This window comes from Pongo abelii, chromosome 11 (assembly GCF_028885655.2).
Source record: "Pongo abelii isolate AG06213 chromosome 11, NHGRI_mPonAbe1-v2.0_pri, whole genome shotgun sequence".
In the NCBI taxonomy this organism is placed as follows: domain Eukaryota; kingdom Metazoa; phylum Chordata; class Mammalia; order Primates; family Hominidae; genus Pongo; species Pongo abelii.
The window spans coordinates 21052370-21124458 of record NC_071996.2 but is presented as its reverse complement, the minus strand read 5'-3'; the positions used below and the strand labels follow the sequence as shown (position 1 = coordinate 21124458).

The 72089-nt window shown below is 45.0% G+C and overlaps 1 long non-coding RNA gene across 1 annotated transcript; it reads right to left on the bottom strand.

Annotated features, from left to right (window-relative positions):
- Window positions 1-55424: 55424 nt before the first annotated feature.
- Window positions 55425-62418, bottom strand: LOC129057942 (uncharacterized). The gene is made up of 2 exons (XR_008522713.1): window positions 61940-62418; window positions 55425-55719 (listed from the first exon to the last, which is right to left on the bottom strand). It is a non-coding gene; the product is annotated as an uncharacterized LOC129057942 (long non-coding RNA).
- Between the last annotated feature and the right edge of the window lie 9671 nt (window positions 62419-72089).

Genomic DNA, 72089 nt, shown 5'->3' with positions numbered 1-72089 from the left:
CCTACGCTGGCCCCAGCTTCTGCAGAGCTGCATTGGAGAGGCTCCTGAGTCAGGACCAAAAAGAGGCCAGTCTCTCCACATCCATGGAGCGCAGCATCATACATACATAATTACATGTATAAACATATCTTGGAGTCTTTAACTGTTTTGGCTTTGGGATGACAGCGTGAGGCAGTAGGAAACCCAGGAGCTTTACAGAAAAATCTGGGCTCAAAGCCTGCTGCTCAACCAACTAAATGTCATGCTGGACAAGTTCCTTCATCTCCCTGAGCCTTTGTTTCTTCATCTTTAAAGTCAGGATCACATCACCTTTTCTGCAGGTGGAGAAGATCAGAGGAGGCAATGCTAACTCAGGGGCATGCCCTCTGGATGCTAGGTGCCTGCTGCACCTGTTCAAGGGGCTGCCTGAGCTTTGAGAAGACTGGGAATGGGCTGTTGTGTCACTGAAGAGAATCACATGCACACACACACACAAACACATGTGCACACATGCACACACACATGCAACCACACGCACACATGCACACAAGTACTCTAGATCCCTGAGCCTTGCAGTGCACGTATCCTGATGGCTGCCTCCACAGGAATATTTTCCTGTGCCTGCCTCTATCTGAGATGAATTCTGGCAGCATCCACAGAATCAACCGTCTGACCCAGGTATTTCAGGATGAATGAGCATCAGAAATATTTTCCTCCATTCCTGCCCTTGCCTGGCCCAAGTGTTATTCAGGTGATTGCCCCATTCAAAGAGGAAAAAAAGATCCATTCACATTCTCCTTGTTGCTTTTCTGTCTCCCCCAGTCTCTCCCTCCCTCCTCCTTTCTATCCCTGGTCCTCTCCCTCCCTCCTTCCCTCCTTCCCTCCTCTGGGACAAGCTTCAGCTGGATGTGGGGTGACCAGAAAGTCCCTCCCCCACCCTCTCTGCTGCAGGACAATGAGACTTGAGCACAGGAGCTGACCCACCTGGGTGCGGGGACTGAGGCCCAGCACCCCTCACAGCGCTCCTTGGCTTTTTGGAACACCAGGGTCTCCAGTTCTATAGCACATGCACCCAGCCCATCCCAGCTGGTCCTCAGTCCTACCTTGCTGGAGGCTGCATAGCCAGAATTTACCTTCAGTAAATGACAATGGCATAAAGTAAGGTTGAGCCACAGGTACCGCAGGGCTCGTGGACTCCCTTGGGCCCAGGTGGCATCCTGCACAGGGGCGTCTGTGAGTCACAGCATGATGCTGGACCCTCTCAGGAGCCAGGGAACCTTCCTGTACTGAACAGTCTCAGCCATCTACCTCTGCTGCTTTTAGAAACCCAAAAGCTAGGAATCTTTTCCCCGGAAAACACTCAGCAGTTGTGCAAAGGGGACTGTCTTTATGAGATTAAAAATAAATTAGGCCGGGCATGGTGGCTCACACCTGTAATCCTAGCACTTTGGGAGGCTGAGGCAGGCAGATTGCCTGAGCTCAGGAGTTTGAGACCAGCCTGGGCACCCCCCGTGGTGAAACCCCATCTCTACTAAAAAATACCAAAAAATTGCCAGGTGTGGAGGCATACGCCTGTAGTCCCAGCTACTCAGAAGGCTGAGGCAGGAGAATTGCTTGAACCCGGGAGGTGGAGGTTGCAGTGAGCCAAGATCACGCCATTGCACTCCAACCTGGGCGACAGAGCAAGACTCCATCTCCAAAAAATAAAAAATAATAAAAATAATAAATAAATTGATGAGAATCGTGTGGAGGAAACCAGGTTGTCAAGATTCAGATCCAACTCCACCATTTACCTGTGTGTGGCTTCAGGGGATTTGGCAAGCCTCACCATGTGTTGATGTCTGCATGTATAAAATGAAGATAATAACCATGAGTCAACACCAAAAGGGGCTCAAAAGGATCAAGCACTAAGGATCACTCAAAAATGTAGCTATTGATAGGTAGAAATGCATTTGGCTTCTGTGTTCTCTCCATTTGTGCCTCTATTCTCTGAACCAATGGCAGGTGCACACAGGGTAGCAACTCAATGTGGTTAAAGAGGAAACTTCGTGAGGATCTGAAATGTTACCAGGAAACACTTACCTACCTCACTGCTTCCAGTGAGCCCATGGGCAATAGCATCTCTCCCACTTGTAGACCAGGTAATGGACACTTGGAGGGTGAGGCCTCTTTCAGGAACAGAAACCTGGTAGCTGACAGGTGGCCCTACTGTCCATACGGCAGCCACTGGCCAGTGTGGCAATGAGCCTTGCAGTGTATCTCTTGTGGGCTGAGATGTTCTGTGAGTGTAAAACACTGGGTTTAGACAACTTAGTGCAAAAAAAAAAAGAGATAAAATATCTAACTAGTATAAATAAGGATATAAAATATCTAACTAGTATCTTTCATATTTTAAGTTGCAATCATATTTTTATATATTGGATTCAATAGAATATATTGTGAAAATTAATTTCACCAGGTTCTTTTTTTTTTTTTGAGACGGAGTCTTGCTGTGTCGCCCAGGCTGGAGTGCAGTGGCATGATCTTGGCTCACTGTAAGCTCCGCCTCCCAGGTTCATGCCATTCTCCTGCCTCAGCCTCCCCAGTAGCTGGGACTATAGGCGCCCGCCACCACACCCGGCTAATTTTTTGTATTTTTAGTAGAGATGGGGTTTCATGTTAGCCAGGATGGTCTCGATCTCCTGACCTTGTGATCCACCTGCCTCGGCCTCCCAAAGTCCTGGGATTATAGGCATGGAGCTACTGCACCCAGACCCTGGTTCTTATTTTTTAAACATGGCTATGGGAAAATTTAAAATTACATTTATGGCTTGTATTTTATTTCCACTGGATACGCTGAGCTAGACGGTTCCTTCCTTGGCATCAGCGGCAAGTCCTCTCCCGGGATGAGCCCACACAGTGTGCCACTGCTAACAAGAACACCTTCAGAAAGTCCAAGGTCTACCCTCAGCCCCTAAGCTCCTGTGTGGGCTGCAGCTGAGGAGGGCACCAGCACCTGCCTCCAGGAACCTGGGGAGCTGAGAAGCAGGTCCCTTTGTTTCCACTTCAGCCCGCTGCCTCTTGGGCTGCAATCTCTACTACTTGCATGAGTCCAGTAAGAATGAACACACACACAAAGTTAAGCAACAAGACTTTATTATTCACAGTGGACAGCAAGGGACAGCAGAAGCCTAGGATTCATGGCAAGCCAGTTCTCCAAGGCTCTAGAAGCTGCCTAGGGTGGATGGAGTTTTGTCTGCCTCTGCCTCCACCTGCACCACAGCTGAGGGACCCTGGAAAGCAGCCCGCCCAGGGTTTTATAGCCCAGGGGCAACATGATTGCTGGGCTAAAATGTTGAAGGAACTCCTGTCTCTAAGGTGACAGAAGCAGAGCTGGGCTGTTCCAGCCAGTTTCTCTTTATCTCAGAACACTGCATTCCCAGGACATTCTACTATTATTCTTGAGAAGTATGAGTGAGAAAGGAGAAAGAATTGGGCTGTTCCAAGGCCACCCAGAGAACTGTCCTGCAGAGACTGCCCTGGCTGTGACAAGTCCAACCCTCGCATGGCTTAACGATCCATCCTTCTGCGTATCACTTGTTCAGAAGAGGTGACCCAAAAAAACAAGTCCATTACTCACTTCGAGGGAGGTGCATAAGGAAAGCCCAGGAGACAGAGCAAGAGGGATCTGGAAGAAGACTCCTCTAGAGAAAGGCTGTTTTGGTAGTGCTGTTGTATTTTTCTTACCTTCCCCCTTAAGCTAAATGAAGGGGGTTCATAAGAACCCTGTAGAGAGCTTGGTGCGCATCCCCAGGGGACACAGGTGGCCCTACCTGGACTCCCAGCCAACACAAGCTCCTGGAGACCATGCCCTTCCCATGAGCCAGGATGGAGCCCACGTAGGGAAGTGAGAGAAGGGCCTCTGGGGACACATGTACCTCAGGGGACCCAGAGAACATCTGGAGCCCAGGCCAGGAGTATCCATGCAGGGACTGTAGTGAGAGGTCCCAGTCCTGATGCCCCATGCAGGGGACAAGCCCCCAAAGCCGCCTGAACAGAACCTGTGACCAGGCCCAGAGCACCTCACTGCTCACCATTCCACTCATACATCAGGGCCATGGCTCATGTGGAACTGAGGCCATCTGTCACGGGCTGTGGTGTCCCCAGTAGCTCCAGTAACCACTCCCCTTTGACCTCTGAAAGAGAGCTCTGACTTTTAGCTGGGCACAGGGTTGCCCCCTATAAAATGCCCCTTCCTCCTTTCCCTTGCTCTAGGTGTGAGCGTGGCAGTGAGTGCCACAGGTGTGTAGAAATAGCGTGTGGGTGCCCAGAAAATCTCAAAAGGTAGCGAGCACAGGAGCCATTTCCAGTTCTACCTTGTTTGGATGTCTCCCCACTGAGTCTGCTGCATTCTCACCCCAAGTCTGAGTCACATTTGCAAAGACAGTATTCTCAGGTGTCAGGGACGTTGGAGAGGCCTGGGGCCAGAGAAACAGCGGGAGGCAGGTCACAGGGGACCTGGCACAGCCTCCCAGGAGTGCTGCGTGCCAAGGATGGTGCAGGCAGGACACCGACTCCTACGTGTGTCTGTTTCCAGAAAAGCCACTCCAGAAAACGGATTCCAGATTCAATAGACCTGTCAGGATGCAGTGGCAGTCTGACCTTAGGCACAGGAGGTGAAGATGAAGAAAAGTAGAAAGAGGGGACAAATATTAAGAAGGTTCTAGAAATGGACTTGGTATTGATCATCCCTGGGTGCTAAGGGAAAAGGTTGGGTCCAAATCCAGGCACAGGCTATGGGCTTTGGCAGTCTTGTGTCTGCCAGGTCTGTTCATGAAGAGGAAGAGGCAGAAGGCTGCAGAGGGAGGCGGGCGGGAAAGGCATCAGAGCAGTGTGGTTGGGCTAAGGTGGGAATCCGGACATATCCACTAGGCAACTGTGTGCACAAGCCTGGAGCTGAGGAGGGAGTGATGAATTGTCATAATAAATTGCACTTAGAGGGTGCTTATGAGATGCCAGAGTATTCCAAGCACCTTCATGCAAACCATTATTATCCTCTTTATACAGATTTTTAAAAATGAGGCACAGAGAGGTTGGGAGCCCAAGCTCTTAACCACTGTGCTGTGCACCTCTCCTAGAGGAAAACACGAGAAGGGCTGAGAATGGCCAGTTCCACAGGCAGGAGGCCATGGGCACCCTGAGCTAAAGCAGGTTTGTTGGGGATGTGGAGGGCAGGTACCAACTTCAATGGATATGGGAAACAGCAGGTAAGAGAAACACCACAGCTGTGGAACAGAGGCAGAGGAGAGGAGAGCGATAGCTGGAGAAAGATGCTGAGTGGAATTTTCTCAGCATTGGAGGACTTGAGTGGCTTTAAATGCACTGGGAAGGAACACACACAAAGAGGCCTGGAGGTATAGGATAGAGAAAGGATAGTCAATAGTGTCAGTCCCCAAGGAGGGAGGAAGGGCTGGAATCTTACAAGGTGGAGGAATTACCCCCATTGAGGGAGAGAAGAGGGAGAAAGGAAGGGAGGCAGAAGAGTGGAAGGGATATGGGGGAGGGGGAGAGGGAGGGGCCAAAGCAGGACCCAAACAACTCAGTTTGTTAACCTCTGGCAGGGAATTTCTGTCTGACAAAATCTTCTAATCACTCAGCAAAAAAAAAAGGAGCAACCGTCCCTGAGATGAGGGGAGCATCATGAAGCCGTGGCAGGTGCAGGAAAGAAGCCGGGTTTCAGTGGTAGCTGTGGTGACAGGGACAGTGTGCTGGCCTGAGACCCACTTCTTTCCCTGGGGAACAACTTGAGGCTCACAGGTGTGGGGTTGCGATCAAAGCTTGCTGTGGAGATGCCTGCTGAGCTGGACACAAAAAGTTAAGTTTTCCTCTAGCTCAGAGCTACTAATTAGATCATCTAATAAAATAACACTAAATTATAATTTGGCGTTAAATAAGGCACTCTATGGACCTCCATCTGCCTGCCTCTGTGTTGCTCTCTCAGGGAAGAGAGGAGCTGGGACAGGGAGAGGACAGGATGAGAACTCCCCAACCTGCCTCCTGCTGTGGAGCAGCCACCTGGGGTCAGCAGCCACCTCTGAGCAAGGCAACAGCGACTTGCGGAACTACACAGCCCTGCCCGGGACTGGAGCACACGGAGAAATAGCCACAGCGCTAATTACCAGGCAGAGCACTGATATCCCATAATTAAATTAATTCAATATGGTCCATAAAATAAAACTAGCATGACCACTCACCAAGCTCCCCACACAAGGTCGTGATCGTCTCATTTCAGGAATATTTATTCACTCCAGAGCCCCAGCACTTTCCAGCCAACAGGGACTGTTCGTTCCTATAATTTAGTTCTTTTTTTCTTCCTGTGAAAATAAATTACCTAAACAAATTGAAAAGAATAAACAGCTTGAATTGCAAATTATAAAGTTGCCTAGTCCAGCAGTATAGGAGGTCATTATTCACAATATGTCATTTTAAGATAAGTTAATAAGGAAATATAGAAGAGAAAGAATTTTTGGTCATTATTAGCGTATACAGTGCAAAAAGCTACAGAGTATTCAATTAATTCTAGACCATAATTATGAAGCAGGAGATTTGCGTATAAGTCAATTTATATTTTGTTGCTTTCAGTGTACTAGGAAATCCCATTTCTAACCAGAGTTCAGACAGAGGATGAATGGCTGCTTGACCACGCTCAGCGGCTCCAAGAACTTCTGTGGGCACTTTAACCCCGTAGGTATTTCATAAACTTCTCACATCCAGAAAATCATAATTACCATCCTTGCAATCATCTCCCATTTTTTTTTTCCAGCTGCCATCTGTCAAGAAGTGCTGGCCACCTACACCTCATGGAACTTATTCAGTCACTAATTAATCCCAGAGGACAGCATAAGCTACGTGGAAATGCATTATTTTAAAAAGATGGAAGGGAACTAGCTGCTATAAGATACTACATGATGAGGGCAACCCCACATTGCTGTGGAAAAACAAAATGATGGAGGGAATGATTTGCAAAATGCAAACTCAGTCCTTAACATCAAATGCTGGAGATGGCAGTTGTAGAGCCCAGTGTTTTTAAATCACGCTTCGGGGACTGCTGGGCTCTGGGGGCATTCCCCAAGGTTTCTTGGTGTGTTTTTCCACAAAGAGTTTGCTTTCAGATCCTTTTAGAAAATCTATATTTTCTGTTTGTCAACTCAGTTTCTTCCTCTTCCACCCCCAAATCATATGGTCCTCTTCTCTCTGAGTGCATTGCTGGATAGGACTTCTCTATTTGATCATGCTTTTCCATTTGCCTTTAAATACACATCTCCCAGGTCTTAAAAACAGGAGAATGTCCCAGAGTCCCATCTTCCCCTTCCTCTGAGGACAGGACTGCAGTTGTGGTGCTACTGTCCTTGAGGGTGGGTCACCTCCTGTCCTCTCTGCTGGCCTGGCAGCTTTTCCCCTCTGCTCCTTCCCTACCTGCCTCCCTTGCCTACAAAGCAGATGTGTCACCAGTCAGGACCTTCTGAGCAGATCCCTACCGACAATGAGGCAGAGAACCCATTAGGGCTGGGGCCATGGGACTCATCTGTGCCACTACTCTGAGAACGGGCAACTCAGAAGAAGGCCAAGCCATCACATATGAAGACCACCCAGTCCTGGACATCCTCTGAGCCCCTGGACCTGGCCATGCCTAAGCTGTCTTGCCCTAGACTTCCAGTTTTAGGAACCAATATGTTCCTTTTTGTTTTTAAGCTAATTTGAGTAAACCCACTCAAATTGCAAATTTAAAACTTTAAATTTGATTTTAATTTGAGTAGATTTAAATTTTAACTTTAGTAAACCCACTGTCAATTGCAAATTTAAAAGTCCTGCCTGGACAGGACTTGGCCTGGCCCTTTGCTGCCTTTCCTCTGTGTTTCTGACCTAGCACCGCCCTCTCCCTGCCCACATAGCAGCTGGAGCCTGGTAGAAGTTGTACCTTTATGATAGCCCTGGATCCTCTCCTGGGTGGGGTCTTCTGCATCCTACACCCGGCAGGGTAAGAGTGACTTCTGGTCCCAGTTACTCGGGAGGCTGAGGCAGGAGAAAGGCATGAACCCGGGAGGCGGAGCTTGCAGTGAGCCGAGATGGCGCCACTGCACTCCAGCCTGGGTGACAGAGCGAGACTCCGTCTCAAAACGGGCAGATCACGAGGTCAGGAGATGGAGACCATCCTGGCTAACACAGTGAAAACCCATCTCTACTAAAAATACAAAAAAATAAGCCGGGCTTGGTCGCGGGCGCCTGCAGTCCCAGCTACTCGGGAGGCTGAGGCAGGAGAATGGCGTGAACCCAGGAGGCGGAGCTTGCAGTGAGCTGAGATTGGGCCACTGCACTCCAGCCTGGGCGACAGAGCGAGACTCTGTCTCAAAAAATAAATAAATAAAAATAAAAATTAATTAATTAATTAAAACAAAAAAGAGTGACTTCTGGGAGAGCAGAAACTGCCTACAGCCTCAGCAGCACCCCACCCCACCCTGTGCTCCCCACTACAGCCCAAAGAGGGGTCTTCTGTGGCTCCCTAGGGTCCAGGAAGCACAGTTCTCCCATTTATTCTTCCAACAGATATTGTTGAGTGAGCTGGTCACGTGGACTCCCCCAGAAGGGAGGCAGACATGACCATGGCTCTGTAGTCTCCCCTCTGGCTGATTCCTCTTCCTCCCACCCCAAGCACAACTTTACTTTCACGTGTGCACACACAGAGACATGCACCCAAAGAGTGTGTGTACATACACATATATGCATGCAAAGACAAATACACACAACACACATGCACACAGACATCACACATGTGCACGTCATTCTCATAAACACAAGTGAACACATATGCTGATGCAGCCACACTCATGTACACGTATGTGCACACAGAAACCCGGATGCATGTGCACACTGGCACACAGACAGAGGCAGCCACACTGAGCAGCTCCATGTCGGCACACACCTCCATTCTTTGCCACCTCCTCTCTTCCTCCTTCCCCTTCCCCTGGCTACTGCTAAAATCTTTAGCTCAGCCACCTCTTCCGGGAAGCCTCGTTCTGTACGTGGAGGCCCCGCTGAGGCTCTCACTGGCCCTACACTCCCCACCCCATGCTGTAGCCTGTGGAGGCCCCATCTGCCCCGGGAAGCTGTGGGCACTTGGCTCCCAGCACAGTCTGCTGACCAGAAGAAACTGGTGAACCTCTGCAAGTGACCAAGTCCTTGAATTTCTGGAGGTGACCCACTAGGCTCCTAGATTCCTTGTTGTGGATAATAAACTTAAAGAACTTGTTTCCCAGACTGGAAGAAGAGAGGACAGCCTCAGGAAAGCTCTGCGGGAGCCCATTCCCAGGCAAGCTCCGGTGAGTTATCAGGCACCTGGGAACACAGTCACAGCCCTGAGGTCAATGCCATCCACTCACCAGGGGACATCCACCAACCCTGCCAGGGCGAGTGCCTTGGCCAGCTCTCAGAGGGGGCAGGGCAGTCAAGACCACCTCCCTCAGGGCGGCCTGGAAAAGGCAGTCCTGCCGTCCACTGCCTTCTGCTCTTCAGGTTCTGGGACAGAGCCTGGAGCGCCAGGCTAGAGGTGGCTTGGAGACAGCAACCCTGAATCACAAAGCGTTGGCTCCCCCGAGCCCCTAAGGTGAGGCCTGCAACACCCTCACATACAGATGGACTCAGCCCAGATTCCAGGGTGTCGGCAGCAGCGGGACAGCCTGGGTGAGTCACCTGGAGTGTGAGAACCCTGTGGGGGGGGTCACCCTGTGTGGAAGTCATCATGTGTGGGAGAGTCATCTGGTGTGAGAGTTGCCCAGTGTGAGGGAATCACCCCCGTGTGGGTGTCACTGTGTGTGGGAGTTACCATGGTGTGTGAATCACCTTGATGCAACTCACCTGGTATGTGAGTCCCCCAGTGTGAGTACTCCCATGTGAGCCATCCTTGGTCCAAAGACAGACAAGTCCTCTCCCCATGAAGACTCTTAGGCTGCTTCTCCTGGACAAGGCAAACAGACTCCCACTGCCACACTTCCTGCTCAGACCCAACTCTTTGGGTTTCTGTGCTCAGAGAGTTTCCCACCCCACTACCTCCCCTCTTGTGAGCCTTTCCCTAGAGACCCAGGATGGGGCATGGACCCCCTCTCTCATCTTTGACTCCCAGGGCCTAAAACGAGGAGTAACTTGACACAGGCTTTAACAAATGGATCATTAGCTCATCAGTTCACTCAGCCCTTGGTTCATTTGTTCAGTGGTCACGTGGAGACTGCATGTGGTGTGTGTCTAGACTCCCAAGAGCCCTGTTAGGTGGGACACCAGACTCAAAGCACAGGGCTCTGTGCCCTGCTCCTGCAGGGGTCCCCATGCCAGGCAGCCATGCAGACCACTTATGCATGAGTCCCATCAGGGTGCTCTACCCCAGAGACTCAAGCCCTGCATCAAAGCTGTCTTTCTCCCCCCGCACCACCCCCACCCTCCACCACACACACACGGGAGATTCAGGAATAACCAAAATACATGATTCCAGGGAGAAAAGGAGACACAAGGCCCCACAGGATGGTCTGCTGCAATCTGAAATCCCACTGGGTGGCCTTCCCAGAACTCCTCACCCGGGAGGGGCATGTTCCTGAGTTAGGTGCTAATTCACTCCAGCCAGGGCTTCCCAGGGGGGCTTCCAGGCCTTCCACTTTCCTCTTTGGCTGCATCTGAAGAGGGCATTTTTCAGGCTGAGCATCTCATCCTGCCTCCTTCCTGTAGAACGCTGGGATCCAGTGATCATTTTGGCCCAGACTTTTGGTGTCTTTGGCAACACACCTCTCTCAGAAACCTAAAAATCCAGGCAGCTGCTTACCTATTTAATACTAAGCAGCTCGATGTACCATTGTCACACTAGAGTTCTTGAAAAATGTCTCCCTTCTCTCTCTCTCCCTCCCTCTTTCTTCCTCTCTTTCTCTCTCTCTCCACCCCCACCTCTTAATTTCAGCTACCCACACTCCTCCATCTTTTCTCCAAGACCCATTTTGAAAATGGTTTATTGGTCATCATCTTAATGCATTCAGAAATGTTAAGCAATGAGTGTGATGAACAAGCTCTTGTCTTGGTACTGGCTGCAAGTCTGGGTTTTAACTGTCCTTTCTTGCTCAAGCGTTTCTCAATATTAATTTTTACTGTTTGGAATTGGAAAGCAGTTGCCTCATTCAGAGGTACAAGTCCCCAGATTTCTGAACTTTCTGTTCTCTTTTATTTTCAGCCAACTGCAGTTAACACATACCGCTGCAGCTCTGTTTTGTGAGCTCTTCTCTTTAAACTGGAGTTCATCGGGGAATTATCTATCTTTCAAACTATTGCAGTGGTGCCGTTATCAGATATTTCATGTGATATGAACCACTACCCTTCCAGTCTCTAATATAGACTGTGGTATCCTCTCCTGTGCTGGTGAAGACTCAGAGAAGAGTAAGTTCAGTGAGTGGGAAGAATAAAATATGCCAAAATAATTTTGAGATGCCTATGAGATGTACACTATAAGTCTGGAATTCGGGGAAGAGATTAATGATGAAGATATCAGCACAGGTGCCATTGCACTTTTGCTTGTTTGTATACTGAGAAGCATGAATAAATAAAATACCAGACGAGTTTATCCTCAATGATTTTTAAAATTTAGGATCTCTTAAACAAGGCATTTTTCAAACTAAACGCAACACTGGAGACTTTGTTTCTCTTACGCAATCCCTTCCCCATTTCTCACCCTAAATCTTCAACCAAAGAATCAGTGCCTTCGAGAGCACCGTTACCAGGAGAAACAGTGCAGCATCTCTGGGGTATGCTGGAGAAGATAAAAGCTTGTGAATCTCCAGTCGCCCAAGATGATCTACATCCATTTCAGGTCGAACAATCTCTGACTGTATAACTATAAATTAAATGCACCATGCCTCTTTTATTACAGACATTCTGAAATATTAAAGAAGGTTAATAATTAAAGGTAATCTTGAACCAGTTCAAAGCTCCAGCACTAATGATTTGAGCCACTTCACTATTTCAAGATTTCCCTGTCATGCACAAATTTCCCTGTCAGTTCTACCATCATCCCTAAAATAATATTATGAGCTGCATCACTTTAATGCATCTTTAGAGACATTTCCAGAAACCTGCAGCGGTTTTGTTCAACTGTCTGCACTCTTCCAGTTTCCGGTAAACAATCACTTTGAAGTGTTTGGGTCCTTTCTTTAAATAGACATGGGTAAGTATGTCATTCATACACACCAGCAACCTGGCAACATGGCATTTAAATATTTCGCTGTCCGAGTAAATACATTTGATGCCTGGGTTCCAACTTGGATTAAGTATCTATTGTGCATCTTTTCCCAAGGCTCATTTTAAATCCAGGCATTTATCAACCTGTTCAGAAAAAAATGGCATCACGTCTCTAGGACCTTCTAGAGCTCAGTTCTAGGCCCGGGCTGACCCAGGGTAACCTAAAAGTATCATAAAATTCAAAAGAAAACTGAGACTGTATATTGACTACCTGTATGACAAATAGAGAGCTACTTAACGGGACACTAAAGACCAGAAGGAACACTAGGTCCTATTGTTTAAAACAAATTCCAAACTAAAAATGCAGACCATGGCTAGAGGAGCATGGTCTTGGAAAACCACAAAAATATTATGGGAAAACATACATTCATCTTGACAGGCGCCTGTTGCAAAATCATAGGTCCTGGAAAAACACTCTCTGGGTATATGATCTGGATGGAAGCTATGAGTTTTCACTGTCCTTTCTTGCTCAAGTCCAGTGAGAAACTGAATTAGTTGGTCCCTGCGCAAATAGTATTGGTATGTAGGCGGAGCCACGAGCCTCAGAGGATGCCCAGAGGAGAAATATGCTCTTTGCATAAGTAACAGGTGGAGTTGAAGTACATTTTTGCCCTTTGTTTAGTTTGAATTTTTTGGAGATTCTTCCATTCCTTCACTTCCTTGATTCCCTTTTCATATTGGCTGATGTGAAGCCAAGGTCTTCCTGCTACCTTTTCCACCTGTCTTTCTCCATTGCCTTCCTCGTTGCTTTTTCCACAACCGGTCCCCAGCATATCTCTCCTCCTTCTCCCTGGGCCATCGTATCCCCACCCACAACTTCACTACCACATCACTCAGTGGTTTGACCTTTCCAAGGTCCTTTGAAAGCTGGGAGTTTTCTATTCAGAAATAAATTCACATGCTCACACATACTTACAAAGTTTTGCATTCAGTTCAGGGGAGGCACTGGCTCCAGCTTGAGAATCCCCCACTCACCTGCATATCAGTGACTCCCAGCTCCCCACCCTCCACCGGACTCCTCCCCAGGACCCCCAAACAGACTGCAGGCCTCTATAAGGACGGCGAGGGCCATTGCTCTCCATGGAATCCTCGGCACCTACATTGTAAGAACTCAATGCACATTCACTAAGTGGTGAAAGAGGAACTTTAAAATGTAAAAATTCATAAAATATACTTTAAATACAGAGGAAAGTTTGCAAAATAGACCATATAAAGTATGACCTTAATGATGAAAGAATGTACTTGGAAAAAAATTGGAAGCAAACACATCAAAATTTACAAGTAGGATATTTTCAGAGGGTAAAATTAAAAGTGATTTTTATTTTATTCTTTAAACTTTATTTTGTAATTTTAAGAAAAAGCAGAGGCAGGAGTATGGTTTAGTGAGCTTTTGTCCTATGAGCTATTGTGAAGGATGAAAGTGCAAATCCTGGGTCTTCCCGTTGTCCTCTGCATCCCCCTTCCTCTCTTTCTTATAGAACAAGTCCTGGCTGTGGTCTCCCCAGAGAGCCAGGACCCTGAGAAATGCAGCCCTGAGGCAGCAGTGGACTGAGACCCAGGAGCCCCGCACTGGGGCACCTCCAAGCCCTGGATGTGGGACCTGAAGCACAGTGTGAACTGTGGAGCCTGCTGAGAGAGCTGTCTGGCCCTGGCTCTGGCCCCAGCAAGTCTGGGATGTTCACAGGCGCTCCCAGACAGGAGCAGGGAGCTCCAGTGATAACTGAGGAGACACAGCTCAAACAGCCTGACTTAGTTCAATTTAGAGAAATAAGACAAAACGACGGTGTCTGTGCCCGAGGGCTTACAGCAAATTCCTACCCACCACCTGTGTGGGACTATTTGGCGTATTTGGCTAGTGGTCGTTTCCTGCCTCTGAAGGCATCAGCCTTTGGATTCTTAGTGCAAAACACCTAAGGCTGAAAGGCACCTTGGAAAGAAGCTGATCCTGTGATCTGCAAGCCATGCTCTACAGAGCTGCTTCAAGTCCACTGCAGAAGCGAAAAGAGGCAGAAGGCAGGGCTCCCCTCCAGACACCTGGCTCCCCTCAACCCAGCCAGAGCAATTCTGTTTTTGCGTTTCATTTAATACAGTTCCCTATAAGTCCATTGACCACAAGACTGTGGGGTTGTAAACTGTAGGGAAAACACTAGGCTCATGGAGGCCCAGGAGGGAAAGTTAGTCCTTGCCGTGGGGAAATACTGCAGGGCCTGGACTAGAAGCCAGAACTCTTGACCCTCAACCCAGGGCTCGTTTCACCTTTGCCATTTTCTCCCATAAGGACTGGATAGAAGGTATAAGGAGTGTGTCTTTGTGCAATGGGGATCAGCTCGGCTATTTCTGTGACCATAAAATTGCCTAACCCTTTATATCTCTCCAGGCTCACAAGCAAGTACAAAGTCTCTGGCAAAGAGAAGGGCATTTTGGCAGATTTCCACAGATACATTTATGTTCAAAGAATGGTAAAGCACTACCTTTGTAACAGTGATCAAAAGACACACACACTCACCCTTTCACAAACATCCAGCCCCAGGGCCAACCACTGGCATGCAAACCAGCACCGGCGCCCTTTCCCAGTGGTGCAGGAGAGGCCTGCTATCCACCCATTGCCATGGCAGGCCCATCGACTGGCTTGTTCAGCCTCCACCCCAGTCCCTTCTAGTCCACCAAGGCTAGAAGATCAAAAACAGGACCATCCAGACACCCTCACAGCAAGGACTCCAGACACGGTTGAAGTTTACCCGTCAGACACACTGCCACAGACTTTGGGTTATACCTGAACCCCACGAGAAGAGAGGCAAAGCATTCACTGGCTGGAGTACTAAGGCCAGTCGCTGTAGTGGCAGCTTCTCAGTTCACTCAGGGGTTTCCTGATCTGGCAACAGGAAAGGAAAGTGGCAGGTTTCCATATTGTTCTGTAGTGATAGCCACAGACTTCATCTCAGCACAGTGATTCTCCGGGCTGAACATTTTTCCCGGGAAACTGATGGAGGTTCTTTTACGGCCCCATCAACCATTCTGTTTTTTGGGTTCTTTTGTTTTGTTGAGGCAGGGTCTCGCTCTGTTGCCCATACTGGAGTGTAGTGGCACAACTAAAACAGGAAAAGTTCCCTTGTCCCTCTTGCAGGGTGTGCGATGGGGGAGTGGCTCGCATCTTAAGTGTCCAGCTGCTCAAACCTCTAGGGGAGCATACAGACGGGCAGGTTGTGGGGCTCTGACCCCACGGCAGTGTCTAGGGGTGAATGTTTACAGCCGAAGCCCCAGTGGGCGTGTGTTACAGCGTGCTCTTTTAGTAGTTTTGCCGTCTATAGGCGGCTTGTGTTAACCAGCTCAATTAGACCCTCGCCTTATGGCAAGGACAGAGGGCTTTCTGTATCCCGGGGTTATTGCCTTGATGTACCAGAAAACTCGGATCACAAGTGGGCTTGGAGAATGAGTGCCAGGTTTTATTGAGTGGAAGTAGTAGATGGGGGACGCCAGAAGGGGATGGAGTGGGAAGGTTTTCCCCTGGAGTCAGGCTCTCCTCCAACCTCCCTAGCCAAACTCCACGCCATTCAGCCAGTCAATGGCCTGCGGCTTGCAGGTGTGCTCCTATGCCGGTGCGTTCCTCTCGACGTCCAGCCGCCAGCGTGTTCCTCCGCTGATGTGCTCCTCCCGACGGCGAGCCGCTTCTGTCCCTGCTTTGCTAGGGTCTTGGGTTTTTACGGGCACAGGATGGGAGTGTGGCAGGCCAGGGGAGGTCTTGGGAAAGAAATGCAACATGTGGGCAGGAAAACAAAAATGTCTGTCCTCACCCAGGTCCGTGGGAGTGGAGCCCTAGCCAGGGACCACACCCTATCCTACCCAGCACCTCCCCTCCCCACTTCCTTATCATTTGAAGGGACCACGCTGTTCCCTTCCCAGCACTTCCGTATCACAATCACAGCTCACTATGGCTTTGACCTCCCTGGCTCACGCAATCCTCCCACCTCAGCACCCCAAATAGCTGGGACTACAGGTTTGCACTACCACATGTAGCTAATTTTTTTATTTTTTATTTATTTATTTTTTTTTGAGACGGATTCTCGCTCTGTCGCCCAGGCTGCAGTGCAGTGGCGTGATCTCGGCTCACTGCAAGCTTCGCCTCCCGGGTTCACGCCATTCTCCTGCCTCAGCCTCCTGAGTAGCTGGGACTGCAGGCGCCCGCCACCACGCCTGGCTAATTTTTTGTATTTTTTAGTAAAGACGGGGTTTCACCGTGTTAGCCACGATGGTCTCGATCTCCTGACCTCGCAATCTGCCCGCCTCGGCCTCCCTAAGTGTTGGGATTACAGGCGTGAGCCACCGCGCCCGGCCTTTAATTTTTTTGTAGATACCGAGGTCTCGCTCTGTTGCCCAGGCTTGTCTTGAACTCCTGGGTTCAAGTGATCCTCCCACCACAGCTTCCCAAGGGTTAGGATTACAGGGGTGAGCCACTGGGCCTGGTCCCAGCTGTAAACACCTAATTCCCTGTATTAAAAATATCTGTGCTTAGCCCAGCTAGTTGGATTCTGCTGCCTGCAACTTAACCCTTATTGAACTTTGGCATTTTTGCCAATCTGTTCGGTAAGGAAAAAAAGTATTCATTTTAATTTTAATTTGATTTTCTCTTAACATGAGTGAAGTTAAAAGTCTTTTTTTAAGTTTAGGAGGCATTTGTATATCATTGTCTGTGAACAGATTGTTCATTTTTAAGATGTCGTTTCCTAACCCATTAGTCATCCTTATTCTCCTATTATTTCTTCTGTTAGCTTCATAGTTTTACTTTTCTCATTTAGGTCTTTAATGCAACTGGATTCCCCATTTGCATATGGGTAAAGGCAGGTAGCCAGTTTCCTCGATCCTATCTGCTTGTTGATGTATGTGTACCTTTCATCAAGTATCGAATAGGCATGGGTTTATTCCTGAACTATTTATTTATTTATTTATTTATTTATTTATTTTTGAGACTGAGTCTCGCTCTGTCACCCAGGCTGGAGTGCAATGGCATGATCTCGGCTCACTGCAACCTTTGCCTCCCAGGTTCAAGTGATTCTCCTGCCTCAGCCTCCCGAGTAGCTGGGGTTACAGGCATGCGCCACCACGCCCAGCTAAATTTTGTATTTTTAGTAGAGATGGGGTTTCACCATGTTGGCCAGGCTGGTCTCGAACTCCTGACTTCAGGTGACCCGCCCATCTCAGCCTCCCAAATTGCTGGGAGGCGTGAGTCACCGTGCTTGATCTCCTGAGCCGTTTCTACTCTGATCCATGGGTCTGTTTGCCTGTTTTTTATGCAGGTGCCACCATGTTTTCACTGTAGTAATCTTGCAGTGCTTCTTTATATATGGTAGAGCAAGTCCTCCCTCCTGGCTGTTCTTTCTCAATATCATCTTAACTATTTATAAGTGTTTATTCTTCTCTTTAAATTTAAACATAATTCTATTGGAATCCTTAGGCTATCAACCTAGACTTTGTGTTGGGATTGTATTGGATCAACAGGTTAATAGAGAGAATATTAACATCTTTATGAAGTTAACTTATTAAATCATGAGTATTTACTCAGATTTTTATGTCTGTTAAGTGTTACAAATTATCTCCATTGATATTTTGTGTAACCTCTGTTAATTTCTAGGTACTTTGTAGTCTTTATAACCACAGTGGATCTCTTATTTTTCTATTGTTTTTGTGGATGGTTATTGATATTGTGGATAAATGCTATTGATTTTTGTAAATTGACCTTGAATCTAGCAAGTCCAATGACTGTGCTTATTAGATTTAAGTATTTTCTGTGATTATCTGTGTATAAAATCATTTGTAAATAGAGTTGTATCTCCTCTTTCCAAATGTTATAATCTTGGTTCCTTTTCTTGTCTATTTTCCAGAACCTTTAAGATCATGTAAAATCTGGCAGCAAAAGACGTCATATTTAATTTTTTCTTAATTCTAAAAGTAATGCATCAAAAATTTCTGCATTAAGTATGATGTTTGCTGTAGGTTTCTGGTTTACAAGTTCCATCAAGTTAAGGAAGTCCCTTGCTAGTCTTAATTAGCTAAAATGTTTTTCATAGCTAAATGATGTTGAACCACCAGAATGGCCACATTGAAAAAGACTCACTGACACATCAAGTGTGGATAAGGAAGGGAACAATGGCTTCTGGGGTATGAATTGGCACAACCACTGGGGCACACACAGTCAATTATTGTCTTTGACAGCTCTGGCTGCTGTAGCAAAATACCAAAATTGGATGACTTAAACAACAACCATTTATTTCTCCCAGTCTTGGAGGCTGGAAGCCCAAGACTAAGGTGGTGCCTGTTGAGGACCCACTTCCTGGTACATAGGAGGTCGTCTTCTCGCTGTGTCCTCTAACGGCAGAGAGAAGAGGCAAGCACTCTTGGGACTCCTAGAAGGGCACTAATTGCATTCAAGGGACTCCACCCTCATGACCTCGTCTAATTTTTATTACCTCCCAAAGATCCCACCTCTTACTTAATACCATTACTTTGGAAGGTAGGGTTTCAACATATGAATTGTGAAGGGCAAAATCACTCAGTCCACAGCAGTTCTCACCCAGAACCTTCAACCCCTTTTCAGCATGCCTCTCCCCAGTTTCACAGTGCTCTTACCCCCAGCTGCCCACATGAGCAACTCTTTTTCAAAGGATGGGCTTCATGCATCTAGGACTGCTTTGAACACACGAGCAGGAAGCCAGCAATGCGTGAGTATACACCCCCCGTGGGCAGCCCTCCACCAGTGACTGGCAGAAGAGGTAAGAAAGCCCAGCAACCTTGCCCCAGCTGGACAACTCCGAGGCATAATTTAGATTCCCAAGTTCTCCTGTGAGATCTACAACACTCTCCTCCATGGGATTTTGCCTTAAATCACACCCTTACTTAGATTCTTCCCTTTGTCTGTCCTGCTTCTCCACTACACTACCTTACCCATTTCCTGAAGGCACACCCTTATTAAATCCTGTGTATGTGAATGCTCTTCTCCACGTCCTCTTCATACCCTTATTTTTGACTTGAGACAATCACTTTAGCTGGGCACAGCGGCTCACGCCTATAATCCCAGCATTTTGGGAGGCTGAGGCGGGCGGATCACCTGAGGTCAGGGGTTTGAGACCATCCTGGCCAATGTGGCAGAACCCAATCTCTACTAAAACTATTAAAATTAGCTGGGAGCGGTGGCGGGTGCCTGTAATCCCAGCTACTCGAGAGGCTGAGGCAGGAGAATCACTTGAACCCAGGAGGCAGAGGTTGCAGTGAGCCAAGATGGTGCCACTGCACTCCAGCCTGGGCAACAGAGCCAGACTCCATCTCAAAAAAAAAAAAAAAAAAAAAAAAAAAAAAAAGACAGTAACTGGAAAACTGCTTGGCAGTGCGTATAAAAGCCGAATCTATGCATCCGCTGCAACCACAGTTCCACTCCTAGGTACACACAGCAGAATGTGTATGTAGGCTTACCAACAAACATATACCAAAATATTTATAGCAGCATTATTCTTAATAGTCCCACAATGAAAACAACCCACATGTTCATCAAATTATCCAAATGGGTAAATGAAATGCCTTGTACTCTCAGAATGGAATACCACATTGCAGTAAGAATGGGCGAACTAAACTACTGCCAACAAGGTGGATGACTCTGATGGATCTAATGTTGCAAGGAAGAAACCAGACACAAAGCCGGCATGTGGTCTGACTCTGTTTATATAAAGTGCAGACAGACTAAACCAATCTATGAGGTCAACTTCATTTTTTTTTCACATGGCTACTCAATTGTCCTAGTACCATTTATTGAATAATACACCTTTGCTCTGCTGATTTGAAATCAAGATAGTGGCTGCCCTTGTCAGAGGTAAGGGTTGGTGATTAGAGAGGCACAGGGTGACATTTAGGGTTATGGGGGATGGGTGCCTGCATGCTTCCAGTTTACGAGAACTAATTAAGCTCTACACTTAGGATTTGTATATTTTTCTGTTAAGTATATTACTCATCAATACATTTTTAATTAGAAAATGATGAGGCATTGAACTTTACCCATTTTATTCTGCATATATTGACATAATTTGATTGAGTTTTTTTAGTGTTGGACCATCCTTATCCTCTTGAGATAAACCTTCTTTGAGCATGTTAAATGAACTTGTTAATGCTTGTGGCATTTGGTCATTATTTTTATCTCTATTCTAAAAAGTGAAAAGAGCCTATGATTTTCTTGTTTTATTCTTATACAGTTTTGGAATAGTGGTTAAACTATGAGCTGGGCAACTTGATATCCTTTTCTGCTTCCTGGAATAGCTAGAATAAGATACGATAGTTTAGTAGAACTCACAGATTATCTGGATTGAGGTCTTTTTTGGTGGAGGAGAAAGATTAGACTATCCTTTCCATTTATTTAGTGTCTATTGGAATGTTAGCATTTTCTATGTCTTCTTCCCTCTATTGTAACACTTTCTAATCTTCAAAAAATGTGTCCATTTTGCCAGAGTGTTCAAATGTATTAGCATAGTTTCTCCGTGTAATTTCATGGTTTTATTTTTTCCCTGTTTTAACACTCTCATCCATCTGGAATTTATTTTGAGGTAAGGTGAAATTGTGGTTCTAGTTTTAATTTTTTTTTTCATGTGATTACCCAGTTGTCCCTGCATCACTTATTGGATAAGACGCCTTTTCCTCTGGGAAGCCACTTGATGTCAGGGCAAGAGCAATGAGTGGTAGTTCCATGACTCACTAGAACATCAGTGGACTAAGAGGTGCTGAGACAGACAGAAAAGGTGTGAGCCCCTTGCCATTTCCTCCACCGAGAAGATAGAACAAAAGAAGAATCAAACAAATGTGAGGATAAGCACACCCAGACAGACTCCCTGCTGGCCTGTCTCCTGATAGAGAGACCCACTGGGGAATGAGTCACTGAGAATCAATCACACAGCAGGAAGCTCAACAGAATATTGTGGTACTTAGGAAATGAGGTTGTAAGAACAACAGAGCTGGTACCCCTCTGTTTTCTCCCTCTGCATTTTATTCTTCCATGTCATAAAAAATGAGCAGGCGATTTCCCCAAAGTCAGAAAGCACCTGTGACTTACTTTTCAAGGACACTGGCTTGAAGCTATGCTGGGAAAAATCCCCAAGGCTCCAGGTAGGAGGTACTCGCCTTCCTCGGCAGCCGGGAGAGAACAGGTGCCAGTCTCAGGGATGGAGGGCAAGAGGGAGCTCCCTGAGAGAAGCCTCCAGTTAAGCCCTCCCCGGACTTGGGCAGAGTAGGGCATATAAAGGAACCCATATGTCAAATCCAGGAATGCCTGGGTTGCTTTTTCAACACTGACAGTGGACAGCAGAGGAAAAGAAGGGACGAGATTATTCACTCTTATTGGACTACACCACCCTCACCCCCGTGCGTGTATCTATTAGGAAGCATTTAGTCAGGAAATGTTCCCCTTCCGGTGTTCATCAGGAGGAAAGGGGAGAGAAAATGAATCTTTAACAGCAAACATTTTTCCTTTCAGTCTAACTGGGCTACTTAGACCACTCCTGGACCAATAACAGACAACAATAAATCCTGTGCCTTCATGGGCTTTAACCTAGCGTTTTTTTTTTTTTTATTACACTTTAAGTTTTAGGGTACATGTGCACAATGTGCAGGTTTGTTACATATGTATACATGTGCCATGTTGGTGTGCTGCACCCATTAACTCGTCATTTAACATTAGGTATATCTCCTAATGCTATCCCTCCCCCATCCCCCCACCCCACAACAGTCCCCTGAGCGTGATGTTCCCCTTCCTGTGTCCATGTGTTCTCACTGTTCAATTCCCACCTATGAGTGAGAACATGCAGTGTTTGTTTTTTTTTGTCCTTGCGATAGTTTGCTGAGAATGATGGTTTCCAGTTTCATCCATGTCCCTACAAAGGACATGAACTCATCATTTTTTATGGTTGCATAGTATTCCATGGTGTATATGTGCCACATTTTCTTAATCCAGTCTATCGTTGTTGGACATTTGGGTTGGTTCCAAGTCTTTGCTAGTGTGAATAGTGCTGCAATAAACATACGTGTGCATGTGTCTTTATAGCAGCATGATTTATAACCTGGCTTTTTAAGCCAGTCACAGGCAAGGGATAGGACAATCGTGATTGGACGGCTCTTTACTTGGGTCCAGCCCTGTGTGCTGTTTACAGAATACACTCAGGAGGGTTACGTTCCTGAACCAAATAGAAAATGTTCTGAGGAGTGATGGACTGACTATATGCTGGAGAAGCAGCCAGCAGCACTCAGGACAGAACTTTTTTGTAACTGTTTAAATGTTACGAATTGTGGTAAAATATATATAATGTAATATTTACCATTTTAACCATTGTTAATTGTACAATCTTGTGGCATTAATTACATGCACAATGTTGTGCAAACATTAACATTTATATTTATTTATTTATTTATTTACTTACTTATTTATTTATTTTGAGACCGAGTCTCACTCCATCATCCAAGCTGGAGTGCAGAGGTGTGATCTTGGCTCACTGAAATCTCCACCTCCCTGGTTCAAGCAATTCTCCTGTTTCAGCCTCCTGAATAGCTGGGATTACAGGCATGTACTACCATCCCGGCTAATTTTTGTGTTTTTAGTAGAGACGGGGGTTCACCATGTTGGCCAGGCTGGTCTCTAACTCCTGACCTCAAGTGATCCACCCGCCTTGGCCTCCCAAAATGCTGGGATTACAGGTGTGAGCCAACACGCCTGGCCTTTATTTCTAAAATTTTTATCACCCACCCTCTCACCCCCGCTCCCCACCAAAAGAAACTTTTTAACCGTGAAGCAGTAACTCTCCATTCTCCCCCACCCCCTGCCTCTGGTAACCTCTAAGCTACTTTCTGTTCCCATGAATTTACCTATTCAAGATATTTCATGTAAGTGGAGTCATCTGACAATATGTGTCCTTTTGCATCTGACTTATTTCCCTTAGCATGTTTTCAAGGTTTCATCCGTATTGTAATATGTATCAGAACTTCATTCCTTTTTATGAATAAATAATATTCTAAGTAGATAACACACTTAGCTTATACATTCATCTCTTGATGGACATTTAGGTTATTTCCATCTTTTTTGCCTATTGAGAGTAGTGGTGCAATGAAAATTGGGGTATAAGCTGGGTGCGGTGGCTCACGTCTGTAAGCAGTTTAGGAGGCCAAGGCAGGCGGATCATCTGAGGTCAAGAGTTTGAGACCAGCCTGACCAACATGGTGAAACCCCCATCTCTACTGAAAATACAAAATTAGCTGGGCATGGTGGTGCATGTCTGTAATCCCAGCTACTTGGGAGGCTGAGGCAGGAGAATCACTTGAACCCGGGAGGCAGAGGTTGTGGTGAGCCGAGATTGCACCATTGCACTCCAGCCTGGGCAACAAGAGCAAAACTCTGTCTCAAAAAAAAAAAAAAAGAAAAAAGAAAATTGGAGTATAGGATCTGGGTTTCTGTTTTCATTTCTTCGGAGTATATATCTTGGAGCAGAATCGCTGAGTCATAGAGTAATTCTGTGTTTAGCTTTTTGAGGAACCACCAAATATCCACAGAGGCTTCACCATTTTACATTCCTACCAACAATGAGCAAGGGCTCCAATTTCTGTATGTATTCAATAACACTTGTCATTTTCCTTTTGTTTTTCTTTTTTTTTTTTCATCATAGCCATCCTAGTGGGTGAGAAGTGGTTTTAATGTGCAATTTCCTAATGACGAATGATGTTGAGCATCTTTGTTTTGTGCTTATTGGTTATTCATGCATCTGCTTTGGAGACATGCCTATCAAAATCCTTTATTAGTTTTTCCAAATTTAAAAAAATTAGGGTTGTTGGTATTGTTGTTAAGTTGTAATAGTTCTTTATAAATTCTGAATAGTAAACTCTGACAGAAATTCTCTCCTTTGACCAAAACTTCAGTCAGATTCCTAAGTCCTTTCTGACTAAGCCTGACCTTGCGCTCCCTCTCTGTCCTTGTGGAATCTCGTTTGAGAAAAAGATCCTGCTAAGTCAGTTTAATCAGAAGCCCCATATACTTGATATTTCCTCTCAATCATTTTCCATCCACTGACCTCAACCCTGCTCCTTGGTTATAAATTCCCACTTGTCTTTGCTGGACTCAGAATTGAATCCAATCTGTCTCTCCCACTGCAAGACCCTGTGGCAGAGCTCTCTGTACTTATCTCCATGGCACCCTTGAATAAAGTCTGCATTTCCACCTTTAGGAGTATCATACATAATTTTTTCCTTAAAAACTCTTATCAGATATATGACTTGAAACTATTCTCTCTCATTGTGTAGTTTGCCATTTTACTTTATTGCTAATATCCTTTGGTGAACAAAAGTTTTTTAATTTTGATGAAAACTAATTAATCCACTTTATCTTTTGTTGTTCATGCTTTTGGTGTTCTAAGAATTCCTTGCCAATTACACAGTCATGAAGATCTATCCCTATGTTTTCTTTTAAGGGCTGTAGCCCTTAGATTTAGATCATTGATATATTTTTTGTTATTTTTTCTATATGGTGGGGTATATTTGAATACGGAAGTAGAAGTCCAACTTCATTATTTTGCATTTTGAAATCTAATTACACCAATATTATTTGTTTAAGAAACTATTCTGTTCTCATTGATGAGACTTGCCACTCTTATCAAAATTCAATTGCCCATAGATGTATGAGTTTATTTATTTCTGGGCTCTAAATTATATTCCTCTAGTCTATTATGTCTTTTTTTTTTTTTTTTTTTTGAGATGGAGTCACACTCTTCTTGCCCAGGCTGGAGTGCAGTGGTGTGATCTGAGCTCACTGCAACCTCCACCTCATGAGTTCAAGCAATTCTCCTGTCTCAGCCTCCCGAGTAGCTGGGATTACAGCCACCTGCCACCATGACCTGCTAATTTTTTTCTGTTTTTAGTAGAGACAGGGTTTTGCCATGTTGGGCAGGCTGGTCTTGAATTCCTGATTTCAGGTGATCCACCTGCCTCAGCCTCCCAGAGTGCTGGGATTAGAGGCATGAGCCACTGCACCCAGCCTATTATGTCTATTCTTATGCAAGTGCCACATTGTTTTGGTTACTGTAGCTTTGTAATAAGTTTTGAAATTGAGAAGTGTGAAACCTGTAACTTTGCTCTTCTTTTTCAAGTTTGTTTTGGCTATGAAGAGTCCCATGCAATTCCATATGAATTTGAGGAGTGGCTTTTTTCATTTCTGTAACAACAACAAAAAGTCTGATTTTGATAGCGCTTGCATTGAATTTGTAGATTGCTTTTAAGAGTATTGACATCTTAACAATATTGTCTTTCTATCCATAAACATGGACTGTCTTTCCATTTATTTAGATCTTCTTTAATTTCTTTAAGCAATGTTTTATAATTTTCAGTGTACAAGTTTTTCATTTCCTTGGTTGAATTTATTCCTAAGTATTTTATTCTTTTAGATGCTACTTTATATAAAATTGTTTCCTCATTTCCTTTTTGAATTGTTTATTGCTGGTGGACAGAAACAACTGATCCTTATGGGCTGAGCTTGTGCCTAGATACTTAGGTGTTTTCTACATATATGACCATATTGTCTGTGAATAGAAACAGTTTTACTTCTTTCTTCCCAACTTGAATGTCTTTTATTTCTTTTTCTTGTCTAATTCTCTGGCTAGAACTTCCAGTACAGTGCTGAATAGCAGTGGTAAAAGTGAGCATCCCTGTCTTGTTTCTGATCTTATGGAGAAAGCTTTTAGTCTTTCACCATTGAGTATGATGCTATCTGTGGGTTTTTAATAAATATCATTTAAAATATTAACAAGTTTTCTTCTCTTCTTAATTTTCTGAGTGTTTTTATAGTGAAAGGATACTGGATTTTCTCAGATTACTTGTCTGTATCAACTGAGATAGTCATGCATTTTTTCTCCCTTTTGCTATCCGTATGATGTATTACACTGATCATTTTTCTTATGTTGAATCACCCTTGCATTCCTCAGATAAATCCCACTTAAACATGGTGTATAATCATTTTAATATGCTATTAGGTCCACTTTGCTATTACTTTACTTATGCTTTTTCATCTATATTAATACTGTATATTGGTCTGTAACTTTCATGTCATTTGATGTCTTTATCTGACTTTAGTGTCAGGGTAATGCTGTTTTCATAGAATCAAGTAGGAAGTGCTACCTCCTCATCTATGTTTTGGAAGCATTTTCAAATGATTAGTATTAATTCATTCCTCTTTGGTAGAACTCACAAGAGAAGCCAACAGGTCCTCGGATTTCTTTGTTGGGAGGTTTTTTATTACCTATTCAAACTCTTGTTATAAGTCTGTCCAGAATTCATATTTTTTCTTGAGTCAAATTTTGTAATTTTGTATGTTTCTAGGAATTTTTCCCTTTCAACTAGGTTATCTCATTTGTATACAGTTGTGCATAGTACTCTTTTATTTCTTTTTTATTAAGGTCAGTAATAATGTCCCCACTCTCATTTTCTATTTTAGTTGTGTCCTCTCTCTCTCTCTCTGTCTGTCTCCCTCTCTCCCTCCCTCCTCTCTCATCTTGCTAGAAGTTTGTTGTTTTATTGTTCTTTCAAAGAACCAACAGTTGATTTCATTGATCATTTATATTGCTTTTTATTCTGTCTCTTTCTCTCTCTCTCTCTCTCTCTCTTTAAGTAGAGATGGGGTTTCACCGTGTTGGCCAGGCTGGTCTCAAATTTCTGGCCTCAAGTGATCCACCCCCCTTGACTTCCCAAAGTGCTGGGATTACAGGCATGAGCCACCACACCCAGCCTATTTCCTATGTCTATAATCTGTGCTTGAATATCTAGTATTTCTTTTCTTCTGCTAGCTTTGACTTTAGTTTGGTTTTTTAGTCCCTCAAAGTGTAAAGTTAGGTTATGGACTTTTTTTATCTTTCTTCTTTGTTAATGGGAAATTTCCCTCTGAGCGCTGCTTTTGCTGCATCCCATAATTTTGGTATGTTTTGTTTTCTTTTGCTTAGGTTTTGGACTTGAGATTTTTCTTCTTTTTTAATGGGAATTTACAGTTGTAAGTTTCCCTTTAAGCACTGCTGTTGCTGCATCCCATAATTTTTGTGTGTTTTGCTTTTCTTTGCATTTATCTCTAAGTTTTTTAATGTTCTCAGTGATTTATTATTTGATCCATTGGTTATTTAAAGGTGTATTTTTTAATTTCCACGTGTCTATGAACTTTCCAATATTTCTTCTTTTATTGATTTCTATCTTTATGCCATTGTTGTCTGAGAAGATACTTTGTATGATTTTAATTTTTTTTAATTTATTGAGACTCATTTTGTGGCCTTACGTGTGGTCTCTTCTGGAAAATGTTCCATATACACTTGAGATGAATGTATATTCTGCTGTTTGGGAATGAAAGGTTCTATATTTATCTGTAGGTCTAATTAGCTTATAATGTTTTTCAAGCCCTCTGTTTTCCTACTGCTCTTCTGTCTAGATGTTCTATCCACAACTGAAAATAGTAGAAGTTTCCAACTCTCATTTTAGAACTATTTATCCCTTTGAGTCTGTCAGTGTTTACTTCCTATATTTTGGGGCTTTTTTGTTTGATTCATATATGTTTATAATTGTTATGCTTTTTAATGAATTTTGCCTTTTGTTGTTATATAATACTCTTTTTTGTCTCTTGTAGAAGTTTCTGACTTAAAGCCTATTTTGCCTAATATTAATATAGACATCCACCTCTCTTTGGGCTACTATTTGAATAAAATATCTTTTTCCATCTTTTACTTTCAGCCTACTTATGTCCTTAGAACTAAAGTGAATCTCTTGTAGATAGCATATAGCTAGATTATGTTTTTCAAACTACCCTGACAGTCTCTTTTGACTGGATAGTTTAATCCATTTAAAATTAAAGTCACTGATGATTAGGAAGGGCTTACTTCGGCCAGGCACGGTGGCTCACGCCTGTAATGCCAGGACTTGGGAGGCCGAGGCGGGCAGATCATGGGGTCGGGTTCGAGACCAGCCTGACCAACATAGTGAAACCCCGTCTCTACTAAAAAATACAAAAACTAGCCAGGCATGGTGGCACATGCCTGTAATCCCAGCTACTCAGGGGGCTGAAGCAGGAGAATCACTTGAACCCAGGTGGCGGAGGTTGCAGTGAGCTGAGATCGCACCACTGCACTCCTGCCTGGGCAATAAAGCAAGACTCCATCTCAAAAAAAAAAGGGAGGACTTACTTCTACCATTTTCTATTTGTTTTCTGTATGTCTTATGTATTTTTTGCCTCTCATTTCCTATGTTACTGCTTATTTTGTGTTTGGTTGTTTTTTTGTGAAGTGATTTGAATCTATTCTTATTTCCTTCTGTGTGTTTTTTAAATATTTTCTTTGTGATTTCCATTATGACTATATTTAACAACCTAAATTTGTAATAGTCTAATTGAATTTATAGCAACTTAACTTTAATAGCATACAAATACTCTGCTCCTATACATGTTGTTGTTGTCACAAATTACATTTATATATTAGGTGCCCAAGAATGTAGATTTTTAATTAGTTTCTATGCATTTGTGTTTTAAAGGATATAGGAACTGAAAAGTGGATTTACAAACTAATAATATGGAAATAGTGGCTTTTATATTTGCTTGTGTATTTACCTTTACTGGAGATCTTTATCTCTTTATATGCATATTTATTTATTTATTTATTTATTTATTTACTTTGAAACAGAGTTTCACTCTTGTTGCCCAGGCTGGAGTGCAATGGCATGATCTCAGCTCACTGCAACCTCTACCTCCCAGGTTCAAGCGATTCTCCTGCCTCGGCCTCCTGAGTAGCTGGGATTACAGGCATGCACCACCACCGCCTGACTAATCTTATATTTTTAGTAGTATTTCTTCATGTTGGTCAGGCTGGTCTCGAACTCCCGACCTCAGGTGATCTGCCCACCTCGGCCTCCCTAAGTGCTGGGATTACAGGCGTGAACCACCGCGCACAGCCCTATATGCATTTCTAACGAATGTCTAGTGTCCTTTCTTTTCAACCCAGAGGAGTCCCCTTGCCATTTTTTGTGGGACAGGCCTAGTGGTAAAAAAAACAAACAAAACTTCAGCTTTATCTTTTTATCTGGGAAAGTCTTAATTGTTGTTTATGGAAGGTTTTGCTGTATTTAGAATTCTCGATTGACAGATTTTTTTTGTTTCAGCACTTTGAATATATCATTCCACTCCCTTTGTCATCCATGGTTTCTGATGAGAAATTGGATGTTAATTTTATTGAATATTCCTTGTATAGGATAAGTCACTTCTCTCCTCCTGCTTTCAAGACTCTTTGACTTTCAGCAGTTTGATTATAATATGTCTCAGTGTGAGTCCCTTGGAGTTTTTCTACTACAAGTTTTCCTTGCAGTTTGTTGAGCTTTTAGAATATATAGATGCATGTCTTTCAGCAGACTTGGGAAGTTTTTGGCCATTATTTCTTTAAATATTCTTTCTGCTCCTTTATTTTCGTCATCTCTTTCTAGGACTTCGGTAAAATACACACACACACACACACACACATACACACACACACACACACACACATACTTGTTGGTGTTCCACATATTCCTTAGGTTCGGTTCATGTTTCTTCATTATTTTTTTCTCTTCATACTTGATATCTTCAATTATTCTATCTTCAAGTTCACTGATACCTGCATCTGTCTACTAAAATCTGCTGTTGAACATTTCTGGATTATTTTTAATTTCAGTTATTGTACTTTTTACCTTCAGAATTTCTGATTGGTTCTTTTTAATAATGTCTTTTTAGATATTCTAAGTTTTAATATTTCATGTATTTATTTCCTTTATTCTTTGTTCATTTTTTTGTTGTTGTTGTTGTTCTTTGAGTCTGTTTAAGCCAGTTATTTAAAATCTTTGTCAAGTATGTTGAATGTCTAGTCTTGCCCAGAAACGGTTTCTTTTAATTTATTTTATTCCTTTGAATAAGCCATACTTTCCTATTTCTTTGTATACCTTGTGATTTCTTACGCAGAAAGCTGAATATTTGAATATTATAGTATGATAGCTCTGGAAATGAGATCCTCTTTCTTCCTCAGGGTTTACTGTATTTTCTTAATTGTTGAAATCTGTAGTAGTCCTTTTAATGACTTTTGCAAATGATTTTTGCAATGACTATTTTCATGTGTGGTCACTAAAATCTCTGCTCCTTATGATCAACTTGTGTTTTGATGGATATTTTCTTGAGTGCCAGGAGCAGTTTTTAAATTGCCTTTTTTAAAATTTAGCATTCATTTGGTTGCTGGGAATTTTTTACTGCTTTCCAAAGTTCTGACAAAGTTGGTTCTGACCAGTTTTGCTTGTTTTTCAATGTTTCTATGAGGATACAAATGCTTATAGCTATCTATTTCACCATTTTACTGATCTCCGAATTAACAGCTTCTTTTGAAGAACAGGTCTGTAGTAATTTAATAGAGTTCTAGTGCAGCCAATGTCAAGCATCTGAAGACCTACTAATTAATTGAACTCCAATTCTGGGAAGTAGGAGAAGCTGAAATTGTTTAATTTGCTTTGTGCAAGACACCCCACTAATCAATTCTCTTAGTCTTTCCTTCTGAAAATATAGAAGGAAGTGAAGATATGTACAAGGGCCTGGGAGTTCATGGAACATATGATCTATTCAGTGATGTTAGCCTTTAACATTTTTTATTATCATCCTTGGTTATCACTGCTATCACCTCACTCCTGAATCTGTCACTACTCATCCACTCCATTTCTCTGACTAAAGAGTAAGAGCAGGTAACACAAAGGCAAGATAATTAAGACCCAAGTTTAGCAGCAGACAGAACTGCAGTCAAACCATATTGTTTTTTTTTTTTTTTTTTTTTTGAGACAGAGTTTCACTCTTGTCACCCAGGCCAGAGTGCAATGGCGCAATCTCAGCTTATTGCAACCTCTGCCTCCCTGGTTCAAGCTGTTCTCCTGCCTCAGCCTCCTAAGTAGCTGAGATTACAGGCACGCACCACCACGCCTGCCCGGCTAATTTTTTGTATTTTTAATAGAGACGGGGTTTTACCATGTTGGCCAGGCTGGTCTCAAACTCCTGACCTCAGGTGATCCACCCGCCTTGGCCTCCCAAAGTTCTGGAATTACAGGCATGAGCCACCGCACCTGACCATCAAATCCTATTCTTTCACTTACTTACTCTGTGACCCCAATTAGGATACTAAGTTCTCCATTCTCAGTTTTCTATTTAAAAAGTGGAAATGATTCTACATAGTGCCTCCTTGGGTTATTGTAAGGACTAAATGAGCAACACTTAGTACCTAGCATGTCATTAGTCCCCCATAAAAGTTAGTGTTAATGTTTATGCTTCTGTCCATGGTCCTGGGCCCAAATCTTAAAACCTGATAACTACCCTGTCTTCTCACCTTTTGGGGTTCACATGGGACTGTTTTCTTTTCTTTTCTTTTCTTTTTTTTTTTTTTTTTTTTTTGAGACAGGGTCTTTCCCTGTCACCCAGGCTGGAGTACAGTGATGTAATCATGGCTTATTGTGGCCTTGAGCTCCCACGTTCAAGCAATCCTCCTCCCATCTCAGCCTCCTAAGTAACGGGGACCACAGGCAACCACCGCGTCTGGCTAATTTTTTAAAAGCATTTTTTGGAGATGGGGTCTCCCTATGTTGTCCAGGCTGGTCTCAAACTCCTGGGCCCAAGCAATCCTCTTGCCTCAGCTTCCCAAAGTACTGAGATTACAGGTGTGAGCCATTGCATCTGGCCCTTTTTTGCTTCTACTTGTTCCTGGCCTCTGAGAAAGGCTCAGTCTTATCCAGTCCTGACATAGGGCTTCATTCTTGTTGAATATTTGCAGCCAGGGTTCTTGTAGCCCTTCAATGGAGCTGAGCACAAGCCCTCTATCTCCCAGGAAACACTTCCTCAACCTCTCTTCCCCAGGCTCTCTACCGTCAGTTTCTCCTCTTCTGGGCTGTGGACTATTCAATTATTTCTTACCATTCCTCAGCATTTCTCCCTCATGTGACCCGAAAGAGTGCAGTTAGGGGTGAGGTGGGAGAAGGATGAAATATTTAAGAGAGTAACCCATGTGTCCCTCCAGTCTGTCTCTTGATCTTCCTATCTCCTCCAGCTTCCTTCCTAGATCATCTAGACTCTTTCTTGATTTTTAGTTTCCAAAGACTGTGGGCTCTGAAGGGAAGAAAAATGGCTTAGGCCAAATATAATAGATTTAGAAGCATCCAGAAGGAAATGGAACAGAGTTTTCCATTCTCCACCCCTCAAACTGGGGAAGAATGTTTTAGTCTAGGGGGAAGGGGTGAGAGCTGAGATTTTAAAAGTCCCGGAGAAAGAAACCTTACTCCCTTCTAGGTAGAAAATAACAGAACCTCCAGCTAGGTTTAAGATAATCAACAGCCAAGGGAAAAATTTATTTTACTTCCCAGGAACAACACCAGAATAAGGTCAAGGTCTCAAGGAAGAAAGGTGATGTGTTGTGGTTAGAGGAAGAGAGGCAGGCCTGAAAGTATCCTGAAAGTCACAATAAGGGATGGCTTAGCAGTGTCCTCAGCAGAATGACCACTGAAGACAGACAGCTCAACAACGGCTACTAAGAGCAGATCACACTGAGACTTTTTAACTCCCAAGCTAATAACCAAAGAAAGTAAGTCCAAATTCAAAGAAAATGGAGGAACACCAGTTTGACTAAAATTATATATGTGCATCTTCAGCAAAATGGAGTCTCAAAAATTAAGTTACAAGAAGGATGTGACATTTCTGATCTTCCTGGGTCCAACAAGCTACATGATCTTCTACAGAAAGCCCAAGGCTTCTGACTTTTATTTTACTTTTTACATTAAAAACAGCTTGATGGCTAGCCAGTAAGGAGAGGGAACAGCTTCCAGAGCCAAAAGAGCTGTATAAAAGATCACCTTGACAGGAGCCACCCAATCTCACTCTGACCCTGCCTGAAGACCTCCTGCAGAGCCCCCATCAGCCAAATCCAACTGGAAGCAGAAGGCAAGAGGGGCTGGGTGACATAGTGCATGCATATCTGCTTCCTAGGATTAAGAGTCGGGTGGAGACGGGTGGAGAATGTATCTGGGGAGCAAAGGGAAGATGTCCAAAATTCCATGTGACAATATTCTCAGTGAAATGAACTAACTGGAAAGATCACTTTCCAGATCTGGTCTCCCCTCAGAGACACAGGAAGAGCTAAGCCCAGGAGGGAGGAGCTGGAGGCCACTTTAGTCAATACAGCTGACACCCACAAGGTCATTTACAGAATCCCTTGTCCAAGAAGGAGAGATAAAGGTTAGAACCAGGATATGAGCCAGAATCTTAGAAAATGCATGGTGGATTACACCAGAAGAGTGAGACTGGTAACAGTGGCAGGTGAGAAAATGAAGCGAAGAGTCAGACATGGGAATAGCAAGAAGATAACTCCAAAAACTTGACCTTCCCATTGGGTTAAACTTCTCTTTGAGATTAACCTTCTCTGTGGGGATAGGAGCCAACCTGTTCAGATCTTTCTGTTTGCCAGAGCAGCACCACCCATGTGAAAGAACTGCCTTGTGGATATCTTCAGGGATGTCTCAGGCTCTAGCTACACGTGCAGATTGAATCAGAGTCAAAGAGCTGCTTATGGAAATGTGGAGTTCAGTTGTGTTGAGTTGCAATCAACTGGTTGACATGCTAATATGCAACTTAATTAGCTGTTTGTTTATTTATAAGTTGCAATTATTGGAGCCAAAATTGTTTTTCATGTCTCAAACATTTTCTTAAGCCTTTGGAAGGTTAAGATAAAAATAGCGAAAGGAAGTTCCTGAGCAACAGCTGTGTGCATGGCCTGGTGCAGCCTGTCTGAATGGAAGTTTGAGGGTAGGAGGCTCCAAAAGGGAAGGTGCTAAGAACTGACGGAGTACCTAATTGCCAGACCAGATTGAGACATTCAGATTGCTCACAAATATGGGAAAAATTAGTCACAGGTACACAGAAAGCTAATTAATTTTATTTTAAAAGAGCCAACAATTTACTCCTAAAAAAGTTATTGCACAAGAAATGCAAAATACCACATGGTATCACACATATGTGGAATCTAAAAATGTCTAACACATACGAGCAGAGAGTAGAACAGTGGCTACCAGAGGCTGGGTGGGAGAAATGGGGAGATGCTGACCAAAGGCTAGAAAATTTCAGCTAGACAGAAGAGAAAGAAACAAAAGTAAATAAATAAATTGCATATGAGATTTAAAAAAAAAAAAACAGTAGTAGTAAGGAAAGCACTTTTCTGAGCTCTGTGAGCCATTATAGCAAACTAATAAACATGAGGAGGCGGTTATGGGCACAGACTTGCAATTGGCATCTGAAGTGGGGGGCAGTCTCAAGGGACTGAGCCCTTATCCTGTGGGGTCTGTGCTACGTCGCAGTACTTAGTGTCAGCATTAAATTGAATTGTTAGTGTCTGGACCCAGTTGGTATTCAGAGGAAAAAATCAGATCATAGTATGATTTCAGGGGGGAAAACATCTTCAGCATTTGAGGAATTAGAATTTGAGGCAGCTCAGGCCAGTGTCTAGGTGGGAGAAGACACACATTTTGTCAGCACGAGATCCCTAGACCCTTCTGTTAAGATACTCTTTTATTAAGAACCCTTGTGTTTAGTCTGTTCACTTAAATCACTGATGCTTCCTCTAACTTCAGAAGAGATTTGTTTTTTGGAAGGAGGAAAGTGACCTTTAAAGACTGTAGGAAAGGATTAACAGATAGTTGCCTACGGGGCATAAATCCCACAAAGGGAAGGGTGTGGCTCAGTCAGAGCCCCTGGCTGGACCGTGTGAAGTGAGGTGTTCCCTCTGGGTCAGGGCCAGCCAGGAAGGAGGACACAGGCCCGCCCAGGCTTCTCGGACACCAGAAAGGGGACCAGGGAAATATTGACAATAGGGTACATCCATGATCATGGGACTGGGGACATAGCAAATTTTATTGTATAATAAGGTAATTGTTTTGTTTTGTTCTCTAACATAAGAAAGCCAGAAATCTTTCATGAACATGCTACAAGCCCTGAGGAATGGTATACACTGAGAAGAGAGGCAGGCGGATCTGCCACGTGGGGTTCCTCCTCCCTGTCCAGGCCATGCGTGCTCTCAGACACCCTCCAGCCACAAGGACTCAGCCCCACAGAAGGGCAAGGGCTCACTGCCTACCCAATATTACCAGGGCAGGCGTGATGAGTGGTCCCAGGTAAACAGGCTCCCCGGCTCCCCACCTTCTGCCCTGCGCAGCCCTCCCAGCCCTGCCCAGACCCCATGGACCTCCTCCTGGGCGTGGGCACTTTGACCCTTCCTCAGTCACCCTGACGGTACTGGAGAAAGTTCATCTTTTCAACAGCTGACCACCATAGGTGGCTTTTCTTCCTTCTGCCAGCTTCCTCTGAATGTGTTTCTCCACTTCTCACATTTCCTCTCCTCTCTTCCCTCTCCTGGGCTCTGTGTTTCTGCCCATCTCTCTCTGTCTCTCTTTTCCTCCGTCACTGTGTGTGTATTTCTGTTTTCCCTCCCATGTACCCCTCCCAAAGAAGTGGGGAAATGAAGGTAAATCTTCTTTTAGAAGTAAAAAGACTCAAAAAAAGAGGCAGCCCTTCCTCCACCACTGCAAGGCACCACACCTGGACACTCACCATTCTTTGGGGGTGACTGTGTTTGTTTTTGTTTTTGATAAATTGGAGGGGAGGCATGGTGTCATCAGCATGCATAGAAAATGTTAAGTCATAGGAGCACCTAGTGTGTGCTAGTTACTAGAACATACAGCCATCTACATTATCTTAGTAATCACTAGAACACTGAGTGAGTTCTTGTGAGTGTATGCATTTATTCAATGGAAAAGGAAGGTTATGAGCTTTCAATGCCCTTACTTGCCCAAGGTCCAATTGCTCCTGTGTAACAGCCAGGGTGGGGACCTCCTTTCTGCCCATGGCACTGCCGCACTCAGTCCACCACAGCACACAGGCACACAGCAAGCACTGAGTGGGGGCTGTCCTATGGCTGCAGATGAGGCTTGGCTGCACTGCCAAGTGCTCCTGCACCCCCAGGCCTCCCCATGCTCAGCAACCCCAGAAAATCTCCCCCCGGATGGTGAACCAGGCAGGCAGGGCCTGTATGTGTTTCACTTACTGGTGCCTCCCCAGGTATGTGCCATGGTTGGGGCTGAGGGACCGTTGAGAGATGGAGAAAAGGGCATGAGAGAGGGTTGAACAGCCACCCCACTCAGCCCTGCCATCCACCAGCCCTGGACATCCTTCCTGCAGATCTTGAGAGTTCCAGGAAGGAAACGGTAGAAAGTTCATCAAATCTCAGGAACCAGAATCGCAACTTCTCCCTTGGAATTAATGATAGAACTTACCTGGGAACCAGATTTTAAAAGTACTGTTTGCCCATTGGGAAGTGAATTAGTCAGAACTTCTCACCCAAGGGGTGTGCCATGCTGAGCTGTCCACAAACCTGAGAAGAGTCATGACCCAAATAGTCGTTAATGGGAGCCAGAGAATGTTGGGCTCACATCCCAGTTCTGTCAATACTGTGTTGTGGGGCACCTGGATCAACTAAGAGGCTTTCGGTTGCAAGTAAAAGAAAACACAAATTGGCCTACAAAAGAGAATTTGTGATTCATGTGACTGAAGAAGTCCAGAGTGAATTTGGTCAGTTTAATCCAGAAAACAGCTCCTCTTCTCAGTGATTCTTGGCTCCACCCTCTCCTCTGGGTGACCTTTACTCTCAAGATGACTTCACTTATAGGAGCAAAATGACTGTGACAATCCCAGGCCTCTCCCCTGAAAGACCCAGGCCATAGGAAGACACAGAGTATGTGTCCAAGAATTCATGGTGGCGAATCAGGAAATTCACTCTGATTAGGCCCCTGGGTCACATGTTCATGCGTGAGTCACCAGCATGACCACCAAGATGGAACATGTGACTGACTCTGCCCAGGCTGTGAGCCCCTCAAGCGGCCCTTCCTGTGGAGCTCATGGTCCTCCAATGGACACCCAGGCTCTTGGGAGGAAAATAGGGAAAAAGCTGGGGCAGGAGGCCCATGGGAGGCCACGATGGTCCTAAGTCCCTCTGAGACTTACTCCAACCATTAAGCATGGCTGGTGACAGTAACCGCTCAGTATATTGAGCAGAGCACTGCGGGTTCAAATGACATGAGCAAACTCACTTCGTAATGTCTGAAGCTCTGTGTCAATGGCTCCTTATTTTGGGGGGATTCTGATAAATCTATGAAACACTCATTCCAGAAAAAGAGAAAAGAACAAATACACAAACTGATACGGTTTGGATGTGTCTCCTCCAATTCTCCCGTTGAAATGTAACCTCCAGTGTTGGAGGTGGGGCCTGGTGGGGGTGGATCATGGGGGTGAATCTCTCAGGAATGGTTTGGTGCCCTCCTCATGGTGATGAGTGAGTTCTCACTCTGTTAGTTCATGTGAGAGCTGCTTGTTTAAAGGAGCCTGGCACCTCCTTCCTTTTCCCTTGCTCTTTCTCTCACCATGTGACATATTGGCTCCCCTTGCTTTCTGCTACAAGTAAAAGCTCTGTGAGCCTGATCAGAAGCTGAGCAGATGCCAGTACCACGCTTGGCTTCTGGTGAGGCCTGCAGAATCGTGAGCCAAATAAACCTCTTTTCCTATGAATTGCCCAGCCTCAGGTATTACATTATAAAAATGCAAAACAGACTAATATACAAACTTTTAAAGGTGATTTCAGTAGCCCATCCATTGTCCCTGCCCATGGACCCTGAATTCAGGTCTGCTAGCCCCATGCCCATTCTTTCTGAAAGCGTAAGCATTTTTGGGTGCTTTCTGCATCCCAGGCACTGGCCAGGGTGCTTTATGGATCAATGCAGTCTCATTTAATACTGATGACAACCCTGTATATTATCATAGCCATCATACAGATAAAGAAACCAAGATTCAAAGAGGTGAAGTGATTTGAGGAAAGAACATAGTCAATGAGTGATTGAGCCAAAACCAGATCTCCTGATTCCAAGTCCGGTGCATTTTCCTGTCACTCCCCTTGAACTCCTCTCCACTCTCTCCATTCAAATCCCCTCTGTTCATTGAGATGAGGCTCAGGCGTGCTTCTTCTAAGAAGCCCTCTTTGACTGCCACACAGTGACACTGAATTATACACCATCATACATGATGTGTTACTAGAACATGATAATTAGGCATACCTAATTATACACCATCGTTACCGTCACATGGCTGTGTCCTGCTTCACCAGACACACAGGACAGAAACTAAAGGCAAAGCTTTGGTTCACCCCATCTCCTGCCCAGGCCCTCCTCACAGACAGGTCTGCTGGATCATCAGTGCATTAACCTCAGGAGCTGAGGGGGCTGTAGCACATCAAGAAAAGGACAACCAAAGGTTTTTCTTCCTTTTGGCTTTATCAGCAGCAGCTGGGGCCCAGGATCTGCAAGTTCCCTGAAATACATGGAAGCACAGCACCCATGCCATGGAACACTCGCACCAGGGAGCAGAGCATAGAGTGTGGATCTGGGGGCCCACCATGATGTTGGGGCAGAACTTTCTCCTCTTCCTCTGTGGTCTTGCAGGGGTTGAGCTTCATGCTTAAACTCACTGTGCATCTCTCTTGTCACAGTAGCCCTGGCTATTCCACCCCAAGGTGCTTCTCTTGTAGGAAGCTGACAGGGTTCCCCATCTTCCTCCTGAGCATATGCAATGAGACTTTTACTCATGCCAACCAGCCCTATTTAGCAACTGCCCTGAGCCAGGCCCCAGTACACTCTCACTGCATTCCCACAGCAACCCAGAAGAAGAAGGTGGCAGTTTCCATCTGCTGGCGAGGATGTTGAGGCCTGCCCATAGCACACACTAGGACCATGAGGCCCCAGAGCCTCATCCACCATCACAACTCTCTATGCCGCTGCCTGCCTGGTGAGCCTCCAGGCTCTGTCTTTATCCCAGAGCTCCTCCTGCATTGCATCTCCTCTGGCATCATTACTGATTGTCCTCTGCAGAGGCCGGAAACCATGTGTGCACACCCAGGGCACAGAGGTGGTCCCCCGCCTGGCCAACCCAGCATGGGCCCATATCACAGCCTAACAGTCTAGCTGTTGATGTTGCTGATTATGATGGTGATGCTGCCTTCCCTCTCTGACCTGCTACTGCAAATGCTACAGGTACTGGCACTGCACAACTCAGCCCTCATGGCAGGCTGTCTGGTCTTTTCCTTTTATCAGCTTCTCCTAGATGGCCTGACAGTGCTACCCAACACTTCCCTAACAAACTCCTTGAGGATAGGGACTCATTCTCACTTCTTATGCCCGAAGTGCATACAAGAATCTTCGGCCATACAGAATTCTTAACAGTTACTATTGTGAGGATCAAAGGAGGAAACCACTCCAAATTTGCAACACAAAACATGTCAGTGGACAGGCACCTCTCTGCAATACACGTCCTCCCTCTCTGGCCGCCTTCACGCACACACACACAGCAGAGTGGTGCTGGGCAGGCAAGCTCAGGGCCTCTGCCAACTCCTCTGATGCCATCCTGGATGCTGGATGCGAAGGGAATACAGCAGCTCTTCCCAGCCGAGCAGAGGCATCCTGGAGCTCTGCAGCCCTTGCTAATCATCCCCCAAAAGCCTATAGCTGATGAGCTCTAGGGGAAGACAGCAGTGGGCCTGCTTAATTATGGATGGGCTGGGCAAGCTAGCCCAGCAGGCCTGGCTTCCCGCAGCCCTGGAGGAAGGAGGCCAGCTTGGGTTTGTTAATAAAGACAGAATCTCCAGCCCAGCGGGAGCTGTGCTGGCAGAGTTCAAAACTCCAGAGCATATTGTACAAAATGCCGTTTTCCCTAGAAATTGAATTGGCATCCTATTTTTTTCTTTTATTTCTTTTTTCTTTTTTTTTTTTTAATGAGACAGAGTTTCGCTCTTATTGCCCACGCTGGAGTGCAATGGCGTGATCTCAGCTCACCACAACCTCCACCTCCCAGTTTCAAGCGATTCTCCTGCCTCAGCCTCCGGAGTAGCCGGGATTACAGGCATGCGCTGCCACATCCGGCTAATTTTGTATTTTTAGTAGAGACGGAGTTTCTCCATGATGGTCAGGCTGGTCTTGAACTCCCATCCTCATGTGATCCACCCGCCTTGGCCTCCCAAAGTGCTGGGATTACAGGTGTGAGCCACTGTGCCCGGCTGGCATCCTATTTTTTTTTTTAACTGCTCTAAGCTCTTTACGTCCCTCCCCTCCACTCTCCTTCCTCATCCAGCACCAGGCATGCACACTTCCTAACTCAACAGCTGGCTTCTAGGTGCCACCCTAAAAGGATTAGTCTTCTTTAGGTTCATAAATCAAAAAGAATACAGAAGCCAACTTGAGGGGGCTCCCACTAGCCAAGTTAAGGCAATTCAAACATCAAAAAGAATAAGATCTGTAATGGATTAGAACACTTTAAATATATAAAATCCATGAGTTTAGAAACATCTACAACTAAATGCAGGGTATACGGGAATTTTCTATCTTCATAAAGTTTTTGTAAATCTAAAATTAAGAATTATTAAAAAAAGAAAAGTCAGACACAAAAGGCCACCTGATGTAATTCTACTTAAATGAAATGTCCAGATTAGGCAGCTCTACAGAGACAGAAAGCAGGTTCATGGCTGCCAGGGGCTGGGGCAAGGGGGAAATGGGGGGGTGACTTCTTAATGGGTATGAGATTTCCATTTGGAGTTATGAAAAGTTATGAAACTAAACGGTGGTGATGGTTGCCCAATAATGCAAATGTATTTAATGCCACCGAACTATACACTTTAAAATGGTAAATTTTGTGTTCTGTGCCTTTACTACAATAAAAAAGAAAAAGGTTTAAATGTGTACATTGTGGCAAAATATGTACAGGAATTTGTACATTTGCAAGAAATATAGAAGTTGGCATAACATCTTGAAAAACACCAGAATGACGCAAGGAGCCAAATCCTGAATATTGAAATCCTGCAGGACTAATGACCAAGTTTCTTAAACAAACAAAAAGACATGAAAAAGAGCAGGGCATAAAAGAGACATAAGAGACAAATCAGCCAAATGTAACAAGAAACCAGCTAACTATAAAAAGACATTTTTGAGATGATCAGAGAAATCTGAACACATTCTGGTATTAAGGAGTAATTGTTTATTTGATAGGTTTATTTTGGTATTGTGGCTATGCTTAAAATAGAGGCTAGACTTACATATGCAAGCAGTTATTGCTGAAATAATATGACATGGAATTTCTATTAAAATGCTCAAGAAGGGAATGGATGAAATGAGATTTGTTTTGTGTAATGAATATATAAGGATTACTCGTCTCTCTATTCTTGGTGTGTTTGAAATTATCCACAATAAAAGATTAAAGCTCTTTTTAAAGTGCAGAAATAGTGATCAAAGGAATAATAACATGCATTAATTACTGTCCTTTGCATCTGAGGACACCTCAATAGCTCTCACCTCCGGTGGAAACACCCACATTAGAGCCTGAGCCCCACGGTTAGCTCCACCCTCTCTAGTGAGCCCCACGGTTAGCTCTAGCCTCTCCAGTGAGCCCCACGTTTAGCTCCAGCCTCCCCATTGAGCCCCACGGTTAGCTCCAGGCTCTCCAGTGAGCCCCATGGTTAGGTCCAGCCTCTCCAGTGCATGGTGGTCAGGTGGGCTGGTCATGCCTGGGCGGCTTTCACTTGACAGGGCATGGTGGGCTTTTCTTGTATTTCTACATTGCAGACACCCAGGAGGGATATCTAGAATGATGAACTCGATCCAATGAATAGCATGGGGGGAATCAATAATTTGAAATGAATCAAACAATAGACTAATGTGGGATAGGACGGAAAGTTTGGGAAGAGATGGTATAAAATGGATAGAATGAAATGAGTTGAACTGAGCTGGCTGGGAAAACCTGAGTGGAATGGAATGATTTGGATGGGATGGTTTGAAATGGAATGAAATAGTAATTCAGATTTCTTTATGACAGTGGCAAAAAGATGGAATGGCAATAAAGTAATAGAAATCTCAAAAGACTTAAACGCATATAAGAGTGACTGACTCCAAAGGGATTATTAAGAAGCAACTGGGCCAGGCGCAGTGGTTCACGCCTGTAATCCCAGAACTTTCGGAGGCTGAGGTGGGCAGATCATGAGGTCAGGAGATTGAGACCATCCTGGCTAACATGGTGAAACCTCGTTTCTACTAAAAATACAAAAAAAAAAAAAAATAGCTGGATATGGTGGTGTGTGCCTGTAGTCCCAGCTACTCTGGAGGCTGAGGCAGGAGAATCCCTTGAACCTGGGAGGCGGAGGTTGCAGTGAGCCGAGATCACGCCACTGCACTCCAGCCTGGCGACAGAGTGAGACTCCATTTGACCAAAAAAAAAAAAAAAAAAAAATCAGACCCAAAACATATCTAAACACCTGTTGCATTGAGTTGACTGAAATTAAATCATCCTTAATTTTTTGCAGTTGAATCCAAAAAATCAATTGCAGCTTCCCAATAACCATGATGAAATATTTATTTGCCCACGCTTTTCATCTTCCACCAACTGAAAACAGATTTCTGAGCTGTGGGTGCACATGAGAGAGCAGCTTTGATGATTATATACCTTAGAGTCTTACTAAAGAAAGCTGCCTGCCACCAAGTGTGAGGAGAAGAGTGGCCTCTGTCATGAGCCAGGAACATGTAAGAGAAGCAAGACCCTGGGAGGGATATGAGGGTCTAACATATTTTTCAGTCTTGTGGTGGATAAATGATGCTCACAAATTCTTTGACACACTTTTGGTGAAGAGATGCAATATTTATTCCCTCTCCTTGAATCTGGGCAGGCTCTGCATCTGCTTTCATCCATTAAATGTATCAGAAGTCATGCTACGCCAGTTACCAGGCCCCGGCTTTGAGACTAGCAACCTCCACATCTCATCTCTGGGCACGCCTGCTTTTGGAGCCCTGAGTTGCTGTGTAAGAAGCCCTGCTAGCCTGCTAGAAAGACAACCTGGAGAAACTCTGACTCCACAGAGAGGAAGTGGGGTCCCCCTGAGCCCAACCACTCCCTTCTCCACCCTTTGCTCCTTCTAGGCATGAGTGAAGACATTTTAGAACCTCCAGCTGCCTAAAGTCTTCTTAGAATAGCCAGTCAATACTGCATGGAGCAAAAGAGTCACTCCAATGAGCCCTATCCAAATTCCTCACCCTCAGATAATGAGCATAATACAATGAGTAATTTTAAGGCACTAACTTGGGGTAGTTTCTTATGTAACACTGGATAATTGGAACACGTGATGTTCTCTATTAACGTGACGCAGATATAGTAGTCCCTGCTCGAGTCCAAGTAGAATGAGGCTGGGTGCACAGAGCCAGCTTTGTTTCCTGCCTAGCTCCACCTGGTGACCAGGTGGCTGGACCAGAGGAGGGGATACAGGGACAGGAAGCAGGGACAACAAGACCACTTGGCTACTGAACCAGGGTCCTGGTCTCCTCAGCACTGAGTCCTGAGCCCTGATGCGACAGGCCACAGAGGTCAGGTAGGGTCTCTGTCATTCACCTTTTCACCAGGAGACAAAGGAAAACTCCAAACAAGGGAAAACAAACAGAGAAAAGAACAATGGGCTTGGAGACAGCCCCACTAGGTGACCTGGAGCAGAGTGAGCCAACTTTCTCCTTCCTGAGAATAACGATGGCTGCTATTATTGAGCTCCGACTGTGCACAAAACCCACACAAGCACTAATGTGAGTCACACATCCTCACGGCAACCCTAAGACACAGAAGCTCCTACTTCCACCATTCACAGCTGGCAGAGCCATGGGCTGCCCTCTGGGAGCAGCACAACAGAGAGAAAGGAACACACAGGCTCCGGAATCATAGCAGCCAGATTGAAAACCCGCCCCACTGCTGGCCACACTTTCCCCGACCGCAGTCTACTCATCTGAAGACAGGATAAGAAGGCTGGCCCCACTTGAGTTTGACGTGAGGATGACATGTCATGGCATATGAAAAGTGATAGGCACAATAGAGGCTCTTGGTAAATGTTGGTCTCTTTCCTTAAACCCTCAGACAAAAATTCCCAAACATTTCCAGGTTGAACTTTATAATTTACAAAAAGGGAAATATTTGGTGTGTTGTTTTAATTTTGTTTTTAATCCAGAAAATCCTACAGAAGCCTGTAAAAATCAGATTGCTTTAAGCAATCCTTCCCCCCTAGTGCATGAACTTGGCAGAGCAGATGTGCAGAGCTCAGGCTGCTGAGATCATGGGAGTGAAGGGCCAGCAGGGCTCCAGACTTGGAGCGGGCTGGTTTGGAAACCTGGTTTTACTGCTTATTCAGTGTGAGACTATGGCAACTCCCTGCACTTCCCTGGGCCTCAGTTTCCCCACCAGTAAAGTGGTGCTACTGAGACCTCTCTTGCAAAGTTGTTGTGAGGATTAAATGAAATCATACATAGCAGATGATAATTAAATAGTGGGCATCACCACTACCACTGTCACCGTCGCATTTTCTGCAGAAAGGACCCTCAGGCCTGGGAGGTAGAGACACATCTGTGATCTCTACAGAGGCAAAGTAAGGAGAGCTGGTAGCTTCTATTCACCTCTTGGATCCAGAAACAGCGACCCTGTATAGATGACTCAGCAGAGAGAGCAGACGAGGGGAACGATGAGCTTCTGTGCTCCTGGGGCCCCTCCTCTGGCACACAGCTCTTTGGGGGAACAGGGCAAGCCCCTCTCACATTTGCCTAATGAGGGCCTCAGAAGTGAGAATGACAGGCAGGGGGGGTGTGCCTGGTAGGGGGAGGGCCAGGGGACTGTCCATCACCCAGGCCCTTGTCACTAATGGCCTTTACACCAGGTCACACCAGGCCTGCCTCCTTCTCACTCCCTAAGGACAGAATTCTTCAGAGGTGGAAAGAGGCCTGGCAGAGGTGGTCCCAGGAACTCCTGGCTCAGTGAGGCCTGGGGTGGTGGGCTGACCTGGAGAGAAGGGACTGAGACAAGCCAGGGCTGTGCAGAACTCATGTCCTCTAAGAGACAGGTCCCAGCTCAGGCCCCAGTCTAAGTATGAAAAGCAGGGGAAACATCTTGCATATTTTACAACCCTGGCTGCATTGTACAGAGGGGGATGAGCTGCACCATGGGTGGGCCCTGATGAGTTGAGATAGAGACTTTGAGAACCTGCTCCCTGGTAGCTTTGTTTGGTGGAAGGAAGACTACAAGCTGGATGGGAAGCAAAGAGCAGGAGAAAGGAGAGTAAGGCTGGGTTCTGCAGGACAACGTGCCAACAGGAGAAGCCCTTGCAGATCAGAGATGGGCTGGGACAGGCAAGAAGGGCACTGAGTAATAGAAATGTTCAGTAAAGATGTCTAGGTAGGTCTCTGAGGATTCCAATAAAAGCTCACTCCTGCCTCCTCTATCAACCTTCTGTGAGGTCTACTTTGCTCCCAAACACTGTCATGTTGAAGGAGCCTTCTATAGAACTCAAAGGAGTAGCTTTTCTTATCTGGCTATAGGAGTACCATGCCTATAAGGACCAGGGGTTATAGGGCTGAAGGACTGAGTCAATTCTATTTGATCTCGTGACTGAAGAGACCACAGCTGACATCTGTGCTGCTCATCTTCTGTAGGGGAACATAGGTGGTGGGAAAACTGGACATTGGTCTCAACCAGGCATGGAGTCACATCCTGATATGCCCGCTAGTGGGAATGGAAGTAGCCAAGGTCACACTAGGCTATGGCTGTCAAATCCCTGGCCAAAGGTCAAGAGACTTCCATCAGTGATGATGTCACCTCTTATGTGACACTGTCCAGGCTCCTATGCCCAGGAAGAAGGAGAAAGAGCTCTAGGACCCCCAAATAAAAGTGGGTGGGACACACACACTATCCCTCATCCTCACGACACCATGTAAGGTGAGTATTATTTTCCCCAATTTATAGATGGGGAAACAGTGGTACAGGACACTAAGTAATTTACTGGAGCCAGTAATGGAATGCAGGTCTGTCTAGCTCCAGAGCTTTTCTTCTTTCTACTACATCTTCCTGATTCAGAGGCCCAGCACCCATCACCAAAACTACTACCGCCATCATCAAAACCATCATCACCACCACAACCATCAACAGCAAAATCGCCACCATCATTGCCACCTACATGACAAACAGTATCATCACCAACAATACCAGCACCACCACAAATATCACCACCACCACCACACACAGCAATGCCAACACCATCATTACCACCAACACTGCTACCAAGAGTATCATCATCACCAACAATACCATCACCACCGCAACTACCAACAGCCAAATCACCTTCATCACCACCAACACCACCAACAGTATCATCAACACCAATCTCAATACCATTGCCACCACCACCATCCTAACCACCATCACCACCACCACCACACACAGCAATGCCAACACCATCATAACCACCAACACTACCTAGAGTAGCATCATCCCCAACAACACCATCACTACCAAAACCATCATAACTATCATCATCACCACAACTATTAACAGCAAAATCACCACCATCACCATCACTAACACCACCAACAGTACCATCCTCACCAACAATACCATTGCCACCACCACCTTCATACCCATCACCACTACCACAAGCACCAACAGGAATGCCAACACCATCATGACCAACAACACTACCAGCAATGTTGTGATCACCACCAATATCACCACCGCCATCATTATCACCAACAATGCAATTATCACCACCAGTACCATCATCACTATCACCACCACCATAGCCATCATTGCCACCTAATCAGCAACACCACTACTGTCATAACCACCACCAATATCATCATCATCCCCAGAAATACCATCATTATCACCACCACTGTCACCAGCAACACCAGCCATCGCCACCATCATTACCAGCACACTCATCACAAGCACACTTATCACCAGCACTGATAGCACCCTTACCTGCACCAACACTAACACCATTGCCAACAATAACACAAAGGCTAGCACTAATATCATCATTAGCATCAAAAAGACAAAGATTTGTCTCAAACAGCTACACCACTTTATGAAGAAAAGGGGAAGGGAGCCTGAGAGAAAATTTAAAAGTAAGAGAAGAATAAGAGATCAAGACAAAAAGAAGAGAATGATAATAAACTCCCAGCCTCCGAGTGACTGATGTCTCAATGTCAGCTGAGTTCAAAGTTAGTTCAGGCCTAGAAGCCTGGAGAATAGGCTTCCTTTGACCAGGAAGGGCCCCTGGAGCCCTGGAGCTGCATATGAGAAGCTGAGGCTTGGTCTCTCTTCCCCCCACTTCCAACCACCTGCCTCATTTTGCTCTCCCAGCCCCTTCCCCATCTGCCCATCTCTGATGGCTGAACCCATGCACCCCAGACCCGGCATTGCTCAGCTATTTGAAGAATGAAGCTGTTACGGCCCCACACAGAGGGGCCCAGTCTCAAATCTCACACACTGAGCCCCAGACGGGGACCCTGGAGGCCCAGGTTCCAGCCACAGGGACCTCCAGGAACCTGGGGGACCCAGCCTTGATTGAACCCTGTGCCAGCTCACGAACTCAAGTGAGACAAACAAAGTGCAGGGCCAGGAAATGCCAGAGGGGACTAGAGAAAGACCTCCCGGGAGAGCAGAGCGCCTGCTCACCACGAAAGACAGTCCATAGAACCAAAGGCCTGCAGGTGGGGGAGGCCGTCAGAGAAGAGGACAGACAACCTTAGAGAGCAAAGAGGCCTGGTGTCTTCTCGTTCCTTCACTGGCTAACACCTGCGCTAGGATTATCTGTGTGAGCTCGGGCAAGCCAGCAAACCCCACGACCCCCCTTCAGCCTCCCTGTCTGTAAAATGGAGGTGATGCTCACCTGGCAGGATGAAGAGGCTGTGAAGGTAGAAAGCTCTCCTGACACACTGGACACAGCCCCAGTGAGTGCCTGTGGGATGAATGAATGCGTGAATGAACGAAAGTCTCTGCACTCCGGGCAAGCAGGCCTCCCCACTCAGCAGCCTGCCACCGTGGGCTTCGGGAATGCCTGAGGCACCATCATTCATGGCTGTCACAGCCCTGGCCTGCCTCGCTGAATCCTTCGGACAGTCTTGAGGCCGAATTTATGTCTCCAGCAACTCAGACTATTGTGCCGTAGACGCGGGCTTCTGTTAGTTCAGCCAGACACTGCCTTAAATTTATGCTGCCAGACTTCATTAGGGCCGAAGTTTGCCAGAACTATTAAAGGTGTGGGAGAGAGAAGAGGGTGCTTTGGAAATGGAGTGTGAAATAAGGTAAAGGAAAGTGTAATGGGGCTGGAATCAAGTCTGCAATGTACCTTATTAATAGTTATTTTATTCCTTGTCACACTGCTTATTAAATGCATCCTGGCTCTGACGCCTCCGCATTCCTGCCCACAGCTCTCATCTTGCAGTAGATGTGTGCTGAGTTCTGGGGCCCTCTCGTGGGTTCATCTTCTTTCCTCTGGGGCCTGTGGCTGACCCTGGGAAGGTAAGGGCAGCGATCTCCTAAGCAGGCCCTCACCACAACGAGTGATAGAGGGGTTCTCCCAGGGAGCATGCAGGACCTCATTCTATGGGGTATGGAGAGAAACTTTAAAAATAAATCACAGTGCCCAAAGCTGTCACCCTGGAGGTGAGGGTAAGGGATCCTATGGCAAGCTGTCAGTCAGAAGAAGGTGTTAGCAGAGGCACCAGGATCGTGATGGAACCTGAGAAATGGAAGTGAGAGCAGGAGACACCTTGGTTCTCCTCCACGAGAGAGGTGTGGGGCACCAGCACATGGCATACATCTTCCTACAGCATGCCAGGCCTATGCTAGGGGAGTAGGGTTATGGTCTGCCCACAGCCAGAGGCACCATGGAGGACCCCCCACCAGCCCATCTGGGCAAGAAGCAAATGCTTAACACACCCCTGTGTTTTGGGCCTTGGCCGGATCAGACACCCCTGCCAGGAGGGATCACAACATCCACGCCAGCCCTCCGGCCCAGTTCCTGCTTACGACACTGGCATGAGGGTTCTGTTCTTTGGTGGGACAGCTACCAACCAGGCTGACGTCTACACACTGGGAAGTTCAGTGCATGGGAGTCGGCCTCTCTGAAAATGGCAGCTTTGCTGTTCCTACTAAACAGAGGCTCGAGACTGCAGAGTGAGGACCAGATAGGGCACTGCCCACTCCAGGCTCTGTCAGCAGGGACAGCCAGCTGGGTGGCAGCGTCCAGCTGGCTCTGGGCTGCACAAAGAGGTTCATGAGATCATCAGACCAAGCTTCCAAAAAGCAGATGGTTGGTACCATGGAATCAGAGGGGCGTAGAGCCTGGGGCTGGGGAGAAGGTATCCTAAAGAGGGTGGCAGATGGGCGGGAAAAGTCACAGCCCACTGGGGTGGATGGGCAGCCCTGAGCTACCAAGACTGCCTGCTGCCAAAGCTCTGTGTGGCCCCCAGCTCAGCCCGAGCTTCCAGATTGGGCATTGCCTCAGGCCCTACACTGTGCTGGGCTGGCCTATGCTTGCCCAGGTCAAGTTGAAGTTGAGAGTACAAGTTGGAGCCTACGTGAGATGTGGGCCAGCCTGGAGAGGAGAAAGCAGCTACAAGCCCTGGGACCTTCCAGGCTTATCATTCATCAGCTGGTGCCTCAGGCAACCACCATTACTGCACAGGCAGAGGAAATGGTGCCAGGCCCATGGCAGGGTAGTGGGGCTGAAAGGCTCCTTAAAGATACCAGGGCCTGGGATGCTATTCTTCTAATATTCTAATATCCTAATTGTCCTGCCAGGGCAATCCTAATACTGAACACTTACCTATTGCTGCCCCTGTCACGTGTGGTTGATATACCTTAACCCCTGAGGTAATTCTATTGTTAAGCTCACATTATACATGAGGGAACTGAGGCACAGAGAGGTCAAGTAACTTACCCCGTTTCACACAGCTATGAAGTGGCAGACCCAAATGAGAGAGGCAGAATGGCTCCAGAGTCCACCACTCAACTCTACAGCTCACCACCCTAATACTCTGGCTGACAACTGGCTGCCCTTAGGCACTTCAAAATTGACTGGGGGGTGGAGTTGAGCTCGGTCAGATATGCAGATATGCGGATACCCAAGACAATTGTCCTTGAGGGTCCTGCCTACCTTGCACCTTTGGCCTGGCCTCTCTTAGCTCAAAGACATTCTGTGGACACCTCTGAGATGACAGCATGATGGCTATTTCTGGGCTGCAACTTCCTGCCTCCTCATCCATGCCCTGAGAGTGACCTCCAGGTGCTCAGGCGCACTCCGAGTCCTCCAGGTGACACATATTCCTCCTAAAACATAGGAGACACTTCAAATTGCTGCCACAGACCCGAGTCCGTATCCTGGTCTCGCCCCTTCTCAGCTATGCTATCAGACAGCGACAGCTGCCACAGGTCAAACGCCTATACCGGGCGTACTGAGGGCTCACACACAGCCATTCTCTCTTTTACCTTCACTACCACCTGAAGACTCGGCCTCAACTCCCTGATCTCAACTGAGGTCTGGGGAATATAAATGATAGCACGAGCTCATGCGGCAGCTCAGGGGAAGTGAGGCTAGGAAACGAGGATGTGAGATTTCAAAGCTCCTGCAGCTGCTCAAAAGCTATGTGAGGATTGTGTTACAGTTACTGTTATGTTCTGCTTAGCAACTTCAGCCTTCCAGAATATTTTCACCTTCATCTCCCATTTGGCTCTGCCACTCACCCTGAGTTACTCGCCTCCCCTGGAGAGAAGTTCCCTGGAGAGTAAGACAATGAGATTCAACATCAGCATCCCAGACCTATCATTTCCTAATCATTTTATCAGCCAAGAGGGGACAAGCCAGCCTTTACCATCTCTACCCTACAAACGAGGAAGCTAAAGTGTGGGCAGCTCATGCAATCTATCAGCCGATATATTGCAGTGACCTACTAGGAACACATAACAGCAAAATAACAATAGCAGTGGTGTGAATTATTGAACCACTGTCAGCCACATGCCAAGCACTGCACCAAGTCATTACAGATAGCTCATTTAACCCTCATGGCAGCTATAAGTGAACTGTTACTCCACATTATTACCCTCAATGTAAAGATTAAGAAGCTAAGATCAGGACTCAAACCAGACTCCTGGTCACTTATGGTGTCTAGTTCAGTTATTTTTGCTACTCTTTGTATTCATTCACCGATTCGTTCATTCCACACTTCCCTGGATGCCTATTCCAGGCACAGGACTCAGTCCTGGGAATACAGTAACAAACAAGAAAGACTGGGTCCCTGCCCCAAAGCAGCTTGCAGACCAGGATGTCATGAAACCAGGTGGAGTCCCCTAAAATCCTGGCAATCGCTGGGTCATCAGGTGGGTCCAGGAAGAGGTAGAGATCTCAGCTCATCATCACCTGGCTTTCCCCAGATCTCCGGCAGGATATATGGTTTAGCAAGGCTCACTAAAAGATGTGCTTGTCCTCATAACAGGAACTTCTTGTTCCCTTAACTGCCTCTGTCTTTTTTTTCTCCACAATCAGCCTTATTTTAATCTATATACCCAAAGACAGAGACAAAATGGCATGCTCTTAATGAAGAAGAAGAAGAAGATGATGAGAGCAAAGAAGGTGCAAAGTAGCTTCCTAAATTCCAGGCTGGCATTTAAACCCACTCATGTGATTCAAGTTCATTTACTTCTCTTGAAGTTGGATGACAAGAACATATATTTCCCTGCAAATGTAGCACACAAAAGCCACTGTAAATAAGGGCCTGAAGATTCGCAATTTTATTTATGAGATGATTTATGAGATTCCCCATTTTCTCCAGCTGACTGAATCCCAGACTCTGGACAGGGTTGGCCATGTTGACATTTCAAACCCTATCTGTGTAATGCAAATTCCCAGATTCATGTATCTGAAATCCAGCCCTGTGAATCCATCTGATCTCAATCTAGATAGGCTCCAGTAACCATGGCAACATGATAACAATGGGAACATCATTTTCTTAGCCGGTCCCCACCCACTACAAAACTATCACTCCTGCTGGACCCATTCTTAGAGAATGGTACCAACATCCACTGAGGCCCCACACAGAGCCTCATGAGTCATCTAAGACATCTTGCTCTCATGCACCTTTGTCCTCATCCTGTTGTCAGCTGATCCTCAAATGATACTTGCTCAGATTCCCTCAAATGCATGCTTTCCCCTCCCTCCGACCCAGGACTAGTCCCTGCAACAGTCACCTGCTTTCAGGTTGCTCCCCACCAATAAGTCTACAGTGACTTTTAAAAACACAATCTGCTTATAAAAGGTAAGTTTCTCAGCCCCGCTTACAGTCTCAAATACTCCACTTTTTGCACCCACATGTGTGCATGGCTCCAAAACTCCTTACTCCCCTTGCCTCTGGGCTATGTTTGTACTATACCCTCTTTGTAGAGCACACTTTTCCCATCTTCTTTGCTGGATAACCCCTATTCGAACTTCAAGGCCTAGTGCAGACATCACCTCTTCCCAGAAGTCTTCCAGGACCTCCAATCCAGGATTGGTTAGGCACTTCTGAATTGCAACTACATCTCTACCATAGCATAGGATTCATCACACTGTATGAGAAATATCTGGCTAACTGGTTCTCTGCCAACTGAACTGTGAGCTTCCTGGGAGAAGGAACCATTTCTTTCTTTTTTTGTATTGTTAAAGACACACAGTATGCTTAATCAGTGCGAGAACTCAATAAATGCTTGCCACATGAATCAACAAATGGATGAATGAAGAAACACACAAATGGATCACTCATGTCCATTCTTCTCTCCATACTCCTCCCATCTGTTCCAGAGATCTCTGGATTACAAGATACTTTAGTCCCCTATCATCTTGGTTTGTTCCTGATCATTCTATGAAATGGAAGACTCCAAAGGTCTACAACATGGTGTAGTGTTTTTAAAACTTTCATGAATGTAACTTTAAAAACACATTTTTAATCATAATTCAAAACACATACACATACAAAACCAAACAAAGTATCAAAAAAATTTAGCCGGCCAGGTGCCAGTGGCTCACGCCTATAACTCCAGCACTTCGGGAGGCCGAGGCAGGCAGATCACCTGAGGTCAAGAGCTGGAGACCAGCCTGGCCAACATGGTGAAACCCCGTCTCTACTAAAAATACAAAAATTAGCCAGGTGTGGTGGCAGCCACCTGTAATCCCAGCTACCTGGAAGGCTGACGCAAGAGAATCGCTTGAACCCCGGAGGCGGAGGTTGCAGTGAGCTGAGATCACACCACTGCACTCCAGACTGGACAGAACAAGACTCCATTTCAAAAAAAAATGTAGTTATATAGTATGCAATGCATCTACTATTTCCTGTTGTTTGCTATTATATACTATTTTATGCTGTTATATTTTATATCACTTTTTAATATGCTGGTCATAGCTCACCAAATTGATTTTATGGCCCACTATGTATGAAATACAGTTAGAAAAACATTGCTGAAGAGTACAGTCCTAAAGATTTTGACTCCAAATTTCTTGGAAGTATAAGGTTACAATCATTCATCCATGCTTTGGTAGCATTTCAAATGAACTTATGAAAGTATGGGTTTGAGCAGCACCACTTCCTAGCAAATTTCCAAGAAAATATTAGTTGCATAATTTACATTAAATAATTAAATATATTTTTCACTCTATACAGCAGTTAGATATAAACTAATTACATTTCAGAGGACAGCTGCCAAAAATGACAAGCCCAGGCATCAATCTCTTACACTGTTCCTTCATGAAGATTTTATTTTTTACTCTTTGTGCTTTCATTCCTTCTCATCCGAAGGCTAAATGTCAATTCATAAAAGACTTGCCTAAGTGATGTTGGTGGCATAGCGGTGAACATAACTGCCTTCCATAAAAGCCTAGCTTAATCATATTATTCCTATTTTCTATTTCTATGTTCCTTTGAAATGGTATCATGGATGGTGGTAGTCGAAATCTTTGTACGCTCTTTGACCAAGGAAGAAAACATAGTTCAGGCATCTGTCAGTGTGTCATCACAATGTCTAGTATACAATCAAAATTACTAAGCTTGGTGCAGTGAGCAGTGCATGCCCCCAGCTACTCAAGAAGCTGAGGATGGAAGATCTCTTGAGCCCAGGAGTTTGAGATCAGCCTGGGCAATATAGCAAGACCCCATCTCTAAAAAAAATTTAAAAGAAAAAGTAGCCAGACATGGTGGCTTGTGCCTATAATCCCAGCTACTCTAGAGGCTGAGGCTGGAGGATCACTTGAGGCCAGGAATTTGGGACCACCCTAGGCAACACAGTGAGACCTCATTTCCAAAAAATAAAACTAAGCAAATAATTAGCTGGACATGGTAGCACACACCTGTGGACCCAGCTACTCAGGAGGCTGAGGCAGGGGTAATGCATTAGCCCAAATTACTAAGCACGAGAGGAAGCAGGAAAAAGTAAGCCAGAATGAAAAAGAAAAGTCAAAAAAAATAGGTCCTAATGTGACCAAGACGAAGACTTTAAAACAGCAGACAAAGACTTTAAAACAGTTAACATACTGTAGTATGTAGTACATTTAAGAACACAAAGGAACCACATTAACATAATCAGTGAACATTTGTAGGATGCAGCTAAAGTGATGCTTAGAGAGAAATTTTGAGTTTTAAATGCATATATTAGAAAAAAAGAAAAGTATAATTTTAGTGATCTAACTTTCTAAGTTAATAAACTCAAAAATGAAGTAAATTAAAACCAAAGTAAACAGAAAACAGCAAAGTATAAAGATAAAAACAGAAATCAATAAATTAGAAAATAAAAAATAATAACATAACCAAAATCTATTATCTTAAAGAATTAAAATTGAAAAATGTCTAGAAAGACTGATCAAATAAAGAGAAAACACAAATTATGAATATCAAAAATAAAATAAGATATCAGTAAAGATCCAATAGCTATTAAAAGGAAACTAGCAGGATAGTGTGAAAAAATTTATGTCAATAAATTTGACAACTTTGGTGGGATAGACTCATTTCTTGAAAAACATAAATTACCAACACTGACACAAACAAAAATAGAAAATCTGAATAGCTCCATTGTATGAGTTATCTATTTCTGGGTAATAAATATTATTCCAAAACAGAGGAGCTTAAAATAAGAAACATTTATTATTTCATAAATTTCTGAGGTTAAGGAACCCAGGAGTAGCCTCACTGGGTGGTTCTGTCTCAGCGTCTTTTCCAAGTTGCCAGGCAGGGTTATAGTCATCTCAAGGCTTGACTGGGCTGGAGAATCCACTTTTACTCTCACTCACAGGGTTGTTGGCAGCCTCAGCTCCTGGTTGGTTGTCAGCCAAAAGCTCTATTTCTTTCCACAAGGGCCTCTTCACAAGCTTCCTTGGTGTTCACACAACATGGCTCCTGGCTTTCCTCAGAGTAAATGATCTAAGAGAGAAACAGAGCTAGAAGCTGCGGTCCCTTATAATATAAGTTGACATATCATTAAGTCTGCTGCATGCCATTGGCCACACAGGCAAACCCTGGTACAATGTTGGAGGAGACTACACAACTACACAAGGCTGTGAATACCAGCAGGTAGGTATCACTGATGGGCCTCCGGGAGATTAGCTACTACACCTACACCTATAGTTATTAAAGAAATTTAATTCTTTACCCAAAATCCCCAAAAAGAAAATTACAGACCCATATAATTCTACTGATAATTTTTTTCAAACATTAAGAAAAAATATTTCAGAAAATATAAGAGGTAAGAACATGTGCCTACTCATTTTATCAAGTCAAAATAGCTCTGATGCCAAAGCCTAACAAATAATTAGAAGATAAGAAAATTAAAGACTCATCTCCCTCATGATCATATACACCAAATTCTTAACAAAATATTAGCCATACATAGCATTAAGTTCACCAAGTGGAGTTTATTCAAAGAATGCCAGGTCAATTCAACATTCAAAAATTAATATAATTCAGCATGTTCACAGAATTAAATGAGAAGCCCTATCTGATCATCCCTATAGTTAGAGAAAAAGAAGCACTTGAATAAAATTCAACACTCAACAACAACAACAAAACACTCTTGGCAAACTAGAAATTAAGGAAAAGTTACCAATCTTGTAAGGAACATCTACCAAAATTCTACATCTAAAATCATACTTAACGGTGAAATATTAAATGCTTTCTTCATAAGCATGCCTGCTCTTACCACTTCTATTTGATATTGCTCTAGGGGTCTTAACCAATGCAGTAAGGCAAGAAGAAGAAATTAAAGGGCAAAAAGATCACAAAAAATAGAAGTAAAAAAGTTTCTATTTTCAGATGACATGATTGTTAAAAGGAAATCTGAAGAATCTAAAAACATAATGAAATGAATAAGTTAATTTAGCAAAGTCACAGGGACAATGTCAATAATCAAAATTAATTGCATTTCTATATATTGATGGTAAACAATTTAAAAATTAAGTTTGAAAAACATACCATTTGCAAGAAATTTTTAAAAATAAAGTACTTGAGAATAAATATATGAAAGGACATGCGAGACCTCCATACTTAAAACTGTAAGGCATTGCTAGGAGAAATTAAAGACCCAAATAAAGTGCAGAATATATTATGTTCATGATTTGGAAGAGTTAATATTGTTATAATGTTAATTCCCCCAAATTAATCAATAAATTCAGTATCATTCAAATCAAAATTTCAATAGACTCTTTGACAGAAATCAACATCTTTATTTTAAACTTTATTTTGAAATGCAAAGGACCTAGAGTAACAAAATCAGCCTTGAAACAAAAGAACAAAGTTGGAAGACCCATAACTCCTGATTTCAAGACTTGTAATAAAGTTACAATAATCAAGGCAGTATGGTATTTACTTAAACATAGATTAATGGAACTGAATAAAAAGTCCAGGCATAGACTCACATATATAATCGATTTTTGACAAAGTCGTCAAAAAAATCTTATGGAAAACTCTTTTTAAAAATTAGTGCTGGAAATGGAAAAACACATGGTAAAAAAATTAATCTCAAACTCTACTTCATACCACACACATTCACACAAATTACTTCAAGATGGATCACAGATCTAAACAAATAGTTTAAACAGTAACACTTTTAGAAAAAAGTATGAGAAAATACCTTCCCACCTTTGGAATAGGCAAAGACTTTTTATAAAAGACACTATTTCTAACCATGAAAGAAGAAAAATGATAAATCAAAACTTCATCAAAATTTTTAAATGTTTTAGCTACAAAAATATATAAGATAGCTAGAAATAAACTTAACCAAGGAGCTGAAAGATCTCTGCACTGAAACTTTAAAATATTGATGACAGAAATTGAAGAGAGCACAAATAAATGGAAAGATATCCTGTGTTCACAGATTGGAAGAAATAATGTTAAAATGTCCATATTACCCAAAGCAATCTACAGATTCAGTGCGATTTCTATCAAAATACCAATAACAGAAATAGAAAAAACAATTCTAAAATTTATATGAAACCACAAAAGACTTTGAATAGCGAAAGCAATCTTGAGCAAGAAAAAGAAAGCTGGAGGCATCACACTGCCTGACTTCAAAATATGCTACAGAGCACTAGTAACCAAAACAGAATGGTACTGGCATCAAAACAGACACACAGACCAATGGAACAGCACAGAAGCCCAGAAATAAATCTATACATATATACAAAAAAACATATGTACCTACACACATACAAAAAACAGCCAACTGATTTTTGACAAAGGTACCAAGAACACACACAGAGAAAAGGACAGTCTCTTCAATAAATGGTATTGGAAAAATTGGATATCTGAGTACAGAAGAATGAAACTGGATCACTTTCTTTTGCCATATATAAAAAAATCAACTCAAAATGAATTAAAGGCCTAAATGTAAGACTCAAAGCTGTGAAACTACTAAAAGAAAACTTAGGGGAAATGCTCCATGAAATTGGACTAGGCAAAGATTTTTTTTGGATAAGACCTCAAAAACAAAAGGCAACAAAAGCAGAAATAGACAAATGGGATTACATAAAACTAAAAAGCTTCTGCCCAGGAAAGGAAATAATCACCAAGGTGAAGAGGATGTCTATAGAATGAGAGGAAATATTTGGAAAGTATACATCTGATAAGAGGTTAATATTCAGAATATATTTTTAAAAATTAACAACAAAAAACTCATAACCCTATTTTAAAATGAGCAAAAGACCATAATAGACATTTATCAAAAGAAGACACACAAATGGTCCACAGGTATATGAAAAATGCTCAACATCAGTAATCATCAGGAAAATGCAAATCAAAATGACAATGAGATATCATCTCACTCCAATTAGAATGGCTATTATCAAAAAGACAAAAGATGACAAGTGTCAGTGAAAATGTGGAGAAAAAGGAACATTTATTATATACTGTTGGTGGGAATGTAAATTAGTACAATCATTATGAACAACAGTAAGGAAGTTCCTCAAAAAATGTAAAAAGGAACTACCACATAATCCAGCAATCCCACTACTGGGTATATATTCAAACGAAGTAAAATAAAATCATGTTGTTGAAGAGATATCTGCACTTCCATGTTTATTGCAGCACAATACACAATGGCCAAGATATGGAACCAACCTAAGTATCAATTAACGGATGAATGGACAAAGAAAATGTGGTATATACACACAATAGAATACTATTCAGCGCAGAAAAAAAAAACAATGAAATCTTGTCATTTGCAACAACATGAATGGTCCTGGAGGACATTATGATGAGTGAAATAAGCCAGACGCAGAAAGACGTATGCTGCATGATCTCACTCACATATCTCACTCACATATTGTATTAGTCCATTCTCACATTGCTATAAAGAACTACCTGAGACTGGGTAATTTAGAAAGAAAAGAGGTTGAATTGTCTCACAGTTCCTCAGACTGTACAGGAAGCATGACTGGGGAGGCCTCGGGAAACTTACAATCATGGGGGAAGGTGAAGAGGAAGCAGGCACAACTTACGTGACTAGAGCAGAAGGAAGAGAACAAAGGGGGGATGTCACACAATTTTAAACAACCAGATCTCATGAGAACTCACTCACTATCACGAGAACAGCAACGGAGAAATCTGCCCTTGTGATGTAATCACATCCCACAAGGCTCTTCCTTCAACACTGGGGATTATAATTCAACATGAGATTTGCACAGGCACACAAATCCAAACCATATCACATGTAGAATCTTAAAAAGCTGATATCACTTATAGAAATAGAACATTGGTTACCAGAGGACAGGGAGAGGGAGGGGAGGATGGAGAAAGGATGGTTAATGGGTACAAAGTTGCTGTTAGAAAGGAAGAGTATGTTCTGGTGTAGGGTGACTACAGTCAACAATAAGGTACGTGTATCTCAAAATAGCTAGAAAAGAAAATTTTCTATGTACTCATCACAAAGAAATGATAAATGTTTGAGGTGATAGATACTCTAAATACTCTGATTTGATCATATCATAAGATATGCATGTATCAAAACATCCTATTGTACCCCATATATATGTACAATTATTATGTGTCAGTTGAATTTTTTTTAATTTCTGAACAAAGTTTTTAAAATTCCTTTAAAAAATCACTAGCTCCTCTGATTTATGGTGTTCAAGTTTGGAATCGCATGCTACTTAATGAAAAAAATGTAATTTTGGTTATTGAAAGGCACTATTCAGAAAATAAAGCAAGTCATAGACCGGGGAAAATATTCACAAGACATATATCTGATACAGGGCTTGTATTCAGATTATGCATTTTTAAAGCCCTACGAATCAATAATAAAGACATAAACAACTTAATTTTTTTAAAGACCAAAAGACTTGAGCAGGTGAAGATATACAAACGGCCATGATAAACACATAAAAATTTCTCAAGATCGTTTGTATTCAAGGAAATTAAAATTAAAACCACAATGAAATACCACTTCATGTTCATTAAAACAGCTAAATTTAGAAAGACTGTCTTAATCAGTTTCTGGATACTATACAAAATACCATATATTGGGAGTTTTAAACAACAGACATTTATTTCTCACAATCCTGGAAGCTGAAAGTCCAAGATCAAAGTGCTGGCCAATTGGGTGTCTGGCGAGGACCTTTTTCCTGACTTCTTCTTGTATCTTTGTATCTTCACATGGCAGAGAGATAATCTCTCACCTCTCTCTCCCTCTTTTTTTTTTCTTTCTTTTTTTTTTTAGACACAGTCTTGCTCTGTCACCCAGGCTGGAGTGCAGTGACGTGATCTCAGCTCACTGCCACTGCAACCTCTGCCTCTCCAGTTCAAGCGATTCTCCTGTCTCAGCCTCCAGAGTAGCTGGAATTACAGGTGCATGTACCACCACATCCAGCTAATTTTTTTTTTTTTAGTACAGATAGGGTTTGTACTAAACCATGTTGGCCAGGCTGGCCTCGAACTCCTGACCTCAGGTGATCCAACCGCCTCAGCCTCCCAAAGTGCTAGGATTACAGGCAAGAGCCACCACGCCCGGCCTACACATCTCTTTTTATAAGGGTACTAATTCCATTCCTGAGGGCTCCACTCTCATGAGCTCATTATCTTGAAAGGACCCACCTCCAAATGCCATCCCACTGGGTTTCTGCATGTGAAATGCAGGAGGACACATGCATTCAGTCCATAGCACAGACTGACAACACCGCCACTTGGTAAGAATGTGGATGACGAGAATTCTCACACACTGCAGGTGGAAACGTATAGCGGCACAACCACTTTGTAAATCTGTCTGGAAGTTTCTGTACACTTCCACTACCCTATGACCCTGCAATTCCACTCCTGAGCATTTGCCAAAGGGAAAAGAAAATATATGTCCACAAAAAGGACCTGTAAAAGATTGTTTATGGAAGCTTTGGTCATACTATTCAAAAACTGGAAATAACTGAAGTGTCTACCAACTGGAAGAGATTTTTTCAAAGTTTCCATATCGTCACATAGGCAACAACATTCCATTCAATGAAAGAAACCAGACACCAAAGAGCATACACTGTAAGCTTCCATTTATATGAAGTTCAGGAACAGGCAAAACTGACTTTGATGATAGACATCAGAAGAGTGATTGTCTATGACAGGTGAAGATTGATTTGAAGCGGAGCATGAAGGAACTTTCTGGAATGATGAAATTGTTCTTTATCTTGATTGAAGTGTATGCATTTGTCACAACTCAGTGGGTCATAAAATTATGATTTATGGAGTTCACAGGATATAAATTTCATCTCAATAAAAAGTGCGATGAGACCATTGTATTTATGCTGAGCAAGCAATCATATTATCTGAAGCATAATATTCAAGATGACATAAAAAGAGCCTGTCCCAGCTGGCATGCCACCATGCAGCCCCCACCTGTATCTGCTTTCTCATTAAGCAAAACCTTCCCATAGGCCAGCTGTGGTCTGCAATGCTTCCATGTGTACTCACAAAAGCAAAGGCGGTTTCTTGCTTATTCTCTCCTTCCCTCAAATCCAGCCACTGAGGAGGCAAGACCCCCAAACTGACCCCTCCTGTCTCCTTCCCTTAGCAATAGTAACTGGCTTCTGATCAGAACCCCCTGGCTGTCCAAGCTCTGCAATTTGCACTAGGGCCTCCCCGCTCCCTCTAGAGTTGGTGTTATCATTCCCACCTTTGAGAAGACGCAGAGATGGCAGTTGCAAAGGCATCAGGCCACATGTCACAGCTGCCCTCGACTCTGTGATCTCCAGCAGGGTCCCTTGAAACTCTGGCTGAGAAGGCACAATCATACACCCATGTCATGGCGGAAGGAGGGTGAGGCAAATTATCTGAGCTGGCTGCAGCCCAGTCTAGTCTAGCTGGTTCTCCTCCTGGCCTTCTGAGCCCCAAAGATGGATCTGGGACTGATCCACCACTGGGTCCCCCAGGAACACCACCTGAGTGCCTGCCTGGTGCCTTTCATACAGTAGAGGAGAGAAAGACAAAGGAGGAGGAGGAGCAGGAAGGGATGAGTCTGTCAGCTACAAGAAAAAGACAAAACCGTCGTCCTAGTTCTTGGACTCACACCATCTCTGACAGAATTGGTTTCTAAAGCAAGTGAGCCTGACTTCTGGAATCACACACAGCCCCCAGGCATTGCCAAGAGTAAGCAATGAGAAGAGAATTTCCAGGCTAAAGGCAGTGTTCCGTCTTCCAATGGTGCTGTGTGGTCATGGAAACAGGCTGGGCACGATTGCAGGACAGAGATGGGAAGGATCACGGAGTCTGTCCTAGATGTCACTAGGCTTTGCTCAGCCTCGCCCACTGCAAAGCACTCTCAAAAGGTCTCCACCACCCACTAGCGGACAAGGTGCAACATGACTCCTTGCCTTCACAGTGGATGCACTCCAGTTAGGAGACAAGGCCAGCTCATCCACTCTAGTAGAACCAGAAAGGATGGCGACCCTTAGGAACCCAGAGACCTGCCTGGTCCCATTCAAGAAACAGAGCTCAGACCCACAAGTAATGAAGGGGATTCACTTTTCTCACAACTCTTGATGAATACCAGACTCCAAATGCAACACATGTCTCCCTGTTACTCTCACCCTTGCTCCAGCACCCGTGCCAAATCCCCTTCTTCCCCTCCTGGCCTCAATTTCCACATTGCCTCCTGCTCCCTCTGCCCGACGTTACTGGTGAGTCCAGACTTTAATTATCTTCTCTCCGTCCTCATGATTCTGCATCACAGAAGCCAAAACATCTGACTGAGGAAGGGAGACCCCTCTTCATGGGGCAGAGGATGGGACAGCTAAGAAGGCGGTGCCCAAAGACCAGATTCTAAATGGTGCATGATGGACAGGAAAGAGCTGGGAGCCTGGGAACACCTGCCAGTTCACCAAGATGGCCGCAGCACAGACAGGGTTGTGGGGTGCTGCTCAATTTCAAGGGCTCCAGAGCTGAGACAATGACAAAGCAGGCCTGGAGAGGCCTTGGAAGATGAGAAGGGTGGCGGGTGCAGAGAGAGAGAGAAGGGAGAAAGAGAGAGAGAGCATCCTAGGAGTGGGGGAGGGCAGCAAGCGCAGCACTCAGCTGTACCCAGGACGGATGGAGCATGACTGTTCATTTATACACTCAGTGACAGGCAGCCTCCCAGGGAGGGCTGTGTTTTATTTAGTGATTTGTGCTTTGCTGAAGCAGCAGAGATTACGCCTCGCTCCCTGGGCAGCTGCTGCTGGGGTCTTCCTGAATGTGGAGCCAACAGGAGGCTGGGTGGGGCAGAGGCAGCCTCAGTCACTTTGGGGAGAGTCAGAAGAGGGCACTGGGCCATCGAGGCCACATGCAAGGGCTTCTCCTCCTTGGTCAGGAGGGTGTGGAGGGAGCTATTCCGAGACAGCCCTCAGCTCAGGACACCGTATCCTTCAGACTAAGTCTCTCCTGTACACCTGAAGGCTCAGGTGTAAGTTCCTGTCCACCAGTGAGATGTTGAGGAAGACCTCACCCGCCAGGTCTCTAGGCACACCTTTATCATCTGTCAAAACTGCTGATGGGACATCAACCAAATGCACACACACTCAGAGCTGACACTCAGCCATCTACTGTGCAGGTAAACACTGCAGCCCTGTTATGGGTCTCAATATCTTGATGGACAAGTACCATGACTTCTTTCAAATATATGGCACAGCACCTCCTGCCAATCACTTCTATGTTTTGCTAACTTATGACCACAGCCTGTAGCTTCCATGTGTTAAGGATCAGGTTTATGGTGGTCTCGGTGTGAGGTGGTGAGCATCCTCTCTTCTTGCCTACATTGCAGTTCTTACAGGCATCAAAGCCTCTGTTTTAAACACTGAGTCTATGGCCTTTTTCCCCACAGTTCTCCAGCTGACTCCCTGATGTGGATGTGGCCACAAAATGAGCTCCCCGTTGTAGGGATTCCTGCAGCGGGCAGCTCATTGTTTGACTACAGGGCCCTTTCAACCCTCCCCTGGCACTTTATCCCCCAACCTACCCTTATCAGCTCAACCTACCATGTCCCTGAGTCTATCCCAACCATATCACATGCACCCCATTCCCACCACCAGTCCATCCAGCCTTGGGCTTTTAAACTAGCAGATGACCCCCATGCCAGGAAGGGCCCCCCAGGAAGAAGAACTCTCTGCCAACTCCCATGCAACTCAATCCTGAAAGTGTCCAGAACTTGTTCACTGCCTCCATATTTGCTTTTTTCCCCCTAAATTGTCTCATTCTCCCGAGTCCTAGATCCTAGATTCAGCTTCAGTCCACAGCAGGATGCTTGGTTCATCACCCGGACCTGCCCCTTGGACACCACATGTCACTCAGCTCTTTGTCAACGTGTATCCCTCAGGCTGCATCTGCTTGCTGCCACTCCAGGGACTGCTCTGCAACCCAGCCTTACTTTTCTGCATGGCTGGTGTCCCCATCACATCAGATCCCAGACATTACACTTTTGCTGGCAATAGCCCCCACCCTCAACCTCTCTCACCAACCTACCACCTCCACCCCAGCCCTCCCCCTTCTCAAGCCTCCACTTGGCTCTCCTGCTCCTCATTACTCACCAAGACAGGGCTTGCAAAACTCGTGGCAGGAGGCATGTTGAGGTCCATGGCAGTATCCCCAGATCAACTGCCTCTCACTCACCAAGCCAATTCACTTTAGTAAGGGGAGCTGAACTGGGCTCATCCAGCCATGCCTGGCGTGGCCATGTTCACAGCACAAAGTGTCCCTGTGCTCTGCAATGTAGCAGTGGTTGGCATTGATCATGGATACCATGCCAGATGGTGCAATAGGCTTCACATAAATTCACCTCCTCTTCACCACCAACCTATGAAGTTCATTTCCAGATGAGGAAATGGAAGCTTACAGAGACTGAGTAGCTTTCCAGGGTCACATGGCCAGAGCTCAATTCAAACCCAGCTCCGTCCAGGCCAAGGCCTGGGTTCTGAATCATTCACATATAGGGCTTCATAGCATTCCCCCTTAATGGAAGATGTATTCATTCATTGTTTTCTTCAACAAACATTTGTTTAGCACCTACTATGTGCAGGTCACTGTGTTAGGCCTCTGACATTAGGAACAGAGCGAGCCAGTTCCCTCCCTGCCATGCTTTCAAGAGTGTTTAGTTTACAGGGATATTTATGTCCACAGACAAATAGTGAACAAGTAAACAAGTGAGTAACATAACTTCCGGAGCCACGAGTACTATGAAGAAAATAAAATCTGTTGGAGACAGAATGAATAATGAGAAGAGGAAGTAATTATTTAAGCAGATTATGGGCAGAGGCCTGTCCAAGCAAGGGAACCTTCAGCGAAACACACAATATCTAGGGGAAGGTATTTCAGTCTTAGGAGCCCCTGGCACAAATTCCCCAAAGCAGGAAGACTTCGCATGGTAGGAAAACAGAAAGGAAACCAGTGGGATTGAAGTATGGGGACTAAGAGATGGAATCATATGAGATGATGTCAGAGGAGTAGGCAGGGCCAGTGTTGAAGGTCTGAGAGGACTTGGTAATGTTAGATTTTATCCATTTGCAGTGGACTAAGCAGAAGACTAATACTATCTTCTATCTACCTGTTTCAGTGGAAAGGCATTTTAAAAGATCCTTGTGATCACTGTGTAATGCATGAATGGGGCTGTGGATGGGGTATAATAAGATGGGCCCTATAAGACCCTTGCAGAGAATTTTTGGGGTCTGGTTTCAAGAAGAGCCAATGACCTACTGATGGGTTAGACATGGGAGGAGAAGAAAGAAATTGAGGGAAAAGAAGAGTAACTGCTAGAATGTGTGCTTGAGAAATTAACTGTATGGATGGTGATAAAATTAGCTGAGATGGGAAAAACAGAAAATCGACAAGTTGGGGTGGGGAGTGTTAAAATCAAAGGTCACAGTAAGCGTGTTAACTTTGGGTGCCTCTCAGAAAATGAATGGAGAGACAGCACAGGTCCACAAAGCCTCATTGAATGTATAATTCCAAAATCTACAAAACACAGAAAACCAAACGGTGTTTCGTATATCATTTACCAGCAAATTTTGACCTGATATGAAATAAAGCTCAGAGAAGGAACCTGATATGGTTTGGCTCTGTGTCCCCACCCAAATCTCATGTCAAGTTATAACCCTTAATGTTGGAGGAGCAACCTGTCAGGAGGTGATTCGATCATGGGGATGGACTTCCCCCTTGTTGTTCTCATGATAATGAGTGAGTTCTCATAAGATATGGTTGTTTAAAAGTGTGTGGCACCTCCTCCTTCGCTCTCTCTTCCTCCAGCTCTGACCATGTAGACGTGCTGGCTTCCCCTTTACCTTCCTCCATGATTGTAAGTTTCCTGAGGCCTCCCCAGCCATGCTTTCTGTACAGCCTGCAGAACTGTGAGTCAATTAAACCTCTTTTCTTTATGAATTACCCAGTGTCAGGCAGTTCAATAGCAATGCAAAAATGAACTAATACAGAGGCTATTTACACATTTTTGTAATCCCACTTAGAGTGAATATCCACATGTTTCACTGCAGAAATATCAATATGTTTGATTACAGGATGCTCTAACAGATCCTGCTGGAGCTATTGTTTCTACAGTTTAAAAATTCTGAATTCTAAAACACATCTAGTGCACAGAAATTCAGGTAAGAAATTATAAAGCTGAATGGAATTGGAAATACAAGTCTAGAGCTCTAGAGAAAGGCCAGGGGCTCAGGGTTGAAGATTTAAAAAATTAGGACCATCAGCGCCAAGGTGATATTTAAAGCCTTGACACCAGACTTTACCTTGGGAAAGACCATACATACAGGAAGGCCAGAGCCTGAACCTGAGAGGCACCAGTATTTAGAGGGTGTGCAGAAGAGGTGCAGATTTTTACTCTGATTTACAGAAGTGAACACTGAGGCTTATGGAGGGAAAGCAGTTTGCAGAGGCTGCAGAGCTGTGCAGACATCAGCAGGTTCCAAGTTCTCGGCCCACCTCTGCATGGTGAGCTGTTCGGTTGGCCCTGAAACCCACTGAGGTTAACTGGCCCCTGTAGGGTGAACCTGCTGTATCTGAGCACATCCACTCTGAGTTCTAAATCTTCACGATCTTGGGTATGGTATCCCTGCTGCCAATCACTGCTCATTTCCTCCCTCCCTGAGCCACCAGTGTGCCCTGTAGACGTCATTCATCATATGGAGTTGTGATCAGCTATTTCTAGTCTGTTCCTCCCACCAAGTTGTGCAATAATTGAGGACAGACATTGTATCTTAATCATCAGAAACTCAGTAAATATGTGTTGAGGTGTCCTAAAATCCTTCAGGTGTTCAAATATGTGTAGGAATCCCCTCAACTGTATCAATTCAGCCAACAGAGAAGTCTGTGGCTGTATCAATTCAGCTCAACTGTATCAATTCAGCCAACAGAGAAGTCTGTGGCATAAACAGGAAAGATACAAACCACGCTGACCCCAGCTGAGCCTTGCTCTCCCCCCGTGTTAGATAAATGAGCCAAAGATGACTTTTGTGTCTTGGCCCCTAGGTTGGTTACTTCTTCACAGCAAGCTAAGACCCATTAGTTCAAAAGCCTGCTGGAATCACATTCAAATGTTTACACATTCAATTGTCTTAAAAATAGCCCAAATAAGTAGATTCTCAGCTGTTTATAGCCTGCTTGCTTTGCACACTCTGCAGAACTGGACCCAGCATCTGCAGCCACAGATAAGATCAACCCTAGAGCTATTAAGACCTCAAGCTGTTGCTGCCCTTTGGAGCTCTCTGATCTGGAAAGGTGTTGAACAACCTCACCTAGACACATGACACACACTCATCGAGCCCCCTCTCCCCCAGGGGTTCCCTTGTCCTCTTCCTCCTCCAGGTGGTAACCCTCATACCATAGCCTCTAGATGACCTCTTGCCGTGAGGGACATGCGAATCTGTCAAAGCGCCACCCACATAAAGCTTGTGGTGCTATTGCCACCTCACGGTCAGCCCCCAGATCCTTCAAACCTACACCAAGGCTGTCAGATTCCCCTCCCACCTTCCCAACACAGAGGCTGTCAGCCAGGAACTCTGCTGAGACCAGAACCTCACCCTGCGGCAGTGAGCTCCTCCAGCATTTGAAGGAGAGTGTCTATTTTCCAAGAGCTTCTCATGACTTTCCCATGCCAGATCATTACCCTTGCCCAATAGATGAGCATGGCACGGGTCCATCCATCACATGTTTTGAGCACCTACCACGTCCCAAGCTCTGACCTAAGGCCTTGAGGAGTCGAGACCAATAAGGGAGACTGACATTTAAACAAACCCTTTCAAGGTATGATGCTTGGATCCTAAGGGGTGAAATACTCAGAGAACAGGACTTTTAAGGTCGAAGTCAATATGTTCCAGCCAGGCATGAGAGGAAAGGACATTGCAGTGTGTGCTCAGGAGGAACCTGGAGGGTTTGGGAAGCTGCAGGTGGCTGGGGTTGGTGGAAATAGGAGGCAGTATGTGCCATGAGTGGGAGCACCCAAGTCTGGAGATCCTCCTCAGCCAAGACCAGGGGCTGGAGTAACTGAAGGTTTTTGGTAGGGAATGATCAACTGTGTGCTTAGGTCAGTGGCGTGGTGGGTCCACCTTCTAGAAGACTCTCTCTGGAACTCCATTTGCATGGAGATGTCATGTTCACCATCTTTCCAAGGTCTGGGACTTCCATGCCTTACCTAGGCCTTAGGAGGGGGATGGCTTAGGTCTCTGTAGCTGTAGGACGCTCAGCAGTGCCACGTTCCAACTCCTTCTCAGCACATGACCAGCTCACAGGTGGCTAAAAATAGTCCAGCCTTAGGCACTCTAATTGGTGCTTGGGGGCAGGGGAAGGCCAGAGTAGATGAGCTCGGAGATCCCCCAGGTCCCAGCTGTGCAAGCATGACCCAATTTTCAAGGCAGGTAATTTCCATGAGAGGTGGCTTCCCGGCATTCAGGGACCAACGCTTGACCTACTTCCCCACCAACACTTCCCGCAGAATGGGGATGTTTCAATAGGGAGCATTCCCCTCCTCCCCAACTTTATTAAGACAACTCATTTCACATCTGCCCCTGGTTAGTCTCCTAAGGGCCCTGGGCCTTTGGGCCACTCCTGTGCCCTGTCCTGACTGAATGCAGAGGCCAGGCTGCCCAACCAGTCATGGGTCACATTTGTGGGCTGGCCCCTGCACGGTTAACAGTCGCCCCATCCCAGTCCAGGTAAGGAGATGACTGGAGGGAAGGAAGAAGGAAGTAGAGCGGAACTGAGGAATTGTAGGAATTCCTGTAGGAATTGAGATAAACAGGAGTGCCATGTAGGGACATTGTGCCCACAGCCACTGCCCCTCCACAGAAAAGCTGAAAAGTGAGAGGTTCCATGAGTACCCCTCACAGACTGGGGACACCCCCAGGGAGGAAGCCTGGCACCCTGCCTGGCTAGAGGCTGGGTGCACTAGAAGCTGCAGGGTCCCTGTGGGCTAGCCCGGAAAAAAGAGGCTTGTGGGAAGACAATTGGGGGAGGACTTGAGATGTACCCCCAGAGCTGGGGGGCTGAACGTGGATGTGGAAACCAGTGCACGTTTCTTCTTTGGGGATTTCTGAAAGCAGAATACTCGTTGAAGCTTATAATGATGGCAGAACACATTGAGGGCACATACCACCGGGTCTCTGTGCTCCTTGGGAGGCAGAGTTGGACCCTGGCAGTTCTCAGGCTTCATGTCAGGGAATTTCAGGGGCTAGAGGAGGAGGAGGCAAGGGCTGTGGTGGCTGCTGAACCAAGACAGGTGGAAACCCACCCAGAGAGGGGTTTGGATGTGGACCCTGACAGGGATCAAGGGAAGCTTGGCCATCCTCTCTTAGGAAGTCTCTGAAAGGGCAGAGTCTAGGGTAAAGCAGATGCTGACCCTGGGCAATCCCACGCACCGTGCACACAGAGTCCACCTGGCAGAAGACGAAGCCAGGCCAAGCTGGGGCAGCCTGGAGCTGTCCCCCACCAACAGGTGGCCCATCCCCTGAGGGTCCTGTGGCCATGTCTCCATCTCGAAGACGAGAGGTCCATGGCTCTCTCACATTTCCGATGTCTTACAACTGAAGCATGGACTGACCGTTTGTTCCAGAGGTGCAGACCAACATTATCCCCGTTTTGCAGATTGGGAAACAGAGGCACCTACAAGCGAAGGGATGAAATCAAAGCACACAGCCTGGGAATGCCAGAAGAAGCTTAAATAGCTGAGGTTTGCACTCCTAACCACTGCTCCCCAAGGCAGCTAGAATGCCTGGGCATGGCTAGGCCCCTGAATGTACTCCCGTTCTTGGCAGCTGTTTCTAATAATCCAATTTTTCCATGAAGCTGACACACAAGTCATTACTCACAGGGTCTAGATTCCCTGCAAATAGATGCTCTCATTGCTTGCTGGCTGAATAGGGTATCAGGATCCCTGTCATCTGTCATCCGGCCAGGCTGCTGCTCTGGCCCTTCCCTTCCCCCACCTCGGTGCTGCAGGGTCTATCAGTGCCCACTCCTCTATTCTGTTTCTTGCAACCTCAGGGCTCCCCGGACAATTCCCAGGTGCCAGTCTTTGCATCCCTTTGCCTAGGGCCTTTCTCTGGCTGCTGAAGCACAGAGGTGCTGGGGAATGAATCGCCCTAGAAAGCAACCCCCAACCAATGACAGGGTGCAGTGTGCACATACCCCAGCTTCCTCACCCTTGGATGAGGTACTTGTGAGGTGTGCGTTCTTCACTGGCCCCAAAGTTCCCCAGTGGGAGTAAACCCAAGCATCCACAGTGCTAATTTGCTTTACAACCAAGGCGTCCTGCCCTTCCAGGCCTCCCCTCCCACTTCCTACCAGTGTGGCTTGGGATCACCTCCAGAAGAATCCATTCTTTGTCTGAGGGTCTGTTGCTGCGGAAGCCAAACAAGAGTAACCCGCCTCCCTTCCTCCAGCCCAAACAGAAAAGAAGTGGGTGCTACCTCATCTGTCCCCTTTAAGGCCCTTTCTCCCTGCTTTCCTCCAACTCCGACTCTCCAGCCCCTCCTAAGCTCCTGCAGTGGAGAGGTCCCCCTCCCTCCTGCGCCAGCCAAAAGCCTGTTGGACAGATGAAACTGAGGTGCAGAAAGATTCAATGACCCTGTGGAGACCTGTCCCCACCGGCCCCCTCCTCACAACCACGTGGGCAGGAAGATCGCTTGGGGCTTCTGGGACCTGAATACATTTTTATTTCCTTGGGTCTCCTCACCTGGCATATTTCATTCCTGAATAACTTGTGAGATATTTCTCCCTCTTGTTCTCTCTGCCTGTTTCGTCTTTACAGGCCCAGGATGGCGTGCTGGGGTCTCCGGTGCCCACCCCCGCACGGGCGGCTTGCCCCAGAGCACACTGGGGCTGAAATGCTGTCTGTCTTTCCTGCCCAGGATGCCGACCGGCAGCTCCGCTTGGCAGGGATTTGTGGGCACACATTAAAACTCAGGTAGGATGTTCTCTCCCTTCTGTCATCCCTGGCGCCTTAAAAAATCTCTCATCTAATTTGTTTGGTAGCTTAAATTGCACTTCATTGTTTTCAGCCCATTATCATAACTGCTGAGATTCTGCGGAATTCTTTCTGTTATTCTCACTGGTGTTCACATTCCCTCCCAATTTCACATTCTCTCTGAATGTAATTAGCAGGCTATGCATCCACATCACTAAAAAGGCTGTCAGGGATTGCTCATGGTGAAGGCCGATGGCCTCGCCTCTCTCCAGCCCCACCCACACACACACCACGCATGTGCATTGCCGACTGCCAGGATACCTGGGCACCGCTGTCTTCTGCCACCCTGGCGCCTGAGGGTGCAGCTTTTTGAAGACGGCTGAGGGGAGCT